The sequence below is a fragment of the Phoenix dactylifera genome, chromosome 7, assembly GCF_051530095.1.
Source record: "Phoenix dactylifera cultivar Ajwa chromosome 7, Ajwa_hap1_PhDact_Kaust_v1.1, whole genome shotgun sequence".
Classification (NCBI taxonomy): domain Eukaryota; kingdom Viridiplantae; phylum Streptophyta; class Magnoliopsida; order Arecales; family Arecaceae; genus Phoenix; species Phoenix dactylifera.
This window is the reverse complement of record NC_143196.1, coordinates 1,799,416-1,871,057: the sequence shown is the minus strand read 5'-3', so window position 1 is coordinate 1,871,057 and position 71,642 is coordinate 1,799,416. Positions and strand designations below refer to the sequence as shown.

At 45.8% G+C, this 71,642-nt stretch overlaps 3 protein-coding genes and 1 pseudogene across 4 annotated transcripts; 1 reads left to right on the top strand and 3 right to left on the bottom strand.

Annotated features, from left to right (window-relative positions):
* Positions 1-16,094: 16,094 nt before the first annotated feature.
* On the top strand, positions 16,095-18,880 carry LOC103707601 (cholesterol 22-hydroxylase CYP90B27-like). Its single transcript, XM_008792144.5, has 8 exons — positions 16,095-16,405; positions 16,531-16,855; positions 16,967-17,119; positions 17,547-17,798; positions 17,879-17,971; positions 18,057-18,135; positions 18,208-18,314; positions 18,490-18,880. Exons 1-8 carry the CDS (start codon positions 16,197-16,199, stop codon positions 18,721-18,723), a joined length of 1,452 nt encoding a protein of 483 aa, XP_008790366.2. The 5' UTR covers positions 16,095-16,196; the 3' UTR covers positions 18,724-18,880.
* Positions 18,881-23,139: 4,259 nt separating this feature from the next.
* On the bottom strand, positions 23,140-24,969 carry LOC103707603 (scopoletin glucosyltransferase-like). Its single transcript, XM_008792148.5, has one exon. It carries the CDS (start codon positions 24,920-24,922, stop codon positions 23,468-23,470), a length of 1,455 nt encoding a protein of 484 aa, XP_008790370.4. The 5' UTR covers positions 24,923-24,969; the 3' UTR covers positions 23,140-23,467.
* Positions 24,970-41,009: 16,040 nt separating this feature from the next.
* Positions 41,010-45,278, bottom strand: LOC103707602 (scopoletin glucosyltransferase-like). The gene is made up of 2 exons (XM_008792146.6): positions 43,766-45,278; positions 41,010-41,192 (listed from the first exon to the last, which is right to left on the bottom strand). Exon 1 carries the CDS (start codon positions 45,239-45,241, stop codon positions 43,787-43,789), a length of 1,455 nt encoding a protein of 484 aa, XP_008790368.1. The 5' UTR covers positions 45,242-45,278; the 3' UTR covers positions 41,010-41,192; positions 43,766-43,786.
* Positions 45,279-46,707: 1,429 nt separating this feature from the next.
* On the bottom strand, positions 46,708-49,265 carry LOC103699351 (putative UDP-glucosyl transferase 73B6 pseudogene; annotated as a pseudogene). The gene has a single exon (XR_015967139.2). The product of XR_015967139.2 is annotated as a putative UDP-glucosyl transferase 73B6 pseudogene (transcript).
* Positions 49,266-71,642: the final 22,377 nt, after the last annotated feature.

Genomic DNA, 71,642 nt, shown 5'->3' with positions numbered 1-71,642 from the left:
AAGCACTGCACGCCGCAACATGGAGCGTGCGACCTCGGCGTCCTGAAAGGCCGAGCTCCCCTCAGGAATGGAAGAGTCCGGCTCAACCGACTCTTCTCGGAAAGCTCGGGAAGAACTCGGCACGATCGAACCCGAGGTCCCGGAGCCGCTCGCCTCGGGGCCTCGGGCAGGCCCGGGCCACGGACGATTCCCCCCGCCGGGCAAGGGGGGCAGGGCAAGGAGGGGCCGATGGGCCCGCACCACTGACCACCCGCTCCCGCCTCGGGTCGGCCGCAGGGGCCCCCGCCTCGGGGCCACTCGTCCCGGCCGACGAGGAAGCGCCGTCTGTCCTCGCCCTCCTCCGAGGCTGGGGATTAGCCCCCCCGGCCTCGGCCTCCCGCCTCCTCAGGCGGGAAAAAAGCGACGTGTTACTGGTCGGCATACGGGGAATATCTGAAATCAAAAATTTTGTTAAGTGTCAGGCCAGTGGCAGTAAAAGCGAAAGACAAAGAATGAAAATACCGTAGCCGCCCTTACCCTCGGGGCGCGCCGAGCTCAGACCCACGCTCGCCAGGGCGTCCTCCCGCAGGAGCTCGGTCAGGTCGTTGCCCCTCCTGAGGGCTCGCACAGAGTCTAGGATCCTCAGCTCCCTCCCCGTGGGCTCGGAGAGTCTGTTGAGGGCCTTCAGCCGTGGGTGTCCCCACCTCGGCTCAAACCCCCAAGGCGCCACAGACGCCAGAAAGAAAAACTTCCTCTTCCACTCGTGGATCGAGGAAGGGGCGCCCCGAAAAAGTGACATACCGCCCCGAAAGGCGAAGTACAACCACCCTACGTCCGCCGGGTTTTTCTTTAACAGAAAACACCGACGAAAAAGGCCTACCGAAATCGGGATCCCGTGCCCGAGGCACAGGGATAAAAACCCGATTATGGTCCTCCATGAGTTCGGAGCTAACTGCGCCGGGACGAGCTGGTACTCGGCCAGTAAGTCGCTCACGAACTCATGGGCAGGAAAACGCAGGCCCGCCCAAAGTGTCTCGCAGTAGACCGCGATCCGACCTGGGGGCGGCTGCGTCACCCTGTCTTCCGGCCCTGCGGTTTCAAGGCGAAACCCGGGCTGGAAGAAGAAGCGGGAGCGGATTAATTCCAGCTCCTCTCCCGACAGACTCGACCCAACCTCTTCGGGACTGGAACCCATTCTCATGGAAGAGTGGAGCAAAAATTAAGAGTAGAAAATGGAAGTTGACGAGGAGGAAAAAAGAGGAAACCCTAGTGAAAACAGGAAGAAAACCTACTGGACATTGCCGGAAATCGCTCCGGGCACCACCAGCAAGATTCAGCTGAGGGAGGAAGCAGGGGGGAAAGACGACGAAAATAAGAGGCAGCCAAGCAAGACCTTTAGGGCAGACTCGTGGAATTTATATGGACCCCCCTGACGGCCCAGATCGACGGGGTCGGTTCTCATCCCCCCGACCTAGTTGCGCCACGTGTCGACCTCGGAAGCCGAGGCACCGTATTCACTCCGGTTTAATAAATCGGATACGAAATCGAAGCGTTGTCCCATCGGATCTCGGGGCCTCATCATGGGTCCACAGAATCAAATCGTCCTGAGGAACGAGCGGACGTAACCCCCGCTCCCCTCGTTTAATAAGATCTGGGACACGTGGAGCCCCGATGAGGCCTCCACTTCTTCGGAATTATGATCCAGTAACATGAAATCGAAAGCGTCCGACCTCGGGCCGCGCCGCGTGTCCGTTTCAAACCCCGTAACGGCACACTCATTAATGAGCCAGAAGCGTCGATTACGGAATCGAGACATCGCCTCGACGAGCTCGAGGTCCCCCCTCATTAATCCGCCGTAAAATGATCCTGGCGATTCAAGAAGCATGATGATACGGGCCCCATCATTAGCTCACCGAATAAAGCAGCCTCGAGACGAGGGCGCATATCTCACCATGAAGACTCCGGAAAGCACAAGGGGGCGGGCGAGACCTTCCCCCCAACCTTAGTGACAGATTTTACTTCCCACGTCCGAGCCCCACAAGCTGCTCGAACTCGGAAGTCGGGGGGTAGTGTTGGGGGGAATAAAATTTCCCCCCAAATGACATAAATGCCCCAGAGAAGCCGTACAACCTCCGACCCCGGACAGCAGAAGTCGGCGTCCGACCTCGGAACGCTCGGCCACGAGACGACCGACCCCGAGACCTCCGACCTAAGAGAAACCCCGATGTCCGAGGACCGTACTCTAACATCCCTCCGGCATTTATTGCGCATGGCCGCTGCAATCTTCCGGCACACTCAACAATAAATGCGGATCTCCGGCTTACTCCACCATTAATGCGGATCTCCGGCTTACTCCACCATTAATGCGGATCTCCGGCTTACTCCATAATAAATGCGCGTGGCTCCTGACATCTACGGATCCCCAGCTCTCCACGGCAAATCGACCCAGCAGGGTCTAGTCGACTATGATAAGTCTCTGATCTCGGCCATACCGCCAACATCAGTGCAATGATTCGCCTGACCGAGCACCGACCTGAACAACATGCCGAGCCATACTACGGCCTCTCCCTGTTACATCACAGGTAAACCGACCCCCGCATATAAAAGGGAGCCTTGGCCTCTCAAGGGGGGAAGGACATTGGTACCCCCAAAAATTCACTGTTTATCTTCCTTCTCCATACTATTTGCCCCCCTCACTGACTTGACCGTCGGAGGGCCGGCGCCGGAAAACCCGGCCACCGGTTCGTGTGCAGGCACCCAGACAGAGGACGCCGCCCGCCGACGGACCACCGCCCCGCCGTGAGGACTCATATCCGCTCCCTCTCTTCGACCGAAGATTGCCCCCGGGTCTAATTTCCAGCAACAGTATCTTATTAGATTTAGGGAGATCTAGAATCAAAGTAGGTTACATGATTCTAGGATACAACTGGCCACTCTCTCAATGCAGTCTTTTGATTGAGAGAATCAATTTGTCTCAAATGGAGGACTGAATTATTGAAGAACAGGTAATCTATAGAGTTAGGTGTGCAGTTGGAATATCAGATATACTTAGGGATTGTTCTCAATTGTTCGGTAACCGGATATAGGTGCCGAAGGTTATGGAATTGGAGAAGGAGATTCTTCTTCAATTCCATCCGACATAATATGCAGAGCCCTGATTAATGAATCTGTTCCTACCTACTGCGGGTGCCTCCATGCACGTGAACTCTGACAAAAAAAATATTAGCTGTTTGTAAATCTGGCCCGACACCATGATTGCATAAAATCTATCTGGTATACTGTCGTGTAGAGCGAAGGGGCTATCCCGTGGCCAGGAATGGTCGCATTTTTGGTGATACCAGTCTGTCCCCGTGGTTTGTGATGGAGCGGGCACGGGCTCAGGCAGCAGAGTTCTGTCATGCAGATATGGACTATGGACCTTTGATAGCTCGGGACACCTGGAGCCCCCACTCTGCCTCGGCAGCTCCTCATCTGGTGTTTTTCACCTGGGAGCCCCCACTCCCGAGTTTACTCAAGGTCAATTTTGATGGCTCAGTCCAGGATGGAGGCAGTAGGGGAGGAGCTGGGTTTGTCATCAGGGGCCCGGACTCCAGTACGGTGGCAGCTGGAGGCTGTCAGATCTTTGATATCTCTGTCCCAGGTGCAGAGCTGCGTGCGGCTTTGATGGGGTTGCGATATGCACGATTTGTGCTTCGGGCGAGCTCCATCCTCTTGGAGGGAGATTCGGCCACTGTGATCGGTTGGGTCCATCAGGGGCTTCACAGCGACAGGGGAGTTCACCCACTACTCCGGGATATATGGTTGATGGTGAGGGGAGGGATTCTCCTTAGAGCTGGGCATGTATATCGGGAGGCCAATGGAGCGGCAGACTGGGTGGCGGCGTATGTTGCGAGTTACTCAGGCGGCTCCCTATGGGTTGGTGAGGATGAGTTGCTTGGTGCATTCCGGGATATTTTGTATGCAGACTCTTTTAGGTGTATTCGTTCTCGCATAGTATGAATCACCGCTTCTAGCCAAAAAAAAAAAAAAAAAAGAGAAAAAAAAAAAAAAAAAAAAAAAAAAAAAAAAAAAAAAAGAGAAGAAAGAAAGAAAGAAAGAAAGAAAGAAAGAAGAAGAAGAAGAAGAAAGAAGGAGGAGGAGAAAAAGGAAAAAGGAAAAGGGGGCGACCCCATCCGACATAATATACAGAGCCCTCATTAATCAATCTGTTCCTACCTACCGCGGATGCCTCCATGCACGTGAACTCTGACAAAAAAAAAAAAAAATCAACTATTGCTGGCTTTTTCGGTGCGTCCAATCTCGGTGACTTCAACTCCTCTTTTTTTTTTTGTTTATGTCGCAGTGATTCAGGAGACCCTATCCTCTACAATCGAGTATTGATATTTAGATAGTTTGTGATCTGGCCGGACGGCATGATTGCATAAAATCTATCTTGTATACTGTCGTCTATCGCGAAGGGGCGACACGATCCGACATAATATACAGAGCCCTCATTAATCAATCTGTTCCTACCTACCGCGGGTGCCTCTATGCACGAGAACTCTGACAAAAAAAAAAGAAAAATTCAATTATTGCCGGCTTTTTCGGTGCGTCCAGTCTCGATGATTTCAACTCCTCGAGAACCGATCAGATTGAGACATGACAGCACGCAGCCCACGTGGCAACATACCAGATCTATCTAGTGAGAATTTTTAGCTACTATTTTAGTTTTGGAATCTCGGCAACTCGCATGGATTGCTTTTAATATTTTATTGATTGCAGTCAGCAGATGAAGTAACGTTAAAATCAGAATAAATCTTAACTTTAAAATAAAATTTTAATCATTTGGACCAGAACAATGTACATGAAGCAATACTGTACGTTTTAGCAACCCAGGGAACCAATAACTGCAAATATTATTCATTTGCCTCTTTGCAAGTTCAGGGTTTCGATGAAATAAAATATAATAGTATTATGGATAAAAAGTAAAGTAAAATAATATATGATTACTAAAAAATTTTGATAACTTTTTTGTTATCTAATTATTAAATCTATTTTTCAGCATTTTTTTATAAAAAAACTTAAGAAGCACATATTAGACTGATCTTATTGTTAAAATAAATTAAAATAGATAGAAATGAAATTAGAATCTTTTTATGCATATTCTTCTAAATATATAAATTTATATAAATATACTTGCAAAGTTTTATATATATATATATATATATATATATATACACGCACACACATAACTTTTACACACATTTCTTCCTGTATATTTATTCATTGAGAGTATTTTAGAATTTTCAATGTTAAACTGCTCATTTAATGACCTGGGTATACTTAATATACATGATTTTTTTGCATGGATATCCTTCTAAAAATTCAAATTTACATGAATACACTCTCAAAATTTATATTTATTTCTATACCCTAATAAAATACTATTTTTGTACAAATGCCTTTAATATAACGGTTCTTCTAATACCGTTAATAAATCATATTTATTTAATCAAATATAAAATAAAAATTAAAATTACTTTTTTGTCCTCATCTCGATCGTCATTTAAATGCTTCTTTCTGCACATCTAACCATGAAGGATATTTTAGTCATTTTAATTTAAAATTACTAATTTTTTAATAACGTTAGATGGCATAGGTACATGGATAAAAAAAATAAAATAGCTAAATAAGTGTTTTACGAAGGTATACATATTAATATCAATTTTGGAAGAGTATTATTGTATAATTCGATATTTAGAAAGATAATTATACAAAAAAAATTTAAATAAAATATATACGTAAAATAAATATTCTATATAAATATCAAATTTATAAAAAAATATTTATATAAATTTTAATATTTTGAAGAATATATATGTAAAATAATTTTTTTTTATATATCTAAAGATTCGGCTAGATATCGCACATTGGCTCAGCATAACCAGGTCGCTGCAGTTCTGACGCTTGTATCTATGCATGTGCATTGGATTCTCTGTCTCCCATGTGTACCTGATAATGGGCTTTAATTAACTGTATCCAGGATGTGTCGCTATTAAAACAGAAGAAATGTCCTACCTACAACGGCATAATAATAAATGTTTGGACGGGCGAGCTTCCCATCTCATGCCCATCTCTGTATACTTTCCAAATGGACAGAGGCCTTTGCATCCAGGAGGACCTGTAGGTATTAAAAAAAAAAAGAAGTTCTACCTACCACCAGAGAGGGCTTTTCATAATGGAGAGAAGGATTTAATTGCATCGAGGACCAGTTGTCGTTGCTTAAAAAAAAAATTGTCCTACCTACCACTAGATAACAATGCATGTGAAGCTAAAACAGGAATATTAAAGTAATTTAAGCAATCAAGAAGTAGAATACAATGGGATGCACAGTCCTCCCTGGAGATAAGATATCCAAAGATTTTATCTAGATATTTCTAGAACGCTGCCACCGCTTAGATTCCGTGTCTCTCCGTATACTCAGTGCTTGGAGAGGGGGCTTTCAGTGCGTCTCCGACCGCTTGGCCAAACGACAACAAAAGCCCTACCTACCACGAGAAATGATACATGCGCGGACGAGCGGGGGAGCCTCCCCAGGGCCGGTCCAATTTTTAGACGGCTGGGGTGGTCGTTTAAAATTCTGACTCAAAAAAAATCTATCATAATTTTTTTTTTAAAATAAAATATAAAAAAGAAGTTTCTGTAAATTTATTTTAAAATATATTGGGCCGTTTTTGGAGCCTCGTGCCCTTAATTTCCATGATAATGACAGCACGCCGGTAATTTCCATGCTAATACTAAAACGACAACCACCACGAGGCAAAATAAAAAGATATCCGGATCACATCAATAGATACTGTCGTCTTTATCACTAAAAAAAAAAAAAAGTTGAATTAGAGTCATTTAAATTAATCATAGTTTTTGATGAATCTGATTCTACCAATAATTTTAGATACCAAACAGCATCATCAAATCTAATTATTATATTATACGCATCAAGATTCACATGTAGAAATTTTAATATTCGAGCGTCCTTCAGTCCAATTTATACGCAGCAGGTGGCACTCCGCGCCACATGAACCACGTGGGTCGCCGTCGGTATTCGCCACGCCCACGTGGATTCCTACCTGGGGACAGGTGATGCCGAAATTTTCAACCCATGCACGTGACACAACCGTACAAAATTTTTCTTCGGATTCGCGTGTCTCGTGCACGCGACAACAAATGCGCAATTTTTTTTCTTGCCGGCGTTGGCGCGCTGTGTCCATGCAGCGACAAGTGGTTAATCAAAACTCTGCCGACATAGATATATTTATCGTTAGATTATATTCAGAATTTCTTTGCTAAAATAAGGAAATAACATATTATTCCAAAAAAATCTGTTAATATGAAAAAAAAAGATGACGCATTGAAAAAAAATAAAAAGTGAGCTGAAGTGATCAATCTTCGTCTCTTTGATGGTCGATGGTATTTATGAATAATTCATATGGATCTGATCTCGCAGCAAAGCATATTGAGTTGATATTTCGAGATCAAAAAAGTTAGGACATGATTGTCATCGAAACAAATCGTTGCATTAGCAACGTGTACCAGGCTCTACGGGTAAGCTTGCATGCATGCTGATGTAGTAGATAATGTGCACGTCTATTAATCACAAAGAATGAGGCAGGATTAATACACACACACACACAGAGAGAGAGAGAGAGAGAGAGAGAGAGAGAGAGAGAGAGAGAGAGAGAGAGAGAGAGAGGACAACATCCCTTGATGAACACAGTCGACAAGCAGCAGATAATTAGAGGCACAATGCCACGTCAGGACAAAGAAGACAGCATCCTACTACTAATATAATTTTATGATTAAAAAAAAAGATAAAGGGCGGGGGTAAGTGTGGAGTAGGTGGCAGGCGGGGCCTTGCTGCAGAGGACTGGAGCTGTGGTGCCCTGAAATTATAGCACTTTCGATCCCGTGAGCGTGCCGTAGTGGAGATTCAATGGCTTTATTCTTTTGTTTTCTTCTTTTAAGTTGTCGTAACACCCAGAGTCTGGGGATGGAAGGATGCATGGGCCACGAGAAACCACATCTCGGTACTCGAACCAACTTCGCCTTGTGGGGAATGGCAACTCGCTAACTACTACGAAAATAAGCATGCTCATGTGACGATGCAACAAGTTGGGGATATGTTGGTGGGAACGTAGATGCAACTACCCGCTGTATCTATTATATATAATTGAAATTTCTGAAGTTGGCTGAGTGAATCCGGATTCCGTGAATAAAATCTCTAGAATCTTAGAACAAAAAAATATTTAACAGGTCCATGTTATTATGAGTAGCCCTGCGATAATATAACCTTCTCCCATCTCCGGTTAATTTTACCCAATACTTTTCTTTAATATAAAATCAGAAGAATACATTATATACTTGTATAATCATGTAACTGCACTTCTCAAGAGAAAAATCAAAAATATTATAATACTCTCCTTTTTTTTTTATAATCTCTAATGGCACACCAACACCTGAAAAGAAAAAAACCTAATTCCTTGAGCATTGAGCATTACTCATCAGTGGAGATCTCATCACTTAAGGATGGATTGATATGTGGTAGCAATTTGGTAGATGTGTCTAAACACTTCAGCATAATTGGAGGCTCGGGACCAGAAACATAGACTCAAGTAGTTTGCAGTGTAATAACAAAATAGCTGCTTCTATCCATAGTTCCAATAATATTGATGTTCCTATATTACGAACCCCTCAGAAATCATTGTAGCGTATTACCGTGTGATGGCTTGTGTTTTAATAACAGAAACAAGCGCAACCTACCATATTTCAATAATATTGATATCCCTTTGTATTTGCCTCCTCTGAAATCATTGTTCTATGTTGATAGCATATGCCAAGTATATAGCAAGTGGAAGTACAATAATTTTATTGAAAGATATTTTTAACAATATTTATATTATATATCTTATTTTCTGATAGAGGTATGTCATGATTATTTATATAAATATATAAAATAGAGATAAAAATAATTAATATCAAGATTTTGAAATAAAAATCAGAGAGGGATATTGGGATTAAAAAGGGAGATACAGTTTTGGTAATAGGTTGCTCCAGAGGAAAATAGAGAGAAAGAGGTTAAGTTTGCTCGACAGACAAAGAGGCTGGCTACCGCTGAGAGGAGGAATTTGAAAGAGTTAGAAACAAACAATACTTCATCCATAGGCAAATTAATGGATCCCAATGCCTTTTTTAATACAATGGCTGAGTTAGAAACCACTTTTCGTTGCAGCTAGTATATATTTTTCTTTTGAGTAACGGTGCTAGAGGATCAATGCAAACTTATATATAAATTTAAATTTAAAAATGTTAAATTAATTAAAATGGATAATAAAGATGAATGTTAAATTAAAAATTAAAGTGGTTAATAAACTTAAAGCACCTTTTGAAAATCAAACAATCCAATGGTTCATTGGACGATAGCATCATACTTGGCATTGGTGTATGAACACATAGGGAATTAACCAGATCATGGCAACATGATACACTGGCACCAAGTTAGCGTAAGGAACTTGTGATGCTGCAAAGCAAAGACGTGCACCTTTGTTTCAAATCTGGCCAGCCCCCTACCCTTATAAAGAGGAAAGCAAAAAGAAAGAAAGAAAGAAAGAAAGAAAGAAAGAAAGAAACATCCGAAGTGGAGCTGTTCATCAAGTAATCTTCTAGCTATAAATACACATAAAGTTGATATGTTTTCTCCAAATATTTAGATTTATATTTTAATATAAAATGAATGTTTTCTCTACTAACTCCACAAAATTCTGTCAGGGTACGTTGCACTCAGAGTTATTGCAGGCCAATCTCTTACGAATTTGATCGATACTTTCGAGAGGGTAAACCAATCTACGGAATCAAATATGTGGAAGTCCGCTAAAACTCCAATTTGGGCATGCCTCTGCCTTCTAATTAACCAGTCCTGGTACTTGAGCCTTAGCTCAATGCTAATTTACCCGAGAGGCTAGAGGTTTCAGTCGTGTTAACTCGGAAGAATAGCATTCTGCCCGTCCAGGTATCTAATAATGGGCTGGCTCAGACCTAACGGCCCATTATAAAAAAACAGTTCAAATAAATGCAGCCAGAAGCATCAGCATGCAAAATATCCCGTAATTGAAGACGAGCTGACCCAGGCGATCTCAAAACAAAACACCTGAGTGGTTAGCCGCAAATAAGGATACCCAATCTGCAGTTCTATTCAGCTCCCTGAAGATGTAGAGATTCGCAGACTAATGCAAGAGTATAGAGCCTACCAGGCTACACATGTTTACAGAAAAGCCAACTGTGCAGCTGACTGAGTTGCTTCCTTATGCAGCTCACCACTCAGGTGGTTTTGATTGGAGGGAGTGCGACAGTGTATAGGACTCTCTAGCTGTTTTGTTGTTTTTGGATTTTGTTGGCCGCATTTACACCCGTAGAGTGTGAGCCGCCGTTGTACGAAGAAGAAGAAGAAGAAGAAGAAGAAGATGTAGGCTATTTTGGACGACCTTAGAGTGGAGATGATCCTTCTCGAGTATTCTGAAGTAGAGTGAGAGCTAATAAGAAGATCTGGAAGATCGGATAACCAACTAGTAATTGCCTTTTGAGTTCTCTTCAAAATCATATGGGGTGAGCAATTTTAAAAAAGAAATCTAAAAGTCAAAGACTTTTCTTATTATTAGAGCCGTCGATCTCGTAATTACAAGAAAAGCATGGCGTCCTCTCCCTTTCTCTTTTTCAAGACATGCTTTTTATTAGTATACTACATGGCTTGGGGACATGCATCAACCAAATTAATCATTTACCAAGTTAATATAGTAAAATCAATATACAATTTTTAGATTATTGTGTTCGTCAGTATATAGTACACGATCAAATAATACATACGTAGCAATATACGCTCTTATATACTACATAGCCACGTGATAAATACTTATTTACTTCCTAATAGAAATTGCAAGCCTCTTTAGTGCACACTCAGCAGGGATCTAATACATACTTCTAAGTAAATCAATACTTAGTTTCCAAAATATACTTTTTATCAATACATATTACTGAGCCAAATAATAGACATCAAACAAATTAATCATTTTGCAAGCCAATACACGTCTTTAAGTAAATCGGTATATAGCTTCCACAACATAGTGTTTATCATTATTAATACATAGTATACAGTTACCTAACTTTATCTAATTTACTAAATGTGTAACATCTGAAGTACTATGTTCCGAATACTATATATCAATTTACCTAAAGTTGTGTATTGACTTGTTACATAATTAATTTGCTTAGTGTATATCATCTGCTTACATAGTGTGTATCAATAAAAAAAAAAGGTATGCCATGTAAATGGAAAAAAATATATGCCATATATATATATTTGTAATCACGAGGCTAATGGCATCACTGGTAAGGAGATTTTTTTTTTTTTTTTTGCTAAAGCAAAAAGGGGTAGGGGGGAGGAAGGGACAAGCCCACCCCCGCGTAGCAGTCCCCACTGAGCCCCCGCCCCGCCGGGAGAATGTTCGATCCGGGCAGAAATGGCCGTGTGTTGGGCACTCCGACCGGTTTTACTCATACCCTCCCCACTCGTAGACCCGGCTCAGCTACTCCTCTGAGCTTTGGCTCGAGTCCCACGTATGAGTACGTCACACCCGACACCACCCCGGCTACTAGCGGTTCAAGAGCGGTCCTGCACCACAAGTCCAAGCAGTGGCCAAAGTAATGAGCTTCGGTCTACAATTTAATCGTCGCCGCAGCGATTCGAACTTGGGACCTTATGGTTAGAATTGCTACCCAGTACCACTAGGCTACCACCTTGGTGGCGTAAGGAGATTTTTTTGACTTTTAATTTTTTAAAAAAATGATTACTAAAAAAATATGGTAAAATAGAAAATATATTTATATATTTTCTTTGGTGTCCGCGAAATATAATTTTTGTGCCGTCTTCTAAGACTATGTCGGGGCTCTCGAGATAGTGGCTGCATAGACCATACCCATTTAATGTTGTTTCATTCTCGAGATGGTGACTGCGTGAGGTGTGTCAGATTATAAGCTGGGAAACGGATGGAGGTGAGAAGAAACATAATTTGGACCAACTTTTTTTTATTACATTCTTAGGAATTAGCGTTCTCGTTCAATTTAAGGGACCAGCAGGCGCCGTGAGGAGGTCGCCGCGGGATTTTAGCCGGAAGCATGGGCCGTGGTGCTCCGAAGAGATCTGTGGTTATTGAGTACATTTTTTGCAGGACTATTAAAATTTAAAATGAATAATCCTTCCGAGTTAGCTAGTATGTAATGCAAATCATGACGGAAAATTTATGTGATTCAATCAAACCATTTTCCACTTCAAATGTTTTTAGCGAAAATAAGTTGAAAGTTTGAGCTCATTGGCTTTCCTCCACAAGAAGGTCCTTGGTTCCAAACTTGATACTACTGTTTTTCTAAGTATTTAATTTTGGTGACACTTTAGGTGGCGATATTCCGTCCGCTATCCTCAAATTGGTATTTGGCATGTGTAACGCAAGTATGGGTTAGTGTAAAATGTTCAAATATCAATTCAGTGGGCTCTAATTTATTTCTATTTTGTTAAAAAAAAAGAGGTTTAGGAGCCCACTTATTTACTGAAAAAAATATAAAGAATGACGATACAGGAGAGGAGCTCCAAATCAAATCAAAGATTATAAGCAAAAAATAAAAAATAAAAAAATCAAAAGATGGTAATGGCCATTAAATAGTGTTTGGTATGCCTTGGGTTTACAAGCTCTTTAGACTATTATACTTATTTTATATGGGATGTATGATTAATTAGCCATGAGTTGCAGAGGCGGAGCCCCGTCGAATTAATTTAATTATTTTAGAATACCAGCTCATGTCCAAAATCCAAATCAACTCTCTCTCTCTCTCTCTCTCTCTCTCTCTCTCTCTCTCTCTCTCTATATATATATATATATATATATATATATATATATATATATAATAATAATTTTAATTTTAATTTTAATAAAAAGAAAGCAATTGAATGTTCTAGAAATCAGATACATAGAAAACTTGGTTCTTACAAAAAAATATTATACTCTATAAGCTCCAGATTTTTATAGTAAAATTTTTGCATCATCTCTATTCATATACGAAGATCAATAGATCAAACCATCTAAATATTGTGTGTTCTTATCATTTTCTCTTTTTCCTCATGTTCCATTATTCTTTTTCCATGTTGTAGCTAGTAGTTATCACTCTTTTCGAGGTTCCAATAATTAACCGGTAGTTCATGCCTTGTTACATACTCTCGAAGCTCTCCACAAGATTCCCAATCACCAATGAACTATAGTAAGCTAAACAGGTACCATATTTAATTTTTTTGGCTACAACGACGGCTCACACGTAACGAGTGTGAACACTACCAACAAAATCAGAAAAAAGAATAAAACGTAGTGGCCCCCGGCACGGATCCGTGGTTAGTCCAGATAAAATCACTAGAGTGATGAGCTGTGAAGAAGGTAGCCTAGTCAGCGGCACCGTAGGCCTCTCTATAGACATGCGTGGCCTAATAGAAGCCACACCCTTCCAATAACTTGCGAATGTCGTGGAGCAAGGGTTTTTCATCATCAGCGCCACCCTAACCTCGGATCCAATTGATCACCATAGCCGAATCCCTTTCGAGGAAAATGTGATTAGCACCTAAAACAAGCCCTGCATAGATGATGCCCTCCCATGGGGCTCTGAGCTCGGTGCTGATGACGGAAGTGTCAAAGATCCTCCGACCTCCGGTCGCCACTAGTTTGGCCTCATGGTCTCTGATGACAAATCCCACACCACCACAGCCGCCTCCCTCGTTAACACTACCGTAAAAGTTTATCTTGAGGAAACCAAGGGGTGGGAGCTCGTAGGAGACAAGCACTGTTTTGGATGCTACTAGAGCAGAGTAGGAGCCCCAGATTCTTCTACCCGACTCAACGGACGATAACTTAGAGATGCTAAGGACCTCCGCCGCATGCAGAATAGCTCTATCTGCCACCACCCTCTGGTGTGCATTGCCGCCCTCAAAGATCCATGTATTCCTATCTAGCAAATAGTAGTAGGTCAGATAGGCAGCACATGTCCCTTTCTCCAACAAGCTGAGCCGCCTCGAGGAGGCCTTCAGAAAGCTAAGAAAGTCCTCAATCGACGTCCATCCACGCTGTAGGTCGGGGTAGGTTGAGGCGCATCTCCAAATTAGATCAGCCCGCAGACATTCATTAAGGGCATGGAAGATAGACTCCTCCACCTCCGAGCACGCCGCACATGCCAAGGGGATCCGCACTCCCCACCCAGACAGGACACCTTCGATAGGCAGACAGCCCCAAGCAACCTTCCCAATAAACGGGGCCACACGTGGATGATTGCGTAGCCTACAGATGCAGCCCCCCTCAATCTGTCACGTCGCAGTCCTCTCGACTACTTCAAATTCGTTCCAGGCTCTCACCACCGACCTTTTAGTCAGGCTCCAGACTTCCCTGTCCATTGCCTCCCATGTAGGATCAACAGTGGCAGGACCCGCTCCGCTAGCTGCTTTCTGAACATTCGCCTGACAAGAGTCTCATCCCACCTCTGCTTTCTCGAAACAAACAGATCACATACTTTGGAGCCCTCCAGCCAGCCATGGTCGATCAAGGTGGGCCATCCCCTTAGTGGTACCTCGGACAACCACTTGTCCTCCACCACGTCGATAGCCTGACCGTCCCCAATCTCCCATCTGATTGTCGGAAATACCATCGGGGGAAGGGCGCAGATCTCCCTCTAGATGAAGAAACATCCTCGGCATGTCCGAAAGACTTTTGGATCGGTCGAGTCCTCATACTTCGTCCTCCACAGTGATCCCCAGATACTCTTCGACTCTAGAAGAAGCCTAGCCACCAGCCTAGTTGTAAGAAAATCCTGACGCCCAATCAATGAATGGACTTTTAATCCCCCTCTACTAGCCAGCTGACAAATGGACTCCAGGCTAGCAGGTGAAGACTGTTGATGTCCCTATACTGTCACCAAATGAAGCTTCTAAATAGACGCTCCAAGCTTTGCAGCGCTGCAAGTGGCACCAAAGTATTTGATAGCAAATAATGGGGATCGAGCTCAGAATTGATTGTACCATATTGACTCTACCCATCATGGACAGGGCGCTTGCCTGCCAACCCTCCAATTTACGTCTGGCGTCACGCTCAATGGAAAAGCACTCCTCTTGCGAAGCCGCCGACCCGTAAAAAGGACCCTAGGTATGTCAAGGTACCCTCCTCCTCCCTAATCTCCATGATGCACATGATGGAGGCCTTCATCCCTGGGTTAATCTTCAGGCTAAAATAGATGGCTGACTTTGCTAGGTTCACCTGCTGTCCAGATATCGCATAGTAGGCCCCTAGGATCCTTCGGATGAGCCGATCGTTTAGTCGCCCAAGCCAGTAGCATGCGGTCATTCGCAAATAGAAGATGTGAGATCTACACCGACCCCAACGCCGGCCGGTAGGCCTCCACCTCCTGCATCACGGAGTTATGCAGAGAGCTCTAGATAAGGTGTCTGCATAGATGATGAATAGGATCGGGGACAAGGGGCACTCCTACCTCAGCCCCACTGACGACTCGAAGAACTGTGAGGGGGACCCAATCACCAATAAAACAAATAATGGGATCAAAATGCAGCCCTGAATCCATCTGATCCATAGTGGGGGAAAATCGAATCTCACCAAGGAGTAAGTGACGAAGTCTCATCTCATCCTGTCATATGCCCTCTACATATCAACTTGACTCCCATCAAACACGTGCGCCCCTCGCGAGGACTGCTAGTTACTTCATGGGCCTTTCTAACTTGGGAATTGCCGTATGAAAGAAAATCTACCTTTCTTTGTGCAAATGCATCATTGGATAACCCACCGATGGCTTTAAGAGCTGTGCAGTGAATAATGCTCGGAGTACTTTGAGAGCTGTGCAGTGGGTGATCCAATGGTGGATTTGTACGCGGGAAGGTTAATCCTCGTCTACCCCTATCCATTTATTGGCCACCTAAATACACATTCTGAAGCACACGTGTCGGGTCCGCAGACAAGGTAGGTAGCTCAACTCATCAGTTAATAACACAGGAAATCTTTTCCACGAAACAAATACTAGCATCAGGCATCTCTGCGAACACCAGCCGAAAACACAGAGAGAGACAGAGAGGGATAGAGAGAGACAGAGCAGCCTCCATGGCACCGGAGCTTCTCCTACTGCTCTCCCTAACTCTCGTAGCTCTCATCATCTTCTTCACCTTTAGGAGAAGCGGAAAGACAGATAACAAGCGACTCAAACTCCCGCAAGGGAATTTGGGATGGCCTCTCATCGGCGAAACCATCTCCTTCATGCAGCCTCATTCCTCAGCCTCCTTAGGAGGGTTCATGGATCAGCACATAGCCAAGTCTCTCCCTTGCAACCAAAAAAAATATATAGATATATATATATATATCTTAGTTAAATCAGTCTCAAATTCACATCAAAGTGTAGGTAGGTTGTGTAACATTTTTTTTTTTTCGTTCTTAGCAGGTATGGGAAAATTTTTAGGATGAACTTGCTGGGGAAGCCGACGATCGTGTCGGCCGACCCGGACTTCAATCGGTTCATTCTACAGAGCGAGGGGAGATTGTTTGAGAACAGCTGCCCCACAAGTATCGCAGAGATCATGGGGAGGTGGTCGATGCTGGCTCTGGTGGGAGACATCCACCGTGAGATGAGGTCCATCGCTGTCAACTTCATGAGCAACGTCAAGCTGAGGACTTACTTCTTAGGTGACATCGAGCTACAGGCCATCAAGATTCTTGACTCCTGGAAGCCGAACTCCACCTTCTCTGCCCAAGAGCAAGGGAAGAAGGTACTCATGGTTTTAGCTAACTAAAGATCTCCTCTTTGTAACATAGTGTTGTAGAAACTTTTGGCCATGGGCGTCTGAGAAATGCTTGTTGTGGTCTGTGTCTGGCTCTAGTTTGCATTCAATTTGATGGTGAAGCATTTGATGAGCCTGGATCCGGGAATGCCGGAGACCGAGCAACTAAGGAGAGAATACATCACTTTCATGAAGGGAATGGCATCCATTCCTTTGAACTTGCCGGGAACGGCCTATAGAAAAGCCTTGCAGGTATGGTAATTATACTTCTCGATCTAGTTCATAATATCGATTATGTTCTTAACATCTACGATTTGGATGCAATAACTGGTATGAGATTTCCTTATGGCAACCTAAAGATTCGGATCCTACTGTACAATATAAATTTTAATTTGAAATTAGTAAGGAAATGATGAAGGATACTAAACTCTTCTTTTTTTTTTTTTAAAGTTCGGATTAAGGTGTGGAATAAAACAAATTTACTACATGATTATCAAACGGATAAAAAATTCAGATCTGAATCTGGCCATTTTATTGAACAAAAAATCTAGCTCGATCTATAACAGGATGAAACAAGTTAAATTGATTAAACAGTTAAGCATTGTCATCCCTATCAGCTGCTGTGAGCTTGGAGACATCATTCAATAATTCCATTTGGTGTTTTTTATTTGCTTCGCAGTCGAGGGCCACAATCCTCAAGATCATGGGCCAAAAGCTGGACGAGAGGATCAAAAAGGTTGATGAAAATTGTGAGGGCCTCGAGCAGGATGACCTCCTTGCGTCAGTTGCCAAGCAGCCCAACCTCGCGAAAGAACAGATACTTGATCTGATACTGAGCATGCTCTTCGCCGGTCATGAAACATCCTCCGCCGCCATCTCCCTCGCCATCTATTTTCTCGAGTCTTGCCCCAAAGCAGCCGACCAATTGCGAGTGAGCATCGATTCCCCTTTTTTGCGAGCATACAGTTATTGCTTATAACTTCTGTTACGTAACGGTAAGAAGCTTCACAGGAAGAGCACAGAGAAATTGCAAGGATGAAGAGGGAAAAGGGGGAGACTGGACTCAACTGGGATGACTACAAACAGATGGAGTTCACTCATTGTGTAAGTTCTCCTACACCTCACTGTTACCTTATGAGAAAGGAAGCTAGAATTGGCAGCTGAACTAGAAAAAATGGATTGTTGTTAGGTGATCAATGAAACTCTTAGGCTGGGCAACATTGTAAAGTTCTTGCATAGAAGGGCCATCAAAGATGTCCAGTATAAAGGTAATTCTGTGCTCTCGAGGGTTTTCTCTGGTCTCCGTTGTGCCTTGCTGATCTTTCTTTTAATTCATGAAGGTTTTGACATTCCATGCGGGTGGGAGGTAGTTCCAATTATTTCAGCAGCACATCTGGATCCTTCCATATACGATGACCCACAGAGCTACAATCCATGGAGATGGCAGGTCAGTACTTTGAACATACCAAACACTCTACTTACACAACACCCCGGCGAAGCCCAATCACGTATGCAGCAACGCAGGGGAATGCCACCTTTTTTTTTTTGTCGTTCGATTTTGCTGTCTGTGTAGCAATGAAGAAATGTCATTTTGGATTGCCTGACCATCAAATTTCTTGCAGGCCATCTCTGCGACCGTGACGAAGAATTGCAACGTGATGTCGTTCAGCGGCGGTCCACGCCTGTGTCCTGGAGCAGAGCTTGCCAAGCTTGAGCTGGCTGTTTTCCTTCACCACCTTGTGCAAAAGTATAGGTGGGAGTTAGCAGAGCATGACTACCCCGTCTCCTTCCCTTTCCTTGGTTTTCCCAAGGGCTTACCGATTAAGGTCCGGCCCCTCAACGAAGAAAAGCCATGAAGCAATTGGTGGCGACGCCATGTATTGATATTGAAGGCACCGGTGGCTACTTTCATTCTGTTCGCTAGGAGCCGGATGTTGGAATGGTAGTGTCCTCCCGGACATGTTTGATCGTTGCAATCCAATGAAATAAATTTGCTCCACGTTGTTGTCCCAACCAGGGAATGGCCTTCTTTTGTGCGCAAATCCTTCAATCATGTGAAAATCAAATGTGATGTGCAATCCATCCCTCAAACTATCAAAACGTATACATGGTCCGCCTCAGCCAAGTCTCTCTTTATTCTTTGCTTCATTTGTCTTATTATTAAAACTGGCTAATTAATTTTCTTTTATTTTCTTTGTCTATGCCTATTCAAAGCTAATCGCACAAAATCTGCGTGGGTCATACGCTGATCCACTCTTATATCATGTATTATACTAGAATTTCATCCAAAAAAAATGCTAGTCAAAAGATATTTTTTAACTCTATTAATCTTATATAAATATTCAAAAAAATTTTGACGAATAATTGATGTGAAATTAAAAGCACATCCATATGGATTCACACAAAGCTTTGATGCCACTTTATTTATCGCGCTCGACTCAATGGCTAGGTAGAGCACATGATAGGCGACGGCATATGTTTAGGGATTAACCATATAGGACATGCAAAGTTTGTCTTTTATTTTTTACATATTTATTAATTATAGATTATTTTTTTGAATTAATGCATTAGTTTATTTGTCTCTAACACACTCTAAGTTTGGATTGACATAAATGTACATGAATGGAAAGACAGATCTCAGAGGATGCATGGCCATCCATCACATGCTCGGGTCAAAGCGTGATAGACAGATGCCTCTTTAAATAACCATAAGAGCTCATTTAAATTTATTCTTTTTCTCAACCAAAATATGTCCTATACCTAAATGGTGAGAAATTTCAGCAACTTGGATTGTAAAAAATATGCAATGATTAAATTCATAGATAGCCTATTGAATGTCCAAATCTAGCCTATATCTAGCAGGTTAGGCTTTTTTTTTTTCGGTTTTGATGAGCGGACAATCTCATTTTTTAACCTATTCTATATCTAATCGAACTTGCACGCGGTCCAACTCAACTCGATTTTCACGTCTACCTATGGACAGAGTGGCTTATGACGGAAGGTGAGCACTAGCCCTTTCTAATCTAAAAAAAAAAAACATAAATCTAGCATGATACAGGCACACGCTAAAGGATAGGAATTAGCCTCTCATAATCAGAAAGATAAACCCAACGTCAAATGGGATAAAATTTATTATAGAGTATTTTATTAATACTTCATTTCTATCTGGGTATTTGAGTTACCTTTCTTGGATTCTTTGCAAGTCCGTGAATGTAATTAATCTTGATGTGATTGTTCTCTCCAATATTTTCATTATCCTCCCTCCACAGTAAATAATGGGGTAGTCTGACCAAAATTATTTTCCTAAAAAATGTGAGGGAGGTCCACTTGGAATTTATTGAGAAGGGCTATTTACGAGGAGTGTGCTGTATAGAATATGAGACCGCCAAAACCGGCCCGAGTTCCAAGGAGTTTAGACTACTACTTTTGTCGTTTCTCAAGCAAGAACGAGATTCTCTGGCTCTTCATTGGAGCATCAAGTACTACGAAAATGAATTCCAGTTTTGTTTTTGTGGATGTGAGCGTCGAGGCGGAAAATTCTACTATTCCAGTCTTTCCAAAGAGCCCAACAAATTGATGGTACCAAATAGTCCCGCGCCCTTTTGCCTAAATGATTTGGGAGGAGATGATCTGAGGTTTCTTCATCATTACCATATGGCGAGCAGTGATTTGGCGCCCGTAACTTTTCTTTTCTTTTTTCAAATTTTCTACGGCAAAGATTTGGTTTTGAAAGCGGAGTTTTTTTTTTTAAATACACTAAGAGAGGCAAAAGCCGATTTTATTAAAAGAATTAGTAATTATTGAGAGAATAAGTTACAGAAAATAGAAAGTCTGTTAGATCATAACTGCAGGTATCAGTTCTAACTAAATAAACTCATGAGAAAGCAAAGAAGATAACAATCTGTTAGCTGTATACAAGCCAGAATAGAAACAAAAAAAGGATTGTGTCATCTTTTGAAGAAGTAGACCAACTCTAAAATACTTTTTATTCCGTCGAGCTTTTGTTGAGCAACATCCTACAGTTATGCATTACCTTGCAAAATCCATTTTCTTCCGTCGAGCTTTTGTTGAGCAACATCTTAGAGTTCTTTTCCTCCCAACAACTGGAAGGACCCGTGTGGGTATATGTTTAGTCTCACATCGGTTATTCGTTAGGTAGATCTTGGATACTTATACAGAATCAAAGAACCCAAATAATACCTTCCAACTAGTCATTTTGGGTGAGGTCGTAAGTTGTGACATAATGGTATCAGAGCGAACGCAGCTCATAACCTATGTGGATTAGGGGACACTGCAGCACGAATCTATTGGGACAGACTACGAGCCGATCTTGGTGTTTCTGATTAGATTTGAATGGATTTGAACTCTTAGCCTGACGAGGATGTCAGAACTTGAATGGGGGGAGTATATGAGGACCCGTGCGGACTTGTGTTTAGTCCCACATCGGTTATTCGCTAGATAGATTTTGGGTACTTATACAGGATCAAAGAGCCTAAATATTACCTTCCAACTAGTCATTTTGTGTGAGGTCCTGAGTTGTGACATAAACACGAAGCACACATTCTGACTAGATTCAGACCTTTTCTCTGATGGTCGATCCGAACAATTAGTTTCAAGCCTAAGACCAGGATCAGACCAAATCCAGATCCAAGTTGAGATTCTCCCTCCTCCTTTTTCTTCCTCCAGACAAGCTCGGGGATCCTAGTGTAAGCCCTGTCCTTCTTCTAACTTGGATCCAAGTTGACCCAATTTGAAAATCTCGAATCGCCCCGGTACCCAAGCGCTAGACCGGCCATCACTTCAGCCCCAGCTAGATTTGACCACTTTTGATCTTCACCTCTAATCCGTTGAATCCTTCTTGCTCGGACCGAACTGATCTGGAGGTATGAGACTGTAATATTTAACTTTGACTTTTAAAATTATGTTAAAATTAATAATATTTTAATGATATTAAATAGATGTATCTGACAAGTTTGCATGAGCTGGGATTTAAAGCGAAAAAAGGTAAGTAACCTAATACTTCAAAGTGTAATGAGTTAGTTGATTAAATTTTGATATTTATTTTGTACTTAGTAAAATGGGTCAGGCACGTTAAATACTATTTGAAAATTATGCTATGAAATATGTGCAATGGTTTGACTAGGCAAGTTATTTATTTTGTATGTATGTATTCCCAGCATGGTTATGTTCTGGCCCCGCCAATGGAGATTATTCGTTGGCCCTATCGAGTTGTATTTGTGAGAAACCAGTTTCGACACCGTACCACCGGTGATTAGAATTGTGGTATTTGGACACCGTACCATCGATAGTTAATAATAGTAGTGTTTGACATTTTGTGCAACCCATGTTACTAGGTTTCGTGGCCCTAGCCAATTTATGTTGGAATTTTGGTTTCAAAGTTTTTGTAAAAAAAAGCTTAACAAATTTCAAAAGTAAAATATGCTTATTTGTGATTTATTTTTTTTAGTCATTATTTTGTGTTTTAATTAAATATCTGACATGCTTTGACCCCACTCAGAGGTATTATGTTGCTTATTGAGTTAGTACATCAATTTAAATAAACTTTATTTTAAGATAACTTGCGCCAAAGTTCTACTAATCGCTCTTCCATATTGGAAACTCCGATTGATCGAGCTAGTTCTCTGAATCTGTAAAAATATAAAAATTGTATAACGAGCTAAACTGTCCAATAAGCAATGATCATTTTAATTAAACAAAATCAGACAATCAAATAGATAATAATTTAGAGAAAATAAGCATATATACAGTACCAATATATGAATCAAATTTTTATTAAAATATTAAATTTTGTTTATGGATTCAATTTTTTTTAAATATTCAAATTATCTTATTGATCCTGAGCTATGGTCATATTAACTTGTGGCAAGATCATAACAGTGACTAATCTTCTTGCAGTGAGTTGTGCATCATGTTGCAGGAAAGTCTTTCAAGACTGATGGTCTATTGGTGGTATGTCACTAATTATCTTGGACACAACTTTCTGGACCAATTATGTGCGAACGTATTAGGCCCCGTTGGAGAGGTCCTCAACATAGCCATGCCAAAATTCAAATAGTTCTAAATTTTATATTTCAGTTATAAAATCATACAGAGTCAAAATTAATAAATTATATCCATAATAAGATCATATATCAACATAATATTCCAAAATAATTTTTTTTTGTAATAATATATTATCCATCAAATTCATGCATCTTGAATAACTTCAAGAATAGTAGAGCTTCTTCTTCACCACTCAGCAGAAAAAGGAGGACACAAAAAAATAACTTTGTTGCGTTTATTTTAAAGAGAGGAACAGAACACGTACATGTTTCGTCTCATGCATTGATATTTAAATAAAACCAAAACTCATATGTAGGCCTACAAATACGGCATTACACCCATTTGCATGGCACCACTTACATAAGAGCGGTACACACACAACTGGCTCTTAAAGATTTGATAACACACAACTCACTACCAACGGCTAGTACATACCAGCAAATAAATAAGATTTATTTAAAATAAAAACTACAGACACAACTCCACGTACGCGCACGATTGGTACATGGTTTGATTTGCATCCCACTTCATCAGACGTTACGCCTGTGACTTTTCACGCTCCTCCCGGCAAGCCATGAGCCCCTCGACCAGACGGCTCATATCTTCGTACGACGAGCCGCCCTCCGCCACCGCCCTCCTGCCCAATTTCGCCAGCTCTCGCACCCTTCTTCTCATGGCCGCCACTTCCTCCCCGCCGCCGACGAGCCACGCCACCGCCCTCGCCACCGCGTTCGCTGGCACCACCGCCTTCTCGCCGTCGGTCACGCTCTGGAACCCCTCCCACACGGGCTTCGCTATCTTGAGCACGTCCACCAGTAACTTTTCTGACACGAAGTGGTCAGAGTGGAGGGGCCAAGTGGCCAAAGCCACCCCGCTGCACACCCCCTCCATCACCGCGTTCCACCCGCATTGGACCACAAACCCCCCCACCGCCCGGTGCGACAGGATCTCCACCTGCGGGGCCCATCCTCTCACCACCAGGCCCCGTCCGGCGACTCTCTTCTCGTAACCCTCCGGCATCCACTCATCTCCTCCCCCGCCGCCGCTGCGCACCTTCCACACGAATGGGTGGCCGCTCGACTCCAGCCCAAGCGCCAGCTCCCGGAACTGCTCGTCGCTGAACCGGCACGTTGTCCCGAAGGATATGTACACCACCGAGTCGTCCTCCTTCTCGTCCAGCCACCTCAGGGTGGCGTCGCGGCCGCCGTCCTCTTTTTTCTCCGTCGACGGTGGTCTGGCTCCGGCGAGGTTGACCGGGCCGACGACGAATACCTTCCTGAGGCCCACCTTGTAGTAGTGCTCGGCGTAGTCGGGCTCGAAGGCGTAGAAGCTGTTGACGATGACGCCGTAGCTGGTGAGCTCGGCCTCGCGGAGGAGACCCAGCATGTAAGGGAAGTCGAAGACTTCCGGGAGCTCCGCGCGGGTGAACTTGATGGGGTGGGGGAAGCCCGGGATGGAGAAGGGTTCGGAGCGGGAGGAGACGGACTCGTAGGGGCGGTGGATGTCGAGGTCGTTGACGGCGCAGACGGAGAAGAGGCCGGTGACCTGGAAGATGAGGCGGGGGACGCCGTGATCGGCGGCGAGGGAGGTGGTCCAGGGGAAAAGGGCGTCGGAGACGAGGGCGTCGACGGGGCGGAGGTCGCAGAGGAGGTCGTCGAGGGGCTTGCGGAGGGCGAAGACGGCACGGAAGAAGTTGCCACAACTGGAGAAGTCGGGGAGGGCGGTGATGTTCTCGCAGCCGTCGGGGACACCGTGGTCGGCGGCGGGGAAGGGGATGATGCGGAGTTCCATGGGGGGCTGGTGGAGGGAGTTGGCACGGTCGAGGGTTGGTTGGAGGAGGTGGGCATTGGCCGGGGTGGTAACGAAGGTGGCCTTGACGCCGCGCTCGGCGGCGATGACGGCGGTCTCCAGCATGGGGATCATGTGGCTTGTGGCTAGGAATGGGAAGAAGACCAGATGAAGGGGTCGTTGCTCTTGAGTTTGGGAAGCCATGGCTGCTGCCTTCCCCTCTTCTCCTATTCTTCTTGTCTTCTTGGATGTGGATAGACGATAGCGTTCGATTATCATTTATATCGTGGCCGCCTCCTATCGAACCCGCCCAGGAGTGACGGGAAACGGGAAACGGGAAACGGGCAACGGGAATCAGAGTCTATCCATCTGTTTCTATTTTTATTATTTTAAAGAAAATAACGATTAAGTCCCGTAAACATTTTGGGTGTTTTCCGTTTTAAACATTTACTTTTCCTCAAGGAAAATAATAATGATAATATATATATAATTCTGACCACAGGCCACTACAGGATTTAGTTTACAGGATCATAGAAATTGAGGGCACAACCGCAAAGCTTAAATGAACTCAGCCCTAGAAATTTTTGACGTTTGAAATCTGCATGAGTTATGGTGTTGTCCAAAAATGACTATCCAAATGAAAACTATATTTTGATTATTACATCAACTCCCTCCAACACAAAACTATTTCCAATGCCAGTTTGTTTACAAACTAGGGCAAACAGTGCCATGAAATTTATGTAGACACCATAAATCTCCTAATAAATTGAAAAAATAATTTTGATATGAAAATATTTTTAACGGGTCATTAATTCTCCACCCTCCGAAGGACAGCGTCACTGGAGGAGAAGAAAGAAGAAGAAGCGCGGCCGCCGCCGGCCGTGGCCCGGCCCCCTCTCAGGCTCCCTCTCACGGCCACCATGGGCTGGCTCCTTCCGGTGCCGCCGGCTTTGCGGGAGGAGAAGAAAGGAGAAAGAAGAAGCTGACATTTCGGAATAAATACCCCTTACCCAGAATTGATGATTTATTTGATCAGTTACAATGGACCAAAGTTTTCTCAAAATTTGATCTTCATTCCGGCTATTACAAATTGAAGATAGAGGTTGAAGATGTACCAAAAATAGCTTTTCGAACCTGGTATGGACATTGTGAATTTTTGGTCATGTCGTTTGGGTTTACAAATGTGCCAACTGCTTTCATGGACCTTATTAACCGAGTATTCAAACCTTATTTAGACCAGTTTGTTGTAGTATTCATTAATGAGATTTTGATTTATTCAAATAGCTCACAAGAATATGAGGAACATCTGAGGATAGTGTTACAAACTCTTAGAGATAGAAAGCTTTATACTAAGCTATCAAAGTGTGAGTTTTGGTTGGACAGTGTTACCTTTCTCGTACATAAGATCTCCAAGGAAGGTATTTATATGGACCCAAAGAATGTGGAATCTGTAGTTGAGTAGAAAAGACCTTTCAATGTATCTGAGGTATGCAACTTTTTAGGAATGCCAGGTTATTACTGAAGATTTGTTGAAGGATTCTCTCATATTGCCATGCATTTATCCCGCTTGACTCAGAGATGACTAAAAAGATGGTTGGCGATAGCTTGAGTGCTAATTATTCCATCTGGAATATGAGATTTTACCATATACAGTAATGCATCTCGCAAGGGACTTAGGTATGTTTTGATGCAGAATGGGAAGGTAATAGCTTTTGCCTCAAGATATTTAAAGTCTTACGGGCAGAACTATCCTATGCATGACTTGGAGTTGGCAATTGTAATTTTTGCTCTGAAGATTTGGAGGCATTATTTGTATAGGGAACACTATGAGGTTTTCACAGACCATAAAAGTTTAAAATATATCTTTATTCAGAACGAGTTGAAGTTGAGGCAAAGGAGATGGTTGGAACTATTAAATGATTATGACCTAACAATTAGTTACCATCTAGGGAAGCAAATGTGGTGGCTGATGGTGGAGACGGTGGATGTTCTTCCAAATTGAGCCGGAGGAGTTTGAATTTGGGATCCTCAAACAGCTAATACCAAAGTTATTTGAATTTCTAAAAAATTAATTTATCATGTAATGGGCATGGGATACTATTTTGTTGATGAAGATGAATATCAAAATCATATTGGGCCAGTGCAGTAACTCAGAAGATTTAATTAAAAAATTTTAAAGCCAAAGGATGTACGTACAAATCGTGTCTCTATGCGTCTAAACTCTAACAAAAAAAAATCAACTATTGCTGGCTTTTTTGGTGCGTCCAACCTCCGTGTGCAGGATATACAGAACTTTCTCAACGGTTTTTTAATCAAATTTTTGAGAGATCTTTCAGGTAATAGTTTATTGCATAATACAATTATATTTTATTTTATATACATACTTATTATAGTAAAATGTAAATATTAATAAATACAAACACGACAGCAACAGTGGCCGATCCAGATTGAGAAATGGCAGCACGCAGCCCACGTGGCAACATACCAAATCTATCTACAGGGGATTTAGGTGAGAAATTTTAGCTACTATTTTATTTTTGGAATCTCGGCAACTCACGTGGATTGCTTTTAATATTTTATTGATTGCAGTCAGATGAAGTAAAGTTAAAATCAGAATAAATCTTACCTTAAAAATAAAATATTAATCATTTGGACCAGAACAATTTATGAAATTATATGAATATACTTGTAAGCTTATATAGTTTTATACATATTTCTTTCCGTATATCTATTTTTAAAAATATTTTAGTTATTTTAATTTTAAACTGCTTATTAATAACATAAATATATATTAAAAATATGTAAAATAAATATTTTATAAAAATATAAACATAATGAACAAAATTTTGAGAGAATATTTATATAATTTTTAATATTTAAAAGGATATATTTGTATTTGTATCCTGCGCTTTAATTGCATCCGGGACCTGTTGGGATTTTATGAAAAAATTGTCCTTCCCACCGCGGCCTAATAATATATGTGTGAACAAGCGAGCCTCCCAAGTCCCATCCCATGCCCATCTCGGTATACCATTATTTTTTTTGATACAAATCTCAGTATACTTTCAAAAGTGGAAGAAAAAAAAGTCCAACCTACCACGAGATAAAGTAATTTAAGCAATCAAGAAGTAGAATACAATGAGATGATCATGTGGTCACAGTCTTCTAGACATTGCACATTGGCTCGACATGATCACGTGAATACTGCCATCCCTTGTGCATAGATTTCGTGTCTCTCGGAGTCGCGGTACTCGAAGAAAAGACAAAAAAAAAACTATCAGTGCATCCCCGATTGCTTAGCCAAACAGCAACAAAAGCTTTACTTATTACGAGATAATAATACATTCATAAGAAACCACAGAAAGCAACTCAATCTGCAGCATAATTTATTTTTTTATAAATGTGTATGAGGTGGCGTGATGGCAACTCATAGTTTTTTTTTTTCAAAACAACAACCACCACAAAATAATATATTAAAAATAACTGTCAAATATCCGTTCACATCCACAGATATTACTGTCTTTATCACCAAAAAAAGAAAAAAATAGTTGAACTAGAGTCATTTAAATTATTAATAATTTTTGATGAATCTGATTCTACTAATAATTGTAGATACTAAACAGCATCATCAAATTTATTTATTATATTATATGCATCAAGATCCACCTATAGAAATTTTTCTGTCCTTCGGTCCTACTTAGTAGCACGTGGCACTCCGCGCCACACGAACCACGTGGGTCGCCGACCGAGGTGGATTCCCTCTTTGGTACAGATGCTCCACTCTGATCGATATCAAAATTTTCGACCCATGCACGCGACAACAAATGCACAAAATTTCACGCTCTGTCCATGCAACGACAAGCGGGGTGGGGGTTGTGATGAACTTGGTGGCCCATATATAGTTGATTGTCACTGAAGCTTACGTCGACAAGCAGCAGATAATTAGAGGCACAATGCCACGTCAGGACAAGGAAGACAGCATCCTACTACTAATATAATTTTATGATAAAAAATAAGATTAAGGAAGGGAAGTGTTACTTCTTTTGTTTTCTTCTTTTAAGAAGTCGTAACACCTAGAGTCTGGGGATGGAAGGATGCATGGGCCACGAGAAACCACATCTCGGTACTTGAACCAACTTCGTCTTGTAGGGAATGGCAACTCGCTGACTATTACGAAAATAAGCATGCTCTTGTGACGATGCAACAAGTTATAGCACTACTGTGAAATAACATATGCTCTTGCCATTGAGGAGTTGGCCGACTATGATCGATGTAGAGGCAGTAGAGGAACTACGGATTAGTGACCTTTTGGCAGGAGGTGGAGCAGAGTGGGATGATACTAGACTTCGACAGCTATTTGGGGTACACCTCGCAGCGAGGATCCGGTCTCTTCCGTTATCAGGATGTGGGGGGCGGGATGTCAGGGTATGGGGCACATCGAGCCAGGCCAGTGTCAGGCTAGGAGACCTCTCCCGTGTCATCCAGTTAGAGCAGGAGAGGGGGCTGGATTGCACATGGATCTGGAGGCACGGTCTTCACCCGCGGGTAGCCCTCTTCTTATGGAAGGTGTTCCGGGATCGCCTTCCGACGAGAGCGGCGCTGAGCAAGCGTGGTTGGGGGATCCCTGCAGAGTGTGGAGCGTGTGGGGCTGTGGAGTCGGTAGACCATGTGCTCTTTCAGTGTGTATGGGCGAGATTGACATGGCAGTGGGCCGGGATCCCGCAGGAGGCCCGGAGTGACAGGCCACAGTTCCTTCATATGATACGACTGGGGCTACCCAGTTCCGGGACGTGTCAGGAGGCTATTAGAGCGACTTGCACAGCGCACCAGATTTGGCTGGCAAGAAACGCTCGTACTCTCGGCGATCGCAGGGTGTCACCGAGGTTTGCTGCGGAGCTTGCTCGTGTTCAGGCCGTTGAGTTTGTACCCACCACCTCTTCAGATAGACCTTTGATAGCTCGGGACACCTGGGCCCCCCTCTGCTTCGGCAGCCAACCAGATGGTGTTTTTCACCTGGGAGCCCCCACCCCCGAGTTTCCTCAAGGTCAATTTTGACGGGTCGGTGTTGGACGGCGGCGCGCGGGGTGGTGTGGGCTTTGTTATACGAGGCCCGCACTCCAAGGTAGTTGCAGCAGGTGGCTGCCAGCTGTTCGACACGTCGGTTCCGGAGGCAGAGCTTCGAGCAGCCTGGGCGGGCGTGCGCCATGCGAGGATGATCCTGCGAGCCAGGTCGATCATTTTGGAGGGCGACTCCACCACAGTCATCGGATGGATTCGGAGGGGGGCGACGGGTGATGGTACAGACCACCCTTTGATCCGCGACATAGGGAGCATGATGGGAGATGAGAGAGCCTTCCAAGCTCAACATGTATTCAGAGAAGCTAATGGGGCAGCCGACTGGGTGGTGGCCCATGCGGCTCATCACTCGGGGTACACCCTTTGGTCGGGGGAGGAGGAGCTGCCACATGCGCTCCGCGAGTTGCTTTATTTTGATTTTCTTGGATGTATTCGTACACGTATTGTATGAAATACCCGTTTTCAGCAAAAAAAAAAAAAAAAAAAAAAAAAAAAAAAAAAAAAAAAAAAAAAAAAAACATATGCTCTTGTGGGCAGGGCCTTGCTGCAGAGGACTGACGTGCCGTCGTGGCGACTGAAAGGCTTTATTAAAAAGACAATTTGTTGTAGGACTTCGTAACGGCTAGTTCTAGAGTGGGAAGCTCTGAGAAATGAGAAACCGCCAGGGAGAGAGAGAGTGCTCCGAGCTGTAAAGGCTACCTCCTCACCGGCGGCGTGGGGCGTGGTGGTGATCGTCCTTTCGTGGTGGCCAACGAGGAGGCTTGTGGGCGTAACCCACGATCTTCGAGTAGGAGGCTTGGCCCGGCAGGTGCGCGCGCGTTTGCCTGCGGCCACAACTCTCTGGTTAGCAGAGGAGCTACAAGCGGCAGGCTCGACGGCGGGCGGGCTGCAAGTCAATGTTCAACTTTTCTGTTTCTCTAACCCTTGTGTGCAGGTGGTACTAGGTGGTCCACTGGTCCCCCTAGGTCTCGGATGGAGCGGCCGGCGGGCCAAACGACGGAGCCGACAACAGGGAAGTGGGCAAAGGTGGCAGCTCAAGGCAAAGGTATGGCTTCGGGGAGCAAAAGAGAGAGACTCGGGGTCCGGGCGAGACCAGGGCCCTGGGTGACCCACCGGCTTACAGATGCAGAGGCGGCTCGGCTGAGCTGCCACTTCTCGTTGGTCCTGGAGCTCACGGAGGAGCCTATTGAGGCCGCTCGTCGGAAGTGGGAGGGACTGGTGGTGGTGGGTCGCAGCCTTGGCCGGCGGGTGCCGGCCGAGTGGGTAAACAAGGATGTGGCTGCCCATTTGAAGAAGGCAGGGGACGTCGCGGTGGTGACACTCGCCGACGACCATTTCGTCTTGCGGTTCCGGTCGACGGAAGACCGGGACCGCGCCTTGATGGAGGGGCCCTCGGTGGTGGCGGGACAACTCCTCACCATGGAGCTGTGGGTCCCGGATTGTCTACCCAAGGAGGCCCTGGGGAAGACCGTGGTGGTCTAGTTCCAACTACCCGAGCTTCCGCCCGAGTACTGATCGACCTCAACCATTCTCGGCATTGCTGCTTAGGCGGGGCGGCCGTTGGTCATAAACGGGGTGATTGAGGAGCAGCGAGCCATGGGCTTCGCCCGGGTGAAGGTGGCGATTGACGCCACCGAGTCCCTCCTCCCGAGCTTCCGGATCCATGGGAAGATGAAGGTGCTTTGGCAGTCCTTCATCTTCGAGAACATCCCAGATTTCTGCATCGGGTGCGGAAGGATTGGGCACCCAGCGTCCGCCTGCCGGTTTGGGGAACCGACGCTGATGAAGGAGGGTGCCTCAGTGGACCTTGGGGATGTCCCAAGAGCGATGGGGCCAAGCTCCGAGGAGGGGGACACCGGGCTGATGGATGGCCCGTGGCTGGTGAAGACCCGCGCCCGGCTCCAACGGGAGAAAGGGCTACTGCAGCCGAGGAACGCGACCGTGAACTTGGCCGAGTTGAAGAAGCATACCAAGGTGGTCCGCCGCTGCTCTCCGCCAAAAGGGTAGCCGACGGTGGTGGCCGGGGTCCTAGCTTTCGGCTTCCCGGCCGAGGGCTTCCAAGTCGACCCGGCCTCCGACACGCTCATGGGTTGGGGTGACTCGGTGCCCTCGGATGTCGTGGCTGGGCCGGCGGAGGGGCGGGCCGACCCGTTGGAGCAGCAGCCTGGCCCAAGCGCTGTGCTAGCGGGCCAGCCTGTGGGACAGTCTAATAAGCGGCCCAGGAACCCTGGGCTGCTATTGGACTTGGGCCGCGGTGCTGCGGGCTGGGGCCTTATGGCCGGAGCGAGCCTTGGTCTAGCCAAAATGGTGCCATGCAAGGCACAGCACGCACAGCGCGCGGACCCATGAGTCTGGGCCACGCGTGTGCGATCGGCGGAAGGCCCCCGAGGACGTGGGCCTTCCACAGTCTGGGCCCAGATGGCCCGACGAGCGGGCCTGGGTCAGGTTGTCCCACGATTCTGGCTGCCGGGTCTGCAGGGCCCAACTCCAGTGCGGGTGGGCCAACCTCTGGGAGTGGTTCCGACGGGGGGTCTCTAGGACTTTTCAGGACCGTGGAGGGCCTGGTGCGTTGGAAACGATGGGCCTCCCAAAGGGCCCAGTAGGAGGAACGACCGTGGTCTTCCAGTTTAGCTCCCCAGCCCTGGTGGCAGACCCGGATTTTGAGATCCATACCTCTCTATGCTCTATAAGGGTGGCTGCAGGACAGGGAGAGGCTACCTCGGGCAGGTCTGAGTTGGTTGGTGTAAACCCGGTCGACCGACGGTCCGGCCAAAGTGGACTGCCATGTGGGTGACGTATTGGTAGGCCAGAATACGTCTGTACCTTTACTGTCAGGGGCAGGTGATCGGGTTGGACACGAGGGGGCCGTTGGCAGGCCGTCGGTGGGCCACCCGATGATTGTATGACGGGTGAAGGCTGCAGTGATGCGGGTTGTCTCTGGAGCCAGTGTGGATGATGAGCAGCGAGGAGACACTTACTATGAGGCGGAGATGGACCCTGCGGCCCAGGGGGTTAACGTGCATGTGGCCGATCTCTCGGACTTTTTCCCATGAGGATTTTTGCATGGAATTGTAGGGGGTGGCAAAACCGTCTTTGATGTCGTCTTTCAGGTGGCTGGTGCAGGTCCATAGTCTAGAGATCTGCCTCCTCTATAAAAACACATTTGTCCGATAGAGGACTTTGCCGAGTACAACGGCGTTTAAAGGTTGACTAAGAGTCCTACACAGTTGAATCTCAAGGGTTGCTCGGGGGTATTGTGGCATTATGGAAGTGGGGCGTGGCGACAGTAGATGTGTTCCATAAGTGCTCTCAACAGGATATTATAATTATTTTAGAACCCAACGCAGCACCGTGGGTCTTAAGCGAAGTATATGCGAGTACTGACCATAGGACTAGGAGAGTTCTTTGGGACGAGCTCACCCACCTAGTTGCTCAGGGTTTTCCGATAGCTGTGGTGGGTGACTCCAACTGTATCTAGAATGGGAGCGCGAAGCGGAAAGGAAGGGCTTTCACTGACAGAGTGGATAGGAGGAAGTTCCGTTAATTCCTATCGTGGAATGGCCTGGTGGACCTAGGCTTCTCCGAACCACGGTTCACCTGGTGTAACAACCAGTGCAGTAGAGCTAGAATTTGAGTGCGGCTAGACAGGACCGTTGCATCCACTGACTGGCTTATCAGGTTTTCCTCCTATAGGGTTAGCCATCTATCTCGGATTGCCTCGAATCATTGTCCATTGTTGATCTCGACGACATTGGGCTCCAGTCACCATTGTTCCTTTCGCTTCAAGAAGGTTTGGTTGTCTTACCCTCAAGCCTGGGACATTGTCCAAGGAGCTTGGAGCTTATCGGTTCGTGGTGATGCCATGCAAAGGGTTTTACGCAAATTAGAGTTGACCAAGAGACGGCTGTGCTGTTGGAATCGTGAGGTTGTGGGTGATATTTTTAGGAAGTTGGAGGATGTGAAGGCCCCGATTGCTAACCTCCAAAGGAAAGAATTTCAAGTGGGTGTGCTCCCTGAGGTCGACCAGGGGCTTCTTGCCACTCATTACTCGATCCTGCGACAATATGAGATTTTTTGGAATTAAAAGTCCAGAATCTAGTGGGTCAAAGAGGGAGACCGGAACACTAGTTTCTTTCATTGGAGCATGGTCAATAGAAGGTAGACGAATATGATTCGGTCTCTGTAGGACGAGATGGGCCACTGGGCGGAGCGAGCATCGTCGGTTAGCCAGATCTTGCTTGATTTCTTCTGTTCTCGATGGACGGAGGACGGAGGGGATGACGCTGTCGGTCAGCTCCCGAGGGCCGACATGGAAATTGGCGTTACAGAGAATGCGTTACTGGTTTGACTGGTGATGGAGGGGGAGGTGCGGGAGGCGGTCTGGGCCCTAGGAGAGGATAGGTCTTTTGGTCCAGATGGGTTCCCACCCTTTTTTTCGAATATACTGGGGCATCCTCCGGACGGCTGTGGTGGAAGCGGTTCTGTGTTTCTTCAGTCGGGCCAGGATGCTTGACAACTGGAAGGCCATATTTGTCACGCTGATACTGAAGCGTCAGGATCCGGCGGAACCGAGTCAATTTAGGCCTATAGCTTGTACACAATTTTATATAAAGTTGTGGCAAGAATACTGTTAGAGCAGATGAAGCCCTTGCTTTCCAGCATTATTTGCCAGGAGCAAGGAGCTTTTGTGGGAGGTAGGAGCATCTCCGATAATGTCATATTAGCCCAAGATATGATGTGGGATCTTCAGCGGGCCCTGAAGCGGCAAACCCCGATAACTGTCAAGCTGGACATGGAACGAGCTTATGACAGAATCAGGTGGAGCTTCCTTAGGCGTGCCTTGGAGAGTCTTGGTTTCCACGAGACCTAGATTGATTGGGTGCTGGGGTGTGTCCGGAGACCGAGGTTTTCTCTTCTGCTCAACGGCATACCGTCCCTCTTTTTCAAATCCACCATGGGGCTTCGGCAGGGATGTCTCCCCATATTTGTTCATCCTTTGCTTTAACGTCTTGACTCAGGCACTGCGGGCTGCATGCGCCGCCAGAAAGCTAGAGGCTTACGTCCTAGCTCTAGGGGCCGAGCCAATATATCACTTACTCTTTGTCGATGACTATCTCCTCTTGACGAGGGCGCGGGTAGCAGATGCACGGGCCTTTAGGATGGTGTTGGTCGACTACTGTGCTGCGTCTGGGCAGGAAGCGAATGCCCAGAAGTCCACCATCTCCTTCAGTCCTAGCATGACGCATGGGATTCGACGGGGGATCCGAAGAATTCTGGGGATGCCAAAGTAGGACGAGACTTGCAGCTACCTGGGCGTACCGATCACAGGTAGGAGACTACGGGTATCCGAGGGCACTAGGCTGATGCAATGGGTCCAAAGTAGGCTAGAGGGTTGGCGGGCGGCGTCTCTATCTATGATGGGTAGATTGACGCTGATCAGATCTGTACTTGGCTCAATGCCCATCTATCTCATGGCAAGCACGGTGGTGCCAAGGACAGTGCAGCTGAAGATTGAACGGCTACTTCGGAGCTTCTTATGGGGCTCGCATGAAGGTGGTCAAGGGGTGCACTTGGTGGCTTGGGAGAGCATCTACCTGCCATTCAGTGAGGGTGGCCTTGGGGTTCTGTCTCTCATGGAGAGACGGAAAGTGCTCATTACCCGACATGCAATCCGATTCCTTTTGGAGCCACAGGAGATCTCGATGCGGACCATGGCAGCCCGCTATGGGTGGGTGGGCGGGCCCTGAGGAACTGGCCCGAGGAGGGAAGAAATGTTGCTTCCTGTGGAGACAAATTGCGAGGTATCCGCCTACTGTGTTGGTACACACTAGATAGCTGATAGGGCTGGGGACCCGTAGGTAGATGCCCTCCCCTTGCAGCATTGGCCTACTATGGTTAGTGTCAAGGCTGCGAAGGGCCTACGTGTCTATGATCTCCTTGTCCCCGGGAGGGCTACATGGGACGAGACTGGCTAGCTTAGCTTTTCGGAGGGCATCTGGTGGAGAGGGTTCGATCCCTTCCGTTACCAGGATGTGTAGGTCCAAATGTTCGGATTTGGAGCACCTCTACCACGACCAGCATCAGGATGGGCGACCTTTTCCGCATCAGGATGGACTACGCCTGGATCTGGCGCTTGGGACTCCCTCCGAGGTTAGTACTATTCCTTTGGAAGGCAGTCTGGGACCGTCTTTCCTGATTTTTTCGGGCCAGTTCCATCGTCCTGGAGGGGGACTCAGCCATGCACGGTCATCAGTTGGATCCGGAGGGGCCCAAGGGGTAATGGTTGTATTCACCTTTTGCTCCGAGATATCTTGACAATTGTGAGGGATGGAGGGGTCTTCCAGCCCAATTATATTTTCTGTGAAGCTAATGGGGCTACCAATTTGGTATGCGAGAGAGGTTCGAATGTTCCCTTTTGACACCGGGGTTCGGGGGGTGGAGCCCCCGCATCCCCCCCTCCTCCGGCGGCACTTGTTAAATAATAACCCCTACCTTTTAGCCAACACGATTGGCTTCTTTTTTTTTTTCAGAAAAATTTTCAGTTTCTTGAGATTCTGTTTATGGCCATTATATAATAATATAAAAATTGTTGGCAAAGAGAAGGTGAGAGAGTGCTGGGCACGATCTCATGCGACGATGCAACAAGTTAGGCATATGTTAGTGGGAATGTAAATGCAACTAGCCGCGGTATCTATTATATAATAGAAATTTCTGAAGTTGGCTAAGTGAATCCAGATTCCGTGAATAAAATCTCTAGAATCTTAGAGAAAAAAAATCTAACAGGTCCATGTTATTATGAGGAGTCCTGCGATAATATAACCTTCTCCCATCTCCGGTTACTTTTATCCAATACTGTTCTTTAATATAAAATCAGAAGAATACATTATATACTTGTATAATCATGTAACTGCACTTCTCAAGAGAAAAATCGAAAATATTATAATACTTTCCTGTTTTTTATTCACTCTAATGGCACACCAACACCTGAAAAGAAAAAAACATAATTTCTTGAGCATTTGAGCATTACTCATCAGTGGAGAACCTATCACTTCAGGATAGATTGATATGTGGTAGAAATTTGGTAGATGTGTCTTAGCACTTCAGCATAATTGGAGGCTCAGGACCAGAAACATAGACTCAAGTAGTTTGCATTATAGTAACAAAATAGCTGCTTTCTATCCATAGTTCCAAGAATATTGATGTTCCTATATTACGACCCCTCAGAAGTCATTGCTTTTTTGTTATTAGCGTATGACCGCGTGATAGTTTGCATTTTAATAATAGAAACAAGCGCAACCTACCATATTTCAATAATATTGATATCCTTTTGTGATGACCTCCTCTGAAATCATTGTTCTATGTTGATAGCATATGCCAAGTATGTTGCAAGTGGAACTAAATAATTTTATTGAAATATACTTTTAAACATATTTATATAATATATCTTTTTTTCTGATAGAGTTATGTCATGATTAAAATAGAGATAAAAATAACTAATATCAAGCTTTTGAAATAAAAATCAGAGAGGGATATTGGGATTAAAAAGGGAGGTAGGGTTTTGGTATTAATTAGGTTGCTCGAGAGGAAAATTGAGATAAAGGGGTTAACTTTGCTCGACCGAAAAAGTCGTTGACTACCACTGAGAGAAGAGGAATTTGAAAGAGTTGGAGACATCTTAGTAGATGTGAGATATGAATGCGAAGGAGGATTGATGATGTTAGTTGCTTACGCATTTTTCTTTCCAAAACAACTCATATTTAAAACTTTGGCAGATCCATATTTTGTTTTATTTGTGAAACAAACAATACTTCATCCATGGGCAAATTAAAGGATCCCAATGCTCTTTTTAATACAATGTAGATTGGTAAAATAATTTTTATTATTTTTCTACTCGTGACAACTTGGAATGAATCTTTTCCTAGATAAGACATTACATTTTTCAAGGGGCTTTTTCAGCTTGTTATGATTTTTCTTTAATAAAAAAATGCAAAAGGTAATGAAGAAATAAGAGTTGCTTAAATCACTTGTCAATGAATAAGCTTTTTCTATATTTTTTCTTTTGAGTAATGGTGCTAAATGATCAATACAAACTTATATTTAAATTTAAAAATCGATAATTAAAATGGATAATAAAGATGAATGTTAAATTATAATGGATAGTAAACTTAAACCACTTTTGGAAAATCAAACAATGCAATGGTTCATTGAACGATAGCATCATACATAGGTTCCTTGTGCCAACATGGGCGATGGCATTGGTGTATGAACATAGGGAATTAACCAGATCATGACAACATGATACACTGGCACCAAGTTAGCGTAAGGAACTTGTGATGCTGCAAAGCAAAGACGTGCACTTCTGTTTCAAATCTGGCCAGCTCTCTACTCTTATAAAAAGGAAAACAAAAGAAAGAAAGAAAGAAAGAAACATCCGAAGTGGAGCTGTTCATCAAGTCATTTTCTAGCTATAAAAACACATAACTTTGATATGTTTTCTCCAAATATTTAGAGTTATATTTTAATATAAAATGAATGCTTTCCCTACTAATTCCACAAAATGTTGTCAGGGTACGAATTTGATCGATACTTTCGAGAGGATAAACCAATCTACGGAATCAAATATGTGGAGGTCCGCTAAAACTCCAATTTGGGCATGCCTCTGCCTTCTAATTAACCAGTCCTGATACTTGAGCCTTAGCTCAATGCTAGTTTACCCTCGCATATAACTGAGAGGCTAGAGGCTTCAGTCGTGTTAACTCTGAAGAATAGCATTCTGTCCGTCCAGGTATCTAATAGTTTAGTAATGGGCTGGCTCAGACCTCCCGGCCCATTCTGTTTGGGAAAAAAAAACAGTTCAAATAAATGCAGGCAGAAGCACAAAATATCTGGTAATTGAAGAGGGGCTGACCGAGGCGAATCTCAAATAAAAGCACCCGAATAATTAGTAGGCTACCCAATCTGTAATCTTATTCATCTCCTCAAAGATGTAGGCAGTGTTGGACGACTGCGGAGTGGAGATGAACCTTCTCGAGTCCTCTAAAGTAGGGTGAGAGCAAATAAGATGATATGGAAGATCGGGTAGCCAACTAATAATCGCCTTTAAGTCCCCTTCAAAATAATATAGGATGAGCTTCTTATTTTGCCATATTTTTCTAAGTGCCAATCTTAAAAAAAAAACCTTAAAAGTCAAAGAGTCCTCTTATTATCGGAGTCATCGGTCTCGTAATTACAAAAAAAAAAGCATGGCGTACTTTCTCTTTCTTTTTTTTAGAACATGCTTTTTTATCGGTACACTACATGACTAGGTGATATACACCAAGTAAATTAATTATTTACCAAGTTAATATAGTAAATCGATATACAATTTTTAGAATATTGTGTTCGCTAGTACACAGTACACGATCAAATGATACACACGTAGCAAATTAGTAATCCAATAGCCTAATACATATTTCCAAACAAACTGATACATAGTTTCTGGAACATTATATTCACTAGTACGTACAATATAGCCACGTGATACATGCTTATTTACTTTCTGATACAAATTGCAAGCCTCTTTGATGCATACTCAGCAGTGTTCTAATATATATTTATAAGTCAAACGATACACTGTTTTCGAAACATATTTTTTATCAATACATATTACATAGCCAGATAATACACTTCAAGCTAATTAGCTATCTAGCAAGCCAATACACACCGCTAAGTAAATCAATATGTAGCAATACTTTAGAGTACTATTTTTGTCGTTTCTCAAGCAACGACACTGTTCTGGTTCGAATCTGGCCTGAGGATGACCATGCCGGAGGAGTCGGGGAAGCCACCAGGGTGCGAAGGAAGAGGACGAGGGCCACCTCCTGCAGTCGGCGAAGTACCTGCACAAAACCTCACCGGTGTTTCCGATGAGACCCTCCGATAACCAAGTTAGAGTGAAGCTTTGTAGGTCTAGTCCCCAAATGTTCTTTAGGCGTTACCTATTGGGATCCTTTATAGTCCTAATAGGAGCGCTTAGGTGGCGGAGGCATGGGCGGTTCCCATCATCAGAGGGAGTGGCGCGTAGCCTGAGCTTGCTTGTGGCGCGCAGTGGAGTCTGCCCTTGGGAATGGTGAGATGTTGACAGCCGTAGCAGGGTATGGCCTATTCTCTTCATGAGTAGGAGTGGCGCGCAGCTTGAGCTTGCTTGTGGCGAGCGGTGAAGTCCGTTCTTGGGAACGGTAAGGTGTTGCCCATGGCTATCGTGGACCAGTAAGCGAGGCACGGCGTGCTGGCATCGCAATGCACGACCACGTAGGAGGGCGAAGATATGTACATGGTGCGGTGGTTGTCGAGGCCAAGCTCGTAGGGAGGTCGCATCAAGTACTCAGCGAGGCCGGCTAGATGGGTGCTGAGGCCAGCCTAGCATTCCGAGTTCCGAGATGTGTTCGGTGGAGCGCTCCAAATGCGAAGGTCGGAGTGCATTACTAAAGAGGACGCCCGAGCTTGGTCGGGCGGGTCGGCGAATAAGGAGGGCGTCCCGAGCTTGGCCGAGGCGCATCGGCGAATATCCGAGGTTGAAGGAACTTTTGGTGGGGTCTGAGGTCGGGCCGGTTTTAGGCCGGACGGAGGACACGTCCGGTCGGCGTTGGTGTTTGTTGGGCCGAAATTGGGTGGCCCTTTTGATGTGGGTTGGACAATCTATTTTGTCCCCCATGCAATTCTCTGGCTCCTGTTTTAGAGCATCAAGTGTTACGAAAATGAATTCCAGTTTTGTTTTCGTGGATGCGAGCTTCGAAGCGGAAAATTACTATTCCAGCCTTTCCAAAGAGTCCAACAAGTTGATGATACCAAATAGTCCCGCGCCCATTTGGCTAAATGATTTGGAAGGGAGTTTCTCCAGCTGCTTACAACTGTTTGACCGTGCAGGGGTGGCCAGTTCCAAGCTGTTGGGCGATTTTTTGCCAAATTGCTATGAAAAATTTGCAAGTGAGGTTTCTTCATCATTACCATAGAGCCGGCAGTGATTTGGCGGCTGTAACTTATTTTTTTTTCCAAATTTTCTACCGTAAAGATTTGGTTTTGAAAGAGGACCTAATTGAATACTTTGGTTTTGTTGTGTCCCGCTCCCAATCCGAGATCCTGAAAGTCATGATAATTGCCATATACTTATAAAAAAAATCTTTCCACATGTATGCAGGACATCTCAATATGATCTCATAAATATGCAATGGAACAATTTAAATAATAATCTGCATGTGTTTTTTCAATAACTAGCTCAATATTTAAATGTCTCATGATTCTAACAATACTCCAAAGTAGTACATCAATTTAAATAAACTTTATTTTAAGATAACTTGTGCGAAAGTCCTACTAGTCGCTCTCCCATATTAGAAACTCCGATCGAGCTAGTTTTCTGAATCTGTAAAAAAAAAAAAATCGTATAATGAGCTAAACTGTCCAATAAGCAATGATCACTTTAACTAAACAAAATCAAAATACGAATCAATTTTTTATTAAAATATTAAATTATGTTCATGGATTCAATTTTTTCAAAATTTTAAATTATTTTATTGATCCTAAGCTATGGCTACATCATCTTGTGGCAAGGTCATAGCACTGACTAATCTTCTTACAGTGAGCTGTGCATCATCTTGCTGTAAAGTCTTTCATGATAAATTATATGCCAACGTATCAGCCTCCATTAGTGGATCCTCAACATAGCCAGGTCGAAATTCAAATAGTTTTAAGTTTCATATTTCAGTTCTAAAATCATACAGAATTATGATATTCCAAAACAATAATTTTCATAATAATATACTCTCCATTAAATTCATGCATCTTAAATAATACCACTCAAAAGTCATAAATAAAATAATTTAATAATTGCTGATAAAAATAGAAAAAAAGAAACATTACTTACCTTGCAAATGCAATCTAACTAACAGAGCCAATTAATCCCAAAAATCCTTCTCAAAGCCTAATATCAAAAAATTATATTGCTTTAATTAAAATTTTATCATAATTATTTTTTAAAAATAAAAATCTTAAATTCCAACACTCACATAGAGCTGACCAAGCGGAAGTGCCCAACACCCCAATCGGTCCAACCAAAGTGAAATTCATCGAATCATGTTCGAACTATAATACATATGGTTCAATAAAGATAGAGCAATCAAATCTAACGGCATATGACAGAGGCCAGGGTGGAGGCCGATACACCGCCCAACAACCCTACACTAGGACCCTTCACCTAGGTCGATCTAAAATTCACTAAAAATCATATTTACAAGGTCCAATCAAAGCGGAATTCATCTGATCATACTTACACTAGGATACAGGAGTTTCGGTAGATATCAGGATGACTAATTCTAACAATATCCGGAAAGGGCCAAAGTGAGGGTTGGCGTGCCACTCACCGGCCATGAATCAGGGCCCTTCAATAGGGTGGATCCAGAATCAAGAAGACAGGTGCCATGCTAGATCTAACATCTCTATAGAGAGTAGAGAGAAAAAGTCCATTAGAGGGAGTCTAGTAGAGAAAATTGAGAGAGAAAAGATGGAGGAGAGAGAGAGAAAGAGAGAGAATAGGTTTTTCTGGAGAGAAATATGACATAGCATTTGAAACCCTGCCCTTTCAATCAAGATGTTGGGGTTCGGCTTTCGCCTCTGGAAAACCATCAATGCTTGGCAAACATTTACAGATGCAGACACCACTGGTTGTTTAGACAGTATGGACATCTCTGTAGCAATTCGCATTGCTGTGAGCCTAGTTTGAACTTAAATAAATTCCATAAGCTAATCCATAACTCTCCCTCCCTCTCATGTGAAATGCGAGTTGAATCCTTGGAGACCGGCCCTCGAAAGAAAGGACACTTTGGGCGAAGTTAAGGGCGACATTCTATCCTTGAAAGTAGACTAAAAAAATGGAGTTGGCAAATCCACAACCCCTTCTTGGCTACAGGGCCAGCCAGTGAAAGTAGCAGACTTTGTCTCGGCTAAGGATGTGGATCAAAGACCACTGATGCAGTCTAAAATGACTAAAAAGGCCTCATGGCCAATGGAAGCATTGAGTTTCCCAAATGGATGTAGACCATTCTAGATCGCCAACAGCACGCACGAAAAAAAAGTCTTTTCAACAGAAGTTGAAATGGATGGGTTATCTTTCCTTTCTGCCCGAAATATAGAAAAAATAGGTAGGATGCCCTTTGTTTCTCGAAACTCTAGTGAGTTACAGATAGTCGGTGCTCGGGGGTTGGCTGCAGGCGGTGCTCGAGGTTAGGGACCCACAGCCGCCCACTGCGGATAGCGGCAACTGGCGGCAAGAAAAAAATCTTTCTGAAATAGGGGTTCGGCCCCTTTAACATATGAAACCAAGAAACCCCAATTGGGAGCCTCGACCATGGCTGCAAACCATCATGAGGAACTAGGCAGAGACCTCGGCAATAAGATTCAACGGCATTATCGGTCGAAAAGAAGGAACAAAATATAAAAAGCCAAGAAAAACAAAGAATAAAAAAAGAACACCCGTTCTTCTCGGCTAAAATCTATTGATCACCAGCCGGCATCGAGCTTCCAAACGATCGGTGGCTTGAGAGACATTTGGTCATTACTTGGTTTTCCGGTAGCGAGTGGCCGCAACAAGGGTGCGAACAGCTACCCACAAGCAGAGAGGAATTCAAAAAAAAATCTAGTGATGGGCTTCGATCAGGAGCCTGAATTCTATAATGGGATCTAAGAAAAGGTCAGAAGAGCTCTTAATGGAGACGGAGAAGCCCAAAATCAACTTCATCGAGTTGGAAAGAAAGAGACTCTCATAAGAAGTCTTCTTTCGCGTGCATCCTTTATTTATTTATATATTTATTTTTTGAGGGGGAAGCATGCTTCTGTAAGTATCAGTCTTTAAAAAAGCCTTGGCATTACGGGTAGTCTCAGCATATTGGAAAGCAAAGTAAGAGAAAAAAATTAAATTTCAAAGGAAAAGGCCAAGAATACCATGGCATCGCACGGCCGACGTTACACCTGTGACTTTTCACGCTCCTCGCGGCAAGCCATGAGCCCCTCGATCAGACGGCTCATATCTTCATGCGACGAGCCCCCCTCCGCCACCGCCCTCCTGCCCAGTTCCGCCAGCTCTCGCACCCTTCTCCTCATGGCCGCCACTTCCTCCCCGCCGCCGACGAGCAGCGCCACCGCCCTCGCCACCGCGTTCGCTGGCACCACCGCCTTCTCGCCGTCGACCACGCTTTTGAACCCGTCCCACACGGGCTTCGCTATCTTGAGCACGTCCACCAGTAACTTTTCCAACACGAACTGCTCCGAGTGGAGGGGCCAAGTGGCCAAGGCCACCCCGCTGCACACCCCCTCCATCACCGAGTTCCACCCGCAGTGGATCACAAACCCCCCCACCGCCCGGTGGGACAGGATCTCCGCCTGCGGGGCCCATCCTCTCACCACCAGGCCCCGCCCGGCGACTCTCTTCTCGTAACCCTCCGGCATCCACTCATCTCCTGCGCCGCCGTCGCTGCGCATCGCCCACACGAATGGGTGGCCGCTCGCCTCCAGCCCAAGCGCCAGCTCCCGGAACTGCTCGTCGCTGAACCGGCACAGCGTCCCGAAGGATATGTACACCACCGAGTCGTCCTCCTTCTCGTCCAGCCACCTCAGGGTGGCGTCGCGGCCGCCGTCCTCTTTTTTCTCCGTCGACGGTAGTCTGGCTCCGGCGAGGTTGACCGGGCCGACCAGGAATACCTTCCTGCGGCCCACCTTGTAGTAATGCTCGGCGTAGTCGGGCTCGAAGGCGTAGAAGCTGTTGACGATGACGCCGTAGCTGGTGAGCTCGGCCTCGCGGAGGAGGCCCAGCATGTAAGGGAAGTCGAAGACTTCCGGGAGCTCCGCGCGGGTGAACTTGATGGGGTGGGGGAAGCCCGGGATGGAGTAGGGTTCGGAGCGGGAGGAGACGGACTCGTAGGGGCGGTGGATGTCGAGGTCGTTGGCGGCGCAGAGAGGGAAGAGGCCGGTGACCTGAAAGATGAGGCGGGGGATGCTGTGATCGGCGGCGAGGGAGGTGGTCCAGGGGAAGAGGGCGTCGGAGACGAGGGCGTCGACGGGGCGGAGGTCGCAGAGGAGGTCGTCGAGGGGCTTGCGGAGGGCGAAGACGGCACGGAAGAAGTTGCCAGCAAGGGATACGTCGGGGAGGGAGATGAGGTTCTCGCAGCCGTCGGGGAGACCGTGGTCGGCGGCGGGGAAGAGGATGATGCGGAGGTCCATGGGGGGCTGGTGGAGGGAGTTGGCGCGGTCGAGGGTTGGTCGGACGAGGTGGGCATTGGCAGGGGTGGTAACGAAGGTGGCCTTGACGCCGCGCTCGGCGGCGATGACGGCGGTCTCCAGCATGGGGATCATGTGGCTCCGGGCTAGGAATGGGAAGAAGACCAGATGAAGGGGTCGTTGCTCTTGAGTTTGGGAACCCATGGCTGCTGCCTTCCTCTCTTCTCCTATTCTTCTTGTATTCTTGAATCTGGATAGACGACAGCGTTCGATTATATCATGGGCTCCTATCCGGACCCGGGAGACGGGAAACAGGGAAACGGGGACCATCTGTTTCTATTTTTTTACTTTTCCTCAAGGAAAAGAAATAATGATTATATATATATATATATAGATAAATATATAGATATATATAATTCTGTCCATAGGCCGTAGAAATTGAGGTCACTACCGCAAAGCCTAGAAATTTTTGACACTTGAAATCGCATGAGTCATGGTTGTTGTCCAAAATGACTATCCAAATAAAAACTATATTTTGATTATTTCATCAACTCCGTCCAACACAAAACCATTTCCAATACCAGTTTGTTTGTAAACTAGTTTTTTGACACTTGAAATCGCATGAGTCATGGTTGTTGTCCAAAATGACTATCCAAATGAAAACTATATTTTGATTATTTCATCGACTCCGTCCAACACAAAACCATTTGTTTATAAAGTAGAGCAAACAGTACCATGAAGGGAAACGGGGACCATCTGTTTCTATTTTTTTACTTTTCGTCAAGGAAAAGAAATAATGATTATATATATATATAGATAAATATATAGATATATATAATTCTGTCCATAGGCCACTACAGGATTTAGTTTACATGATCGTAGAAATTGAGGTCACTACCGCAAAGCCTAGAAATTTTTGACCCTTGAAATCGCATGAGTCATGGTTGTTGTCCAAAATGACTATCCAAATGAAAACTATATTTTGATTATTTCATCAACTCCGTCCAACACAAAACCATTTCCAATACCAGTTTGTTTATAAACTAGAGCAAACAGTACCATGAAATTTATGGAGACATGATAAATCTCCTAATAAAATAAAAAAATAATTTTGATATAAAAATATTTTTAATAGATATTTGTATCTATCAAACTAGCATGAATTACAGCTATTCATCAAATAGTCATTCTATGAACTAATGTATCGAATATTTTGGATAGAATTTTTTGCGTACATACCCTTCTAAATATTAGAATTTGTGTGAATATTCTTCTAAAAGTAATATTTGTATGTATATCTTCATCAAACACTTATTTTGTATGCATAAAACCTTTTTTTTTTGTATATCTACCCATGCCATTTGATGTTGTTAAGAAGTTAACGATTTCAAATTAAAATGATGAAAATATTCTTAGTGAGTAAACATGCAAAAAGAATGTTTATAAAGATATACATACAAATAGCAATTTTAAAATATATTCATGTAATTTCATATATTTAGAAAGGTACACAAGCAAAAAAATCTTTAAATTTTTGCAAAAATATCCTTCTATATATTAGAATTGCATGAATACCCTCCAAATTGATATTTACGTGCATTTTTTCACAAAATAATATTTTTTGTATGAATATCTTTGACATAGGGATTCATCTAACGTGATTAGCCAAAATTATATTTATTTAAATTAAAAGTAATTAAAATTATAAAAATATCCTTTTATTTCTGAAGCAGGCAATAGGTTACTAGGTCTCGCTCGAAATTAAGATCTCTACCTTTTTTGAGAAATTTTTCGATCTCTCTCGACCCTCTCTTTCACTTCTCCGTCCAGAATCAAAACCATTTTCTTGGCTTCTTTCTTTGCTATAGACAACCTTTCATTATATCTTTTTTACATAAAGATGGTTAAGACTTACGTTTAGCTTTATAAAATATTTTAAAAAAAGTGTTACGAGAGATTTACAATATTTATGTTTTTGTTACGATATTTTTAATATTTATCTTTTAGAGTTGGAAAATTTTTTAAACTAGTAACTAATTTAAAATTACTGTATCAAAATGGGTGCTATACACCATATTTTTTCTTCTTCCAAAAATTTGAAGTTTCAAAGAAAAGTGGTAGCTTAAGTACTACATCTTTTCTTCTTCTAAAAAAGTGAAGTCGTAAAGAAAAATAACTTAACGTATACAACGTAAGAAGTGGGTTGTTAATAAATGTGAACGGTTGGAAGCCTTTAATAATTTTATATTTTGCTTAAGAACGATTGGTATAGTTTTTTCACCTGAAAATATAACAATAGCAGGAAGGCTTTCTCATTAGCGACAAAGCAAAATAGCGCCATCATGATGACGCTGACCGTGAGGTCATAACCCAGTCTAGTTGATTAGTTGCAGGTTTGAAACAGAAGAATTTATTTTAAAAAAAAAATTAAATACAAGATACTGGGAGTAAACCCTACAAGGCTACGCCTATCTCATTCTTATCTTAAAAACTTAAGCTTATAGAATACAATAAATTTATTTATATATTTTATATTTTCTGGCGTTCTCAAAGCCAACTCATTTTTATTCCATCCAAAACTTGTAGACGACACAGCTTTCCCGTCTCACAACGGTACCGCCACGGCCTCGCTCTCCTGCTTTCACTGTCCCGTCTCCCCCCTCCTCGCCGCGCGGGCGGCTGCCAGCTCCGCCACCAGCCGGCCAATGTCCTGGTACGAGGAGCCTCCCTCCTCCACCGCCGCCCTCGAGGCCGCCGCGTACTCCCTCGCCCTCCTCCTCCTCCGCTCCGCCTCCTCTCCGCCGCCCATCACCGCCGCCAACGCCGCCGCCACCTCCTCCCCCCTCACCACCCCACTTCCTCCGCTCCCTCCCCTCCTCACCCTCACACCCATCTCCACCACCTCGGTCAAGAACTTCTCGTTGACGAACTGCTCGTACGACAGCGGCCACGTCACCATCGGCACTCCCGCCGCCACCCCCTCCAGCGTCGAGTTCCACCCGCAGTGCGTCACGAAACCCCCCACCGCCGCGTGGTTCAGCACCACCACCTGCGGGGCCCACCCCCTCACCACCACACCCCTCTCCTCGAGCCCCTCCGGCAGCCAATCCTCGCCAGCCACGTCACCCTTCTCCTTCACCACCCAGAAGAAGGGGTAGCCGGAGGCCGCAAGGCCCAGCGCGATCTCCCGGAGCTGCTCGCCGGAGAACTCGCAGAGGCTGCCGAAGCACACATAGACGACGGAGTTCTCTGCCCTGGAGTCCAGCCAGCTCAGCCATCGGCTGTGGGCCGGGTGGGCCCGGCCGCCTCGGTCGGCCTCGTCCTTATCGGAAAGGGAGACCGGGCCCACGAACCACGCTCGCGGACCGGGTGGCTTCCTGTAGAGCTCGGCGTAGGCCGGCTCGAGCTCGTAGAAGGTGTTGACGACGATGCCGAAGCTCTTCTCCTCGGCCTCTGTTATAGATCGAAGGAAGTCGGGATAGAAGAAGATGGGGGAGATCTCGGAGCGGGTCATTTGGATGCGGTCCGGAAGGCCCTCGACTGCGAAGGGCTCGGAGTCGGAGGAGACGCCGGCGTGGGGGTTGTGGAGCTCGAGGCTGCGGTGGACGCAGAGGGGGAAGGCGCCGGGGCCGTGGAAGACGAGGCGGGGGATGCCGAGTGCGAGGGCAGCGTCGGCTGTCCAGGGGAAGATGGAGTCGGAGACGAGGCAGTCGGGGCGGTGGGCGCGGAGGAGTTCGGCTAAGGGGCGGCGGAGGGCGTCGATGGCGGTGAATAAGTCAGCGTGGTCGGAGGCGGACATGGAGCCAAGGTTCTCCCGGCCGGAGGGTAGGAGGTGGTGGACGGAGGGGGGGAAGGGGAGGAGGAGGAGGTGGATTAGAGGATGGTGGTTGGTGGAGTTGGCACGGTCGATGGAGGGGCGGAGGAGGGGCTCGTTGCCGGGGGTGGTGACGACAGTAGCGGAGACGCCGCGGCGGGAGAAGAGCTTGGCGATGTCGAGCATGGGGATCATGTGGCCCGGGGACATCAAAGGGAAGAAGAATATCTTTAACGGATCTCGAGCTTCGGGTCCCATGGCTGATGAACCGGGGGGAGGGAGAGAGAGAGAGATGTGGGACTAGAGGCACTAGAGACGGAAGGTTCAAAGTTTTGGATCCAAAATATTCAATCACCGCAATCTACAAAGCTACCCCAACCAATATATATTAGACAATGGTAATGACAAACTCGTAACATATTATAGTCAGGCAGGTAATGCCCCTTAAATGATACACACACACACACACACATATACATATGTGTGTGTGTGTGTGTGTGTGTGTGTGTGTGGTTAATCTGTGATCTTATATGTGTTTTTTTTTGTTGTTGTCCAGATCAGGAAAGGCTAATTATTCCCATTTTTTCTAAAGAAGAATTGACCTTTTTTTGTACGAACGTTTTGAGATTGATGCAGTAGCTGATCTAACGAAGAATTTTTCTTTTGCGTGAAAGATACAACTGGTCCCATTTTTGACCTTTACAAGCCAACCCTTAAAGGCTCCATTATGTGATCCTATATGTATTAAATATTGTTGTATATAAAACAATTTTAATTTTCAATAAATTGAATAGCAAATATAACTATATACAGGACTAAACATAAAATGCTGAGGCAATCAAACAAAAGTCCCATCTGTTAAATTCACCTACTTAAATTGACTTGGTCCTATAGATTATGGATCGTGACCAAATGACATTTATTAAACAAATAAGAGAGATTCTTAAAGGTTGAAATAGTGACAACCATTACCAACTCCAATGGTCAATCAAATACACAGGCACACAATATATGTACAGTGTACACACACATGCACATACACACAAACATATATATATATATATATATATATATATAGACACACACATGCATATGTGCATACTTATACATGTCTTTATATTATATTATACATATATATACATGTACATACGTATGTACGTATGTATGTATGTACATAGTGCTAGCTAATTAGTTCTTTGGGAATAACCAACTACTGCCTTGGCCATCCAATTGCATCTCAAAATTTGAGAAAGAAAATCATGGGGACCGTGGCCGTGGGTACTGGGGTTGCTTCTGGCGAGAGAGAGAGATAGGTGGAGAGTTCGACTTCAACGGAGAGTGAGAGATGGGAGGGTGGGGACCATGGCCGTGGGGTTGCTTTCTGGCGAGAGAGAGAGAGGTGGGGGGTTGGGGACCTTGGGGTTTCTTTCGGCAAGAGAGAGATGTGGAGAGGTTGGAGGGTTCGACAGAGAGAGAGAGAGGTGCCTGCTTCGATAGATCAGGCCTGGCTCAGGGCTTAGGGCTTGAGGGGATGGACTGGTGGTGGTGGCGCCGGAGGAGGGTTTGTGGGGTGGGGGAGGATAGAGGGAGTGAGGCATACCGATTGAGAGGGCGCCTCTGAAGTCAGCAGCGACGAGGTCGGAGGCGACGATCGTTGGATCACAGCGAAGAGGGTGAGGCCGAGATCGACAACAGCGGAGATGGAAAGATCGAGTTCGGCAAGAAAGTGATTTGAGAGCAAAGTCAGCCGCCATCGCCGCCGGAGCCATGGCCTTCTTTTCCATCTCTTCCTCTCTCCACTCCCTTGACGTGCGGCCTCTGACCTTCCGAGGACCTAAGCGAGGCTGTGAGGGTCTTGAATCGGGGGGCTCGATGACAATGAGCCAGGCGAAGAGAGCTCGAGCGGCGCTAGGCGAAGAATTTAGAGAAGAGCTGGAGAGGAGAGGGGGGACTTGAGAGGGACAGAGGGAAGCGATCGTATTCGTGCTCTCGCGGTGAAAAGGAAATCGAGCCAAGGGCCCGAGGTGAAGACTGTGGACTGTGAAGTGCGATGCAGGCATGCGGGCATGTGGCGGAGAGTTGGGCCGGCCCTGGGCCTTGGCTTCTATCAGCCCAACAGTTAAATAGGTTATACGGGTTAAATGGGTCGAACATCTAAAATCCGTATTCGATCCAATTAATAAACAGGTTAAACAGGTCAATCTGTTTACAACCCGAACCTGTTTAGGCCAAACCCAAATCTATTTATGGCAGGTCGAATACGGGTCGGGTTGGCGAGTTGGGTCATATTTGCCCCCCCTAGAGGTATCCAATGTAAATAAAATTACAAAGCAAAATCATGACCTAAAAGCATGCAAAGTTATCACAGGCATGTTACTCAAGCATGTTATGGGCATTGGAGGGTACTATGCCTCTCACAAAATATACATGGGTATCAACAAGAGCACTCTCTATAAGGGTGTAACATGCAAGGCCCACAATTATTAATATAAATCGTGCAAAATCATGTTGGGGAAACAAACATGCAAAAGTTGCTCAATTACCAAGCAACTTCGATCATAGAGCCTCTATATAACAAGTTGTGGGCATAGGAGAGAGCATCCTCTAACCGAGAAACCAAGCTCACAAATATAATAATTCCCAAATATAGCAGAAAAATCATTCAAAATATCATTTCCACTTAGGGCTGTTAACGAGCCGAGCCGAGCCCGAGCCTGGGGAGGCTCGGGCTTGGCTCGTTTCACAGAAGCTCAGGCTCGGGCTCGGGCTCGGCTCGGGCTCGGTACTGGGCTCGGTATTGGGCTCGAACTCGGGCTTACTTGGCAAAACAAAGGCTCGGGCTTGAGCTCGTAAAGCTCGTTTCAATTACGAGCTCGGGCTCGGGCTCGATACGAGGGACTCTGGGAGACTTTCGTTTGGGCTGGGCCGGCTGAGAGTCTTTCATTTGGGCTGAGCCGGCTGAGAATCTTTCATTTGGGCTGGGAGACTAGAGCTTGTTTGGGCTCGTGAGTTGTTCGGGCTCGGGCTCACGCTCGGCTGTAAATGAGCCTCATATTAGGCTCGGGCTCGGGCTCGTTTGACTAACGAGCCGAGCCCGAGCAGCTCGGCTCCACTATAACAAAGATGAACAACTTATGGGTGGCAGCCCATTCTCTACCTTGGAGATGGAGGAACGTGCAAGAAAAGACATACCAAGATGCAATAGGTTCAAGCTGAATTGACTCGATTGGGCAGTTTTAAAGAACAAGGTAGCTGGAGCCTTCAAACTAGCGATGAAGCACTACTGCAAGAGAGAAAAAAAGAAAGCGTGTCGACATTTGGGAAAGTGATGCTCCAACCATGGATAGATGGCTGATCGAAGCAAAAAAAAAAAAAAACTGAGTCATATCAGCTCTTCGGGTAGGTGAAGGAGACCTGTCAAAGCCTGGGGTTTGGAAAAGTGACGCTCCCAATTTTTATGGGGATGGCTAATCGAAGTGTTCCCAAATTAGATCAGCTCATTGGCCACAGGAGGGGACCTAGCGGAGTCTCATGTGTCTCAAATTGACATGAGGGCGTAGCTTCCCAAGGAAAGGGGACAATGGGGTGGGAGAGAAGGGTTGAAGGAGGAGAGACAGAAGAAGGAAAGGGAGAAGGGAGTGGCAGAGAAGACTCGAAGGAGGGCACAGATGGAATACTTGCAACTGTACTGTAGGGTTAAATTTTAGAATTTTCTTGCATTAATATTTTTCTAAAAATTTAAATTTGCGTGAATATCCTCTTCAAATTTATATTTATTTCTATGTCCTTATAAAATACTATTTTTGCACAAATACCCCTAATATAACGGTTCTTCTAATACTGTTAATAAAAATTATATTTATTTTAATTAAAAATAAAATAAAATTTTGAAATTACTTTTTGTGCCTCCTATTGCGATCGCCTTACAAATGTTTTTTTTCGCACATCTACTCATTAAGGATACTTTAGTCATTTTAATTTGAAACTTTTAATTTTTTAAAGCTGTCAGATGGTGTAGGTATATATGCAAAAATAAAGATAAAAAAGGGTAGAATAGCAAAACAAGTCTTTTACGATGGTAAACATACAAATATCAATTTTGAAAAGGTATTCATACAAAATTCGATATTTAAGAGGGTATTCATGTAAAAAATCCTAAATTTTATCAAAATTATTTTTTTGTAGAACCAGTTCTAGGATTAGGACTGCACAGGTACACAAAGAACTACTTGTTAAGAGCCCAAACTCACCACTTGGGTTGGATAATAGTTACTTTTTTTTTTGTCAAAAGCGGCATTTCAATTCATATAAGTCTAACGTGAGTACGAGATGCTGAATCAAGTGAAAGTAAACAATACAAAGAGTATGGAATACTGGCTAACCTTATCCAAAGGACCTCTTTGAAATGCCGGGCAATATAAAAGGCAACCCAATCTGTAGCACTGTTTGCCTCCCGATATACGTGAACTATCCAGACCAAGGTCAGCTCTCTCACCAATGTGCGGGTATCCCGTATCAAAGGGTGGCCATCATTGTATCTGTTTGCTCCTCGAATCTAGTCAATCACCGTAAACGAATCACCCTCAATGAATAAGCTGTCAACCCCTACCACCCGTCTAGCATACAATATGCCCTCCCATGCTGCCCGTGTTGGGAATTGTATCCTAATAGTCAATCGTCAGCATACTGATGATTGAATTTTGTAAATAAATTGATAAATTAATAAAATGTTATTTGGCATTATTCATCATTTTACATCTTCAAATGAACTCTTATATGATGAAGTCTGTTGCTGGGGGTCCAAACCGAGAACAATTGGCACAGCGGTGTGAACGGGGTTCCCTTTGAATTGCTTTGGTTGCGCTCCACCTTCCGTCGGAAAACCTGCAAGCAAGCCTCGCACCACCACTGGGGTAGTGGGGGCCCTCCGACGATCAAGTTAGAGGGAATCGAAGGAGAAGGAGAGGTAGCAGGTAAGATGATGCTATGGAGAATCTTGCTCACCCTCCCCCTTCCCCCCCAGCCCCTTATATATCAGGCTGGGGGGTTTTTCTGGGGATTGGTCATCGTGTGGCACGATGGGGTTGCCACTGACGTGGCCGTTACAGGGCGTCGTGGGGCAGCGCCGGGTACGGCCATGGCAGGGCGTAGTGGAGCTCCGCTTTGTACGGTTGTTACCGGGGATCGTGGGGCAGCGCCGGATTCGGCCGTTGCAGGGAGTAGTGGAGCAGGGGGCCGCGGCGTGCCTCAGGAGAACAGTCTGTTGTTGTCAAGAGATTGCCGACCCGAGGTCGGATTGCTGGATCCAGGGGGCAGCCGACTCGGGGTCGGACTGCGGAGCCGAAGATATCCGACCCGAGGTCGGATTGCTGGATCAAGGGGCAGCCGACTCGGGGTCGGGCTGCGGAGCCGAAGATATCCGACCCGAGGTCGGATTGCTGGATCAAGGGGCAGCCGTAGTCTTCTTGGGCGCGCGTGCCGGTCACGTGGGGCATGGTGGCTAAGTTCCCCCGTAACAGTAGCCCCCCACTTCCGAGCCTGGAACCAGGAGGGGAACGGGTGAAGGGAGTGATGCTTCGAGATTGCCGCCATCCCTCGGAAAGGCGCGCGCGCTCCGAGCTCCCCGCTCTTTTTTTTTTTATGGCGTATGGCGGTTGTCGCTGATCTGGCGGTCTGCGGATTTCGGCGGACATCCTTCCTTAATGGCGTCGATTCGCCTTTGGGGCGAGAACGATCCTTCGGTAGCCAGGCGTCCTCTGGCGTCACCGAGGCGTCACCCGCCTTTCTGCCTATTTAACCGGGGGCCCTCCCCTGTCCACCTTTCTCTTCACAGGCATCCGAGGGTTAGGCCTCAGGAAATCCTTCCGGCGCTAGGCCAGGCATCCGAGGGTTAGGCCTCAGGAAATTCTTCCGGCGCTAGGCCAGGCATCCGAGGGTTAGGCCTCAGGAAATTCTTCCGGCTCTAGGCCAGGCATCCGAGGGTTAGGCCTCAGGAAATTCTTCCGGCGCTAGGCCAGGCATCCGAGGGTTAGGCCTCAGGAAATTCTTCCGGCGCTAGGCCAGGCATCCGAGGGTTAGGCCTCAGAAAATTCTTCCGGCGCTAGGCCAGGCATCCGAGGGTTAGGCCTCAGGAAATCCTTCCGGCGCTAGGCCAGGCATCCGAGGGTTAGGCCTCAGGAAATTCCGCTCATTGGTCGGCCAAGGCTGGCGCAAGCCGAGGCGACCGGTCGGGGCTTCAGGCTAGTCTGCTCCCGGGATGATCATCGGGTTAGCCTGGCATCCGAGGACTGAGCCTCGGAGAATTCCACTCGTTGGTCGGCCAAGGCTGGCGCAAGCCGAGGCGACCGGTCGGGGCTTCAGGCTAGTCTGCTCCCGGGATGATCATCGGGTTAGCCTGGCATCCGAGGACTGAGCCTCGGGGAATTCCGCTCGTTGGTCGGCCAAGGCTGGCGCAAGCCGAGGTGACCGGTCGGGGCTTCAGGCTAGTCTGCTCCCGGGATGATCATCGGGTTAGCCTGGCACCCGAAGGCCGAGCCTCGGAGAATTCCGCTCGTTGGTCGGCCAAGGCTGGCGCAAGCCGAGGCGACCGGTCGGGGCTTCAGGCTAGTCTGCTCCCGGGATGATCATCGGGTTAGCCTGGCATCCGAGGGCCGAGCCTCGGAGAATTCCGCTCGTTGGTCGGCCAAGGCTGGCGCAAGCCGAGGCGACCGGTCGGGGCTTCAGGCTAGTCTGCTCCCGGGATGATCATCGGGTTAGCCTGGCATCCGAGGGCCGAGCCTCGGGGAATTCCGCTCGTTGGTCGGCCAAGGCTCACGCAAGCCGAGGCGACCGGTCGGAGCTTCAGGCTAGTCTGCTCCCGGGATGATCATCGGGTTAGCCTGGCATCCGAGGGCCGAGCCTCGGAGAATTCCGCTCGTTGGTCGGCCAAGGCTGGCGCAAGCCGAGGCGACCGGTCGGGGCTTCAGGCTAGTCTGCTCCCGGGATGATCATCGGGTTAGCCTGGCATCCGAGGGCCGAGCCTCGGGGAATTCCGCTTGTTGGTCGGCCAAGGCTGGCGCAAGCCGAGGCGACCGGTCGGGGCTTCAGGCTAGTCTGCTCCCGGAATGATCATCGGGTTAGCCTGGCATCCGAGGACTGAGCCTCGGGGAATTCCGCTCGTTGGTCGCGCGCCTATCACTTGCCGCTCGACGGGGTTTCTCCGTGGCCAGCTGCGATCGTATTTCTCCTCCTCTCGACGCGTCGCCTGGGGAACACCAGAAGGCTATTAAATGCTAATTGAGGCGTTACCTGGGAAATCGGATCGGCCAGTTGCTGCTTGCGAGGAGTGCCAGTTAAGCGGCCGCGATACGCGCGTTCTTCGAGGCGGATGCGGCCTGGAAATAGGGGCGGAGCCTCCTGGTCGCGGTCAGCAGCGCGAAGGCGATCTTTTCGGCCTTCGTATACCGCGTCTCGGCGTCCCGTAGGACCCGGCTGATGTAGTACACAGGCTTCTGGAGCTTTGCCTCTTCCCGAACCAGCACTGCACTGACCGCGGTTGGGGAGACCGCCAGATAGAGGTAGAGCATCTCCCTTTCTTGCGGCTTGGACAGTAGGGGAGGAGACGCCAGGTATTCCTTGAGCTAGTCGAATGCTGCTTGACATTCGGCAGTCCAGAGGAAGTCTTTTGGGCGTTTTAACACCTTAAAGAATGGTTGGCAGCGTTCGGCCGATTTTGCCACAAATCGTCCGAGCGCGGCGACCCTTCCAGCGAGCTCCTGAACTTCCTTTACTTTGGTCGGAGGGGACATACCTTGGATGGCCTTGATTTTGTCCGGGTTGGCTTCGATACCCCGCTGGTTGACAATGAAACCAAGGAACCTCCCGGCCGAAGCGCCAAAGGCGCACTTCGCTGGGTTCAGCTTCATGCGAAACTTCCGTAAGGTGGTGAAAGTCTCCTCCAGATCCACGATGTGCTGGTCTGCCTGGCGGCTCTTCACCAGCATATCGTCCACGTACACCTCCATGTTCCGGCCGATTTGCTCTTTGAAGATTTTGTTGACGAGGCGCTGGTAAGTGGCGCCAGCGTTCTTCAGACCGAAGGGCATTACCTTGTAGCAGTACAGCCCCCGGTCCGTTATAAAGGCAGTTTTCTCCTCGTCCTATGGGGCCATCATTATCTGGTTGTAACCGGAGAAGGCGTCCATGAAAGACAGCAGCTGATATCCGGAAGTCGCGTCGACCAGTTGGTCTATCCGCGGAAGCGGGAAGCTATCCTTAGGGCACGCCTTGTTCAGGTCGGTATAGTCAACGCACATCCTCCACTTCCCGCTCGCCTTCCGGACAAGTACAACATTTGCCAGCCACTCGGGGTAACTCACCTCCCTTATGAATCCTGCCTCCAAGAGTTTGTCTACCTCCTGGTCGACCACCCGGATCCGATCCGGGGCACAGTGTCTCTTCTTCTGCTTCACTGGCCGGTGGGTCGGGTCGACGTTGAGGGCGTGAGAAATGACCTCCGGGTCGATCCCAGGTACATCGGCCGCCGACCAGGCAAATACATCGGCATTGGCTCGGAGGAATTCCACCAACCGGGCCCGAGCTCCCGGGTCGAGATTGGCGCCGACCCGGACCACCCGGTCCCGGCGGCCTTCCTCGAGGGGAACTTCGACCACACCCTCGGCCGGCTCCCCCTGCCGCAAGGCCACCTCGTCTCTGGCATCAAGGGACTCGACGCTTAGGGCTTCTGCGGGCTTCTTCCCTTTGAGGGTCGCTAGGAAACATTGCCGTGCGGTCGGTTGGTCGCCTCGGACCTCCCCGATCCCGACCGCCGTGGGGAACCGCATGAGCAAGTGGTACGTAGAGACCACCGCGCGATGGGCGTTCAGTCCGGGTCGTCCGAGGATAGCGTTGTAGGCCGAGGGAACACGGACGACCAAGAACCCGAGTCGCACCGTGGCTTCTGCGGGTGCGACGCCCGCAGTCACAGGCAGCTCAACGACACCTTCCGCCGGGACAGCGTCACCGGTGAATCCTATGAGGGGGGTGGATATTTTGTGCAACAATTGTCTGAACAAGCCCATCTTTTGGAAGGCCTCGTAAAACAAGATATCAGCTGAGCTTCCACTATCCACAAGAACACGCCTTACATCATAGTTTGCCATAGTGAGGGAGATCACCATGGCGTCATCGTGGGGGGTCTGAACCCCCTTTACATCCTCATCACAAAAGGTGATTACATTGCCGACCCTCTGCCTCTTTGCGACGGCCGCCCCTAATGCTTCCGTCGAGCCCCCTGCTTTCCTCACGGGCCGGGGGCAGCCCCCAGTGATAGTGTGGATTACGCCCGCAACGGGTCGATTCTGCTCCCGAGGCTCCGGAGGGGCCGGGTCGGCCGGACGCGGGTCTGCGGGGGGACGTCGGTCGCTCACATATCGACCGAGACGCCCCCGGCGGATGAGAGCCTCGATCTCGTCCCGAAGCTGGAAACAGTCCTCCGTGTCGTGGCCGTGGTCTCGGTGGTACTCACAGTACGCCCGGGAGGGCCTCTTCCCAGGGATCCTCCGCATCTGTCTCGGGGCCGGGAGGTCCTCCCGCCCCTTGATCTCCATAAGGATCTGGGCCCGGGGAGTCAGGAGAGGGGTGTACCGGTGAAAACGTCGGGGCGGAGAACGAGGGCGTGGAGCGCCGTGGTTCTTCGCCGGCGACGGGCTTCTGCGCCGACGCTGAGGCGTCGGGCTCCTCCTCTGGCGTGCCTCTTTCCGCCTTTTCTTCCCAAGCTTTTGAGGGATCTCGGCGGCCTCCTTGCTCCGGTGGGCGGCCGCCTCCTCGGCGTCCGCATACTGGTTCGCCCGGGACAACAGCTCTGGGAAGCTCCGCGGCAGGCGTTTGTCCAGGGAGAAGGTGAGTCTGCCCTTTCGGAAGCCACGCTTCAGGGCTGAAAGAGCTACCTCCTGACTCAGGTTCTGGACCTCCAGCGTAGCCCTGTTGAAGCGGGTAAGATAATCCCGCAGGCTTTCTCCCTCGTTTTGCCGGACATCAAAGAGGGAGTCGGAGACCAGTCGCCACCGGCTACTGACGGCGAAATGAGTGATGAAGAGGCGAGTGAACTGGTCGAAGGACCGGATTGAGTCAGCCTCCAGCCCGGCGAACCATGCCCTCGCCGGGCCACGGAGGGTTGCCGGGAAAGCCTTGCAGAGAAGGGGATCTGATGCTCCGTGGAGGAGCATAAGTGTGGAGTGATTGATTAAAACCCCATTTGATTTTGATGAGCTCAAAGCATTTGAGTATATCTTGTGATTACTAATGAATTCAATTGAGTGTTTCAGTGAAAAACCTGTCCAAGTGTCTCTAGACTTGGTTCATAGTATATTGGTTAAGTTAAGAAGTCTGCTGAACCAAAGTCAGAGACTCGAGTCGACTCCCGAGTATCACGAGTCGACTCCAAGCGTATCAAGTTCACTGGCACGAGCTCGAGTCGACTCCAGACTAGTACGAGTCGACTCCGACTGAGAACAGAAAGAAGAACAGAAAGCCTCATCTCAGAACCTGTCAACGAGTCGACTCCTGAAGTGCGCGAGTCGACTCCAATGTTCAACAAGTCGACTCCAGGGTAGTAAGAGTCGACTCCAAGAGGTACACAAAGAAAAGTCAGAGAGCAGTTTTTCGGGTCTGAGATTCGAGTCGCCTCCAGTGGAACGCGAGTCGACTCCGATGGTTGGCAGGTCGACTCCAAAGAAGGTAAGAGTCGACTCTCAGAGGAACACAAGGAAAAAGTCAGAGAACGATTTTCGGACTCTGAGATTCGAGTCGACTCCCGCAGTACGCGAGTCGACTCCGAGACTGAGCGACCATCAACAGACAGAAGACCATGTTACTGCCTCGGAGATTCGAGTCGACTCACAGACAGCTCGAGTCGACTCCAAGACAAGCTTCACGTCAAAAGGCAGAAGACCAACTTTCGGAAACTGAGAGCCGAGTCGACTCCAAGACTGGATGAGCCAAAAGACAGAGAATCGGGAGTTCGGGCTCTGAGATTCGAGTCGACTCCCAGGACAGTCGAGTCGACTCGAGTGGACAAAATTCAAAATTGGATCTACGGACTTCAGTGGATGAGCCGACTCCAAAATTGCCAGGTCAGCTCCAGAAGTTGGCGAGTCGACTCCAGGTCAAGACGAGTCGACTCCCAGTCAAGACGGCAACTTTAATTCAAATTTGGAAACAGTTGCCGAGTCGACTCCGGAAAAGCGTGAGTCGACTCCTGCTACAGCCGAGTCGACTCCTGATCGCGCGAGTCGACTCCAACCCACCAACGGTCATATTGTCAGGCTGCGCAGAGTGTGCAGAACGGCCAGAAAAAGCAGAGTAACGGCTAGTTTCCGTGGGGGTTGGCTTAAATAGCCACAGAGGACTGTAGCAAGGCAGAGAACAGATATTCCACTCCAAGCATTCAAGTTTTCAAGCTCTCCAAGTGCTCTTAAACGAAAAAGGGGAGATCTGCATTTACTGCTCCAACAACTTCTTCCCAACAATCAAAGCTTCCTCCTCCTGCATTCAAGTCGACCACTCTTTCAAGAGGAGACCGGAGTTCCAGAAGCCATACCTCTTCACCAACTTAAAAGCGTTTGAGAGCTTCTAACTCCTTTACGATTATATTGTCTTAAATCTGCTTTTTGAGAAGCTATTTTCTGTTTTCTTCTATCTCTTGTATTTACTTGATTCAATCGGGGGATTGAATCAAGGGGTTTAAGGTTGGTTGGTGAGCCAAGTTAAAACCAACGTGTGTAAGGGTTTGATTGTGAGCCCGGAAAAACAATCGGGGTTGGTTCTAGTCGGTGAGCCTGGGAAAACCGACCGAGTTCGTTGTGAGCTCGTAAAACAACAAGTTTGGTTGTGAGCTTGCAAAACAACCGGCTGTAATCCAAGGGGGTTATAGTGAAATTCCCAAGTGAGACTTGGGAAGTGGACGTAGGAGCAAGGGTTAGCTCCGAACCACTATAAAACTTTGTGTTTGTAGTGCATTGTCTCTCATCTTCTTCCCCGCACATTACTCACAGCACTAGGCTTTAATTAAATAACTTGCTATAGTTTTTAATTAATCATCCACAAAGTTTTAATTAGCCAAATTATATTAAAAACCCAATTCACGCCCCCCCCCTCTTGGGTTGTCTATCTGGGCAACAAGTGGTATCAGAGCCAAAAACTCTTCCACTCAAGAGTTAAAAGATCAAAATGACAACCCCATTTGGATCTTCTCACATTGAGGGTCAGTCCACCCAAAGACCCCCTTTCTTCAATGGATCTGACTACTCATACTGGAAGGCTAGGATGAGAATATTCATCCAAGCCCAAGACTATGAGATGTGGTCCATTGTAGTAAATGGGCCATACATCCCATCCATATACGTAGATGGTGTTAAGGTACCTAAACTTGAAATGGACTGGGATGAACATGACATGAGGAAGGCACAATTAAACTCTAAAGCAATGAATGTCTTCTATTGTGCCTTAGACCGTAATGAATTCAATAGGATTTCAACTTGTAATTCAGCAAAAGAAATTTGGGACAGACTTGAAGTGACCCATGAGGGCACGAATCAAGTCAAGGAATCCAAAATAAACATCTTGGTTCATAAATATGAACTATTTAAAATGGATTCAAATAAAACAATCACATCCATGTTCACTAGGTTTACTGATATTGTCAATGGCCTAAAAAGCCTTGGCAAGAACTATACTAACAGTGAGCTTGTCAGGAAAATCCTTCGGTGTCTACCGAGGTCGTGGGAAGCTAAAGTGACAGCAATTCAAGAAGCCAAGGACTTGAACAAGCTACCACTTGAGGAGCTTCTTGGATCCCTCATGACGCACGAGCTCACCATGAAACAACACAACGAGAAAGAGTCCTCCCATAAGAAAAAGGTAATAGCCCTTAAATCTACTTCTTCTAACAAGGACTTGTCTTGCAGCAGCAGCAGCGAAGAAGAAGAAGATGAGGAAGATGGTGGTGAGGCTCTTCTTGTGCGCAAGTTCAAGAAATTCATCAACCACAAGAAGTCCTATCATCAAAGGAGAGGCCCCTCAAATTCCTACCGCAAGGACAAAGGTAAGGAAAGGGAAAATGAGAGGATTGGTTGTTACGAGTGCAAGAAGCCGGGTCACATAAGAGCAGAGTGCCCCTTACTGAAGAAGGGGAGTAAGTACAAGAAGAAAAAGGCATTTGTGACTACCCTATCGGACTCCGACTCATCATCCTCCTCATCAGATGATGAACAAGAAGAGAAGGCCAATTTCTGTTTCATGGCCAACGAAAACGAGGTAACTTCCGACACGCATCCTGATTTTTCTTTTGATGAACTTTATGATGCATTTAATGAATTAATGGTAGAATATAAGGCTATAAATCTTAAGAATAAAGAACTGAAAATAACTAATCAATCATACCTACATAAATATGATAAATTAGTTAAGGATAAGAATTTAATCACCAAAGAAAATATAGAACTTAAAACAAGCAACCTACTTTTAACTCAAAAGACTAACATCTTAACTAAAGAAAATGAAAAACTAACTAAGAAATTTTCAGAACTTAAAAAATATAAACAAACCTTAGATAAGGATCTTACTAAAGAACTTAATGATCTAAAAGCCGAAAAACAAACAATAACTAAAGAACTTAACAAATATAAACCCATAGTTGAAAAATTCACATATAGCTCTGAAAAATTAAACATGATACTAAATAGTCAACGTGCGGTATTTAATAAAGCAGGTTTAGGGTATAAACCAAGAAATAAGCAAAAACTTCTTAGTAACTTTTTTGTTAAAGCTGGGAAAACTAAAATTAAGAAAATAACTTGCTTTTGTTGTGGAATAGTAGGACATAAAGCAAATGCATGTAATTTTAGGAAAAGTAAAACTAAAAGAAAAATTAAAAGGGTATGGGTTCCAAAAGGAACCAACTTGACTAACCATGAAGGACCCAAGAAAACTTGGGTACCTAAGATGACATGACTTGCTTGTGTAGGAGTGTCTTGCAGCCAAGGTCAACAAAAATTGCTGGTATTTGGATAGTGGCTGCTCAAGGCACATGACGGGTGATAAAGACCAATTTTTCACCCTTGAAGCTAAGAAGGGAGGTGCTGTGACGTTTGGAGACAACAACCAAGGTCACATCATTGGTATTGGTAAAGTTCAAATCACCCCTTCTACTTTTATAGATAATGTTAGATATGTTGATGGTCTTAAACATAACTTGTTAAGCATTAGTCAATTATGTGATAAAGGATATGATGTTATGTTTAAACCATCACTATGTATTATAACAAATCCTAATGATAATAGTTTAGTTTTTAAAGGGATTAGACGTGGAAATGTATATGTTGTAGACCTAGAAGATCTTGCAAAACATAACCAATGTCTAGTTGTAAATGAAACTAAAGATAATGATGCTAGTTGGTTATGGCACCGTAAGTTAGGTCATGCAAGCATGGACACAATAACTAAATTAGTTAAAAGAGACTCCGTGATAGGTTTGCCAAAATTAAAATTTGAAAAGAACAAAATATGTGAGGCATGTCAATTTGGCAAACAATCTAGGAACTCTTTTAAATCCATAAAATGTGTCTCTACCTCTAGGCCTCTAGAATTATTACACATGGACCTATTTGGTCCAACTAGAACAACAAGCCTAGGTGGAAATAAATATGGCCTAGTTATTGTAGATGATTACTCTAGGTACACATGGGTCATGTTCCTAGCGCATAAGGACCAAGCATTTTCTATGTTTAAGAAGTTCCATAAGGAAGTAACAAATGCTAGAGAGTCTTCAGTCATAGCTATTAGAAGTGACCATGGTACCGAATTCGAAAATCAATTATTTGATGAATTTTGTAGTAAAAAGGGGATAACCCATAATTTTTCTGCACCTAGGACACCACAACAAAATGGAGTTGTGGAAAGGAAAAATAGAACTCTAGAGGAAATGGCTAGAACGATGTTATGTGAAAGTAACCTCCCTAAGTACTTTTGGGGAGAAGCCATTAATACTTCCTGCCATATATTAAATAGAGTTTTATTAAGACCCATTATAAAGAAAACACCATATGAACTGTGGAAAAACAGAAAACCAAAAGTTAATTACTTTCATGTTTTTGGATGTAGGTGTTTTGTCCATAATAATGGGAAAGATAATCTAGGAAAATTTGATCCTAAATCTGATGAAGGAATATTCTTAGGTTATTCTACAACTAGTAAAGCCTATAGAGTCTTTAATAAAAGAACCCTAGTTATAGAAGAATCTATACATGTTGTTTTTGATGACTCTAATGACATCTCATCTAGTAAGAAAGTTAATTGTGATGATGATATTGAAATACTTGAAGAAAAGATAGATAAGATGGGATTACAAGATGATAATCAAAAATTGATTGAAGAAGCATCATCAAGCCAAGAGCCTATTGTGGATCATGGGTTAACAAAAGCTTGGAGGTATGCTCACGGGCATCCTAAGGAACTCATTCTAGATGATCCATCTCAACCGGTTAGGACTAGAGCATCCCTTAGAAATTTGAATAACCATCTAGCTTTTGTTTCACACTTTGAGCCCAAACATATAGAAGAAGCCGAAAATGATGTAAATTGGATAAATGCAATGCAAGAAGAACTAAACCAATTTACTAGAAACAAAGTGTGGGATCTAGTAGAGAGGCCTTCTGAATATCCAATTATAGGTACAAAATGGATATATAAAAATAAGCTAGATGAAAATGGAATTGTTATAAGGAATAAGGCTAGACTAGTGGCAAAGGGTTATAATCAAGAAGAAGGCATAGATTTTGATGAAACCTTTGCTCCCGTAGCTAGACTTGAGGCTATTAGACTATTATTAGCATATGCATGCTCTAAGGATTTCAAACTATTTCAAATGGATGTAAAAAGTGCATTTTTAAATGGGTATATTAATGAGGAAGTGTATGTAGAACAACCTTCTGGTTTTGAAAATCATCAATACCCTAATCATGTGTATAAACTGAACAAAGCACTTTATGGATTAAAACAAGCACCTAGAGCATGGTATGAGAGACTTAGTAAATTCCTATTAGAACATGAATTCTCTAGGGGAAATGTAGATACAACATTATTTCTGAAAAAGAAAAATAAGGATATGTTATTAGTACAGATTTATGTTGATGATATCATTTTCGGTGCTACTAACAATCGCCTCTGCGAGAAATTTGCTGATTTGATGCAGAGTGAGTTTGAGATGAGCATGATGGGAGAGCTGAACTATTTCCTCGAGCTTCAAATCAAACAATCTGAAGGAGGCATCTTCATCAATCAAGCAAAATATATCAAGGAGATGCTCAAGAAGTTTGATATGGAGGGAAACAAGTCAATCAGCACCCCCATGAGCTCATCATGCAAGTTAGACCAAGATGAATCAGGTAAATCTGTAGATCAAAAACTTTATAGAGGTATGATAGGTTCTTTACTGTATCTTACTGCAAGTAGGCCTGATATTATGTTTAGTGTGTGCATGTGTGCTAGATATCAGGCTAATCCTAAAGAATCACACCTAGCTGCAGTTAAGAGAATCTTTAAATACTTAATTGGAACTAAGAACATAGGGCTGTGGTACTCTAAAGAATCTAGCCTAAACTTAATAGGGTACACAGATTCAGACTTCGCTGGATGTAAGCTTGATAGAAAAAGTACCAGCGGGTCTTGTCAATTTCTAGGAGAAAACCTAATCTCATGGTTTAGCAAGAAACAAAACTCGGTTGCATTATCCACTGCAGAAGCTGAATATGTTGCAGCCGGGAGTTGTTGTGCTCAAATCTTATGGATTAAACAACAATTAGAAGATTATGGCATTAAACAAGATAAAATTCCCATTAATTGTGATAACACAAGTGCCATAAATCTAACTAAAAATCCAATTCAACACTCAAGAACTAAACACATTGAGATAAGACATCACTTCATAAGAGATCATGTATTGAATGGTGATGTGTCACTCCAATTTGTGTGTACTGATAATCAATTAGCAGACATTTTTACAAAACCCCTAAGTGAAGAGAGGTTTAGTGTGCTTAGAAGGGGATTAGGAGTGATTGATCCATCCTAGTGGGAGTTTTTCACTAGATTAATTGATTTTGATGATTAGAATGAGGTTAAAATAGAGTTTCTATGCAGTGATCATCAAATCAGTCCTTAATTAGGTGATTTTCCCTCATTTGGCACAATTATGGCATGGTTTTTAGGTGCGTACCAAGGTTAGAGACGACTCGAGTAAGTTTCAGAGCCGGCTCCTAAGGGGGAGTCGACTCGCGCATTAGCGGGAGTCGACTCGCAAAGTTGGCAGCTGAGGGGGAGTCGACTCGCACACTGTCGGGAGTCGACTCGAAGTCTACATGCGCTAACAGAGAGTCGACTCGCGCATATTCTGGAGTCGACTCGAGGTCGAGTCGACTCGCGACTCAGGAGAGTCGACTCGCAGACGGGATCCGACTTTTTAACCCTAGGTTTGTCGTTTCGCAAACACTTTTCCTCAAGCCGCCACTGTTCACAAAGCCCTAGAGCCGACTCCTAGGTCATCCCCGATCGTCTCCAAGCCCTTTTCCCGTCGATTCTTCGCCGGACATTGAGTTTCCGTCCGTTTCTAGGTCATTTCCGGTCCGTCCCGAGCTTCCTCTGTCGGTTCTTCACCGTCCTCTAGGTATTTTTCTTCCCGTTTAGGTCAAGATGCCTCGTAAGACCGTCGTTAGGAAGAGGTCCCGTCCCGAGGCCGGTCCCGAGCGACGCTCCAAGGCGCGGCACGATCCCGCGAGGCAACCACCTCCGGATCGTTCCCCGCCTAGGGTGGTTCTCGTTAGGCCGTTGGCCGGGAAGGCCGTCACCTCCGGGAGGTTTGTCGATTTCGACTATCTCTCCCGGGAGGGGTTCACCATAGGCGATAGGCTTAGAGCCCAGGGCCTAGAGTACTTCCTCACCTTGGACCTTCCCACCTATCCTGGCCTAGTTCAAGAGATTTACAGTACCGTCCATCGGGGAGATGGAGGTATCGAGGGTACGGTAGTAGGTGTCCCGTTGCGTGTCACAGAGGACCTCATTGCCCATATCCTTCGCCTTCCATTAGTAGGGGTGGCTCCCGCACACCCTGAGGATAGAGTTGCGGCCCTTACGGTCGTCTTAGGACATCCACCTCAGTCCCTCCTAGATGAGGTATCTGCTAGCTCACTTCCTATTGAAATGAGAATCCTTTTGAGCATTCTGTCCAGGTCCATCTTCCCTAAGACAGGGAGATTTGATTTTGTGAATGAGAGGGACTTAGCTATTATGTCTTATATCCTTCAGGACACCCCGATCAACTTCCCAAAGCTCATTTATAGGTATATGTGTGAGCCCCTAGATAGACCTAGGCTCTCACTCCCATACGGGATGTTATTCACTCTTCTTTTTAGGCAGTACGAGATTCCCATTCCTGAGAGGGAACCCTCTCGTGCCTTGCGATGGACTGATCGCTTGTGTACGGGGACTATGCACAGGATGGGATTTCGGAAGAGAGAAGGGATCTGGGTTAGGAAGTCTACTCTCACTGCTCAGACCACCAGACCATCACCCAGTCCTGAGCCAGATTCAGACTACCCAGACCTTCCAGACCATCCAGACCTCCCATCCACTCCTCCTGCTCCTACCACCTTTGCCGGACCTTCCTCCTCAGCTACACCATCTATGGAGGTTCGGATTGATCCAGAGCAGCTCCGGGAGCTGCGGCAGGAGATCGTCCGAGATCTGAGGGACGAGCTGCTTCGGGAGCTCCGAGGTGCGGTGCCTGCTCCCACTCCTGCACCTGTATCTTCTCAGTTGGTCCCTTCCTTGACAGCCGTGACTGACATGATGGCTCATGTACGGGAAGAGATCTACAATATCCGGAGTTTGGTCCAGGCCCAGTTCCAAAGCATGAATGAGGTCACGAGCTCCACTCGACAAATGCGAGAGGAGATAGGTCGTGACATGCACACCACCACCGAGGGGGCCGAGCGCTTGTCGAATGTACTCATCGACAAGCTGGACGCACCACAGACATCGGTGACTGGGCTTCAGGCGTCGGTGACAGAGCTCTCCACTACACATAGCAGAGCCACCACGTCTATTATCACGCAGCTCGGACATGTGACAGATGCAGTCACCCTCCTCATGGAGCAGAGCCGATTGAGAGGAGGAGCACCATCCTCGAGAGGAGGTGCCACATCCTCGAGAGGAGGAGCCACATCCTCCAGAGGAGGAGATGCATCCTCGAGAGGAGGAGCCACACCCTCCAGAGGAGGAGATGCATCCTCGAGAGGGGGAGCCTCATCCTCGAGGAGGCCATAGATGTTTTTGTGTGATGTATTGTTTTACCTTACTTATTGTATGCTCAAATGTGTTCACATTCATATCAATACAATGAGTAGACATTTTATCTTCAATTATGTGCCATTTGATGTGCCATTTGTTGATTGTGCCATTGATTGTGTGTGATTACCTCCTTTTTGGTATGATGACAAAAAGGGGGAGAAATATGTATAAAATATGGTAAAATATGTAAAAGGGGAGAAATATTAAAAAAAATATGTAAAAGAAATCAATGGAAATAAATAAAACGATAAACTCTTAAAAACACACACAAATTTGTTCTAAATGGATTCGGTACCTCGAGGCTCATTATCTCTCTTTTGGGGCTCCTAATGGAGTAATCTCCAGAATCTATTCAAGGGATATTCGGAGATTAGCTGAATCCTACTCAAGAACAAATTGACAGATTTTTCCTCTAAAAAGATAAAATTCAGTTCAAAAAAAAAACTTCAAAGCATGAAGAGGAAATTCAGAAAATCAAAATATAGTTGAATGCATATGTTGAGGGGGAGAATCTGAATTTTAATCAAGCTAAATCATTAATGACATATAAGCCAAACAATTGATTGCATAATATGAAGGCTTATATAATTCCAAATGAAAGGGGGAGCTTTAACTCCGAAATTTAATGTTTCACTCCTTTCAAACTTGGATAAATTAAATTATCAGACATTTGAATTCATTTATGGATTTTACTTCATTGTTTTATGAGCAATTCATTTTACATATACTCAAAGTTTTGTCATCATCAAAAAGGGGGAGATTGTGGAGTGATTGATTAAAACCCCATTTGATTTTGATGAGCTCAAAGCATTTGAGTATATCTTGTGATTACTAATGAATTCAATTGAGTGTTTCAGTGAAAAACCTGTCCAAGTGTCTCTAGACTTGGTTCATAGTATATTGGTTAAGTTAAGAAGTCTGCTGAACCAAAGTCAGAGACTCGAGTCGACTCCCGAGTATCACGAGTCGACTCCAAGCGTATCAAGTTCACTGGCACGAGCTCGAGTCGACTCCAGACTAGTACGAGTCGACTCCGACTGAGAACAGAAAGAAGAACAGAAAGCCTCATCTCAGAACCTGTCAACGAGTCGACTCCTGAAGTGCGCGAGTCGACTCCAATGTTCAACGAGTCGACTCCAGGGTAGTAAGAGTCGACTCCAAGAGGTACACAAAGAAAAGTCAGAGAGCAGTTTTTCGGGTCTGAGATTCGAGTCGCCTCCAGTGGAACGCGAGTCGACTCCGATGGTTGGCAGGTCGACTCCAAAGAAGGTAAGAGTCGACTCTCAGAGGAACACAAGGAAAAAGTCAGAGAACGATTTTCGGACTCTGAGATTCGAGTCGACTCCCGCAGTACGCGAGTCGACTCCGAGACTGAGCGACCATCAACAGACAGAAGACCATGTTACTGCCTCGGAGATTCGAGTCGACTCACAGACAGCTCGAGTCGACTCCAAGACAAGCTTCACGTCAAAAGGCAGAAGACCAACTTTCGGAAACTGAGAGCCGAGTCGACTCCAAGGAAGTTCGAGTCGACTCCAAGACTGGATGAGCCAAAAGACAGAGAATCGGAAGTTCGGGCTCTGAGATTCGAGTCGACTCCCAGGACAGTCGAGTCGACTCGAGTGGACAAAATTCAAAATTGGATCCACGGACTTCAGTGGATGAGCCGACTCCAAAATTGCCAGGTCAGCTCCAGAAGTTGGCGAGTCGACTCCAGGTCAAGACGAGTCGACTCCCAGTCAAGACGGCAACTTTAATTCAAATTTGGAAATAGTTGCCGAGTCGACTCCGGAAAAGCGTGAGTCGACTCCTGCTACAGCCGAGTCGACTCCTGATCGCGCGAGTCGACTCCAACCCACCAACGGTCATATTGTCAGGCTGCGCAGAGTGTGCAGAACGGCCAGAAAAAGCAGAGTAACGGCTAGTTTCCGTGGGGGTTGGCTTAAATAGCCACAAAGGACTGTAGCAAGGCAGAGAACAGATATTCCACTCCAAGCATTCAAGTTTTCAAGCTCTCCAAGTGCTCTTAAACGAAAAAGGGGAGATCTGCATTTACTGCTCCAACAACTTCTTCCCAACAATCAAAGCTTCCTCCTCCTGCATTCAAGTCGACCACTCTTTCAAGAGGAGACCGGAGTTCCAGAAGCCATACCTCTTCACCAGCTTAAAAGCGTTTGAGGGCTTCTAACTCCTTTACGATTATATTGTCTTAAATCTGCTTTTTGAGAAGCTATTTTCTGTTTTCTTCTATCTCTTGTATTTACTTGATTCAATCGGGGGATTGAATCAAGGGGTTTAAGGTTGGTTGGTGAGCCAAGTTAAAACCAACGTGTGTAAGGGTTTGATTGTGAGCCCGGAAAAACAATCGGGGTTGGTTCTAGTCGGTGAGCCTGGGAAAACCGACCGAGTTCGTTGTGAGCTCGTAAAACAATAAGTTTGGTTGTGAGCTTGCAAAACAACCGGCTGTAATCCAAGGGGGTTATAGTGAAATTCCCAAGTGAGACTTGGGGAGTGGACGTAGGAGCAAGGGTTAGCTCCGAACCACTATAAAACTTTGTGTTTGTAGTGCATTGTCTCTCATCTTCTTCCCCGCACATTACTCACAGCACTAGGCTTTAATTAAATAACTTGCTATAGTTTTTAATTAATCATCCACAAAGTTTTAATTAGCCAAATTATATTAAAAACCCAATTCACCCCCCCCTCTTGGGTTGTCTATCTAGGCAACAATAAGGGTCCTGAAACTCTCGACGTGATCCCGCGGATCCGCCGCCCCGTCATAGGGCTCGATCGCCGGCATTTTGAACCCCGGCGGATTCGGGGTCCGCAGGATCCTCGAGGCGAGCGCCGGCTGGGAGGAGATCTCTAAGTCGGCGAAGGGATCTTTGGAATGGCCCTTCAGGACCTGGAGTTGTCGGTGGAGATCGTCCACCCGCCGGTCCAGGGAGCGCGACCGGTGGGTGGGAGACAAGGAGCGGCGAGAGGGGGACCGACTGGAGCGCGGGTTCCTCGAGGACTGGGGGGCCTGGGAATGCGCCCGGGCCCGCCTCTCGTATCCCGCGCAGCTCCGGTGGGAAGGTCCCGGCAGAATGGAGCGTGCTCGAGAATCCTCCTCGCGCCGGCGCTCCTCCCCATGGGAGAGGAAGGAGCGCGGGTTGAGGAGGACAGGCGAACGCTCAGGCAGCGGCGGCTCCTGAGCCCGCTGCGGCGCCCGGGACATCGCACCCTGCAGATTCTGCACCGCTTCCGCGAGGGTGCGAACCTGCTGGGTTAGCTGGTCGAACTGGGCGGCTTCGACCATCTGAATGGGCGGTGGGGCGGTGGAGTGTTGCTGAGAGCGTGTTGGAGATGCAGCGGCCTCCCGGCCAGTGGCGCGAGAGGCCCCGCGACCGGAAGCATTGGAAGCTCCACGAC

Excerpts from the sequence above, each read along its gene's own strand:
- LOC103707601 (XM_008792144.5), top strand. The coding sequence starts at position 16,197 with ATGGCACCGGAGCTTCTCCTACTGCTCTCCCTAACTCTCGTAGCTCTC. Across the intron at positions 16,406-16,530 it reads ATGGATCAGCACATAGCCAA|GTATGGGAAAATTTTTAGGA; the intron begins GTCTCTCCCTTG and ends CGTTCTTAGCAG. Across the intron at positions 18,136-18,207 it reads CAAAGATGTCCAGTATAAAG|GTTTTGACATTCCATGCGGG; the intron begins GTAATTCTGTGC and ends TAATTCATGAAG.
- LOC103707603 (XM_008792148.5), bottom strand. The coding sequence starts at position 24,922 with ATGGCTTCCCAAACTCAAGAGCAACGACCCCTTCATCTGGTCTTCTTC.
- LOC103707602 (XM_008792146.6), bottom strand. The coding sequence starts at position 45,241 with ATGGGTTCCCAAACTCAAGAGCAACGACCCCTTCATCTGGTCTTCTTC.